We start from the raw sequence: 72,089 nt of genomic DNA on the forward strand, positions 1-72,089 counted from the left end.
ACCAACATCTCGTGAGCGCCAGCCTGCTCCTTCAAGCTTTCCAGAGCGCCCGTGCTCTCCAGCTTGTCAGCACTCTACAACACTTCGGCATTCGCCTGACTTACAGCCTTCTGCTGTTCGTCGTCAGCGCCCTCCAATGCCCCAGCAATCTCCCGATCGCTGGCACACACTAGCGCAGCCGTGCCGTTCCATGAGCAGCGTTTGCCAACTCGCCAGCGCTCACCAGCCAACCTACGCTTGCCATCGCAACTGAGCTCTCCAGCTCAAGGTCGTCAGCGCTCCCTGGTGCAACAGTGCTCACCAAAACCGAAGCACGCTCCTGCGCAACCTCAGTCTCCGGTTCGCTAACACTCTCCTACACGACAGCTCTCTCCCAATCTGACGCTCTCCCAAGCTGCAGCGCTCTCCTGGGCACAAGCACCAGCTCTCCGCTGCGCATCAGCACACTCCAGTTCCGAAGCTTTCACCAACTCTTCAGCAACCTCCAGCTTGCCAGCTCTCACCTGCTCACCTGCATTCTCCAGTAGCTGCTCTCCAGCAACTTCCTGTGCAGTGCCGAACTGCGCACTAGCGCTCTCCTGCTCATCCTAAGGATACTGTGCAACACCCTGCGCAGTTTCTAAGCGCGCGCCAACGCTCTCCTGCGCATTCCAGGGAAACTGCGCGACACCCTGCACAGCGCCTTACTGTGTGCCAGCGCTCTCCTGCGCATTTGCGATCGCCAATGCACCAACGTTCGCTTATGCCCCAGCACTCGCCAAAGCGCCAGCACTCACCTGCGCACTAGTGCTTGCTTGCTTGCCTGCGCTCTCCTGCGCATTCACTGGAAACTGCGCACCAGCAGCCTCCTGTGCACCGCCGTACTGCGCACCAGCAGCCTCCTGTGCACCGCCGTACTGTGCACCAGTGCACTCTCCTGCGCAGTGCTTTCCTGCTCGCCAGAGAGAGGCAAAAAGAACGAAAGGGAAAAAAGTGATTTGAAAATCAAAATTAAATTTGACCCACCTGAAAAAAAACTAAGTCCCTCGACTTCATAACTCTCTTATATTCCTATTCAGACTGAGCTCTTTTTTGTTCGTTTGTACGTTAAAAACAGTTTGTCATTATTACAGCATTGACTGTATTCTATGTAGCAAGATGTCATCCAAACGTCATACTGTAGTTTTTAATAAATGATGATTATCCACATTTTACTTGGCACTAGCATTTTAACAAAATTAGAATCACATGACTTGAATACCCAATCTGGGGACAGTTTTACTAGGAACTGAACAATTTTCGACACTTTAAATACAATTTCCATCGCTAATTTTTCAGTCTGAGAGCCATGGAGTGTGAACCTTCAACTTTTGGTGCGGTTTCTCATGTACCATCTACTTTGACATTAATTTCCGTGGATTTTTTTTCCCAAGTTCTTGTCTCAATTGTTATTTAAATTATAAAGATTTTGTTTTGCATTGTGGTAACCTCAAAAGAATAATAAAGTACTGCCAAGATTACGTGTTACTAAAAGTGAAAGGGACACTATTTGCCCCACTTGTGGCTCTAAGTGCTGACTTGATATTAACAAAAAAGGATTTAAGTGTGACAGAAGGCACGTTGTATTTAAAAACAAGAAGAAAGTAAAAAAAAAAGATGTAGTTCTTACGTATCCATTTTTAAGGGAACTTTGTTTGAAAAGTCTCATTTAGATATAGAATCTAATATGTTACTTGTATATAATTATATTGTGTTAGATTTAGTTATAGATTTGTTGAAAATTAATTAAGTGTCTCACAAAACTATAAGTGATTGGTGCTCGGAAAGTTGCATCTCACCTTTATCCTCCAACCTAAGTACACAGAGGGTTTTAGGCTTTCCCATAATTAATATGGTAAGGGGGAGTTGCAGGTGGTGTGAAGCCGCTAGGTAAAGATTCGGCTATCAAGGTAGGTTAAGTTAGGTTAGTTACTTTGTTTAGGTTAGCTGGTGGCCTTGTTTATTGTTAATTCTACATGTGCCATTATTCGTATTTTAAAATGGATTCTTTAATTCATTCCCCACCTTCTCGACCTAAAATCCCCGGTTTCCCACTGGTGCTCCCCCAAGATTGGAAAGGTTAACAAATAGGGTAAAAATACTGTTCTTCCTCCTCAAAAAATAAAGGTCAGCTTTAGATAAAGCACGAAGTAATTCATCAGGAAAAAAAATTATAAAAATTATTAGTGGCGGAGCTATTGTATAGAATTACCCTAATAAACAATTGCGTTTTTATATAGAAAGAAACCGTTTTCTTTGAAAATTACCTTTATTTTTGACAACACTAACAAGATATACTCTATCTTACAGCAAAGTGGGCCACCTAGATGGAACTGGTGATTTTGGATGGGGAAGATGTACTGGGAATTGATAAGTAATGGTAAAACTAACCATTTTTTCTCTACGTTATTCTCTAGGGTCCCCAATAAATTGACAAAATATTACTCAAAATATTGACATCCTATCCTGAGATATTTCACCTTTGTTTGTTGACATTCTATGATTTGTACGTATCCGCTCCCGTTTGTTCGTGTGTACATAACTTGTTGCACATTAGCCACTTTTGAACTATTAAAATACTGTTTGTTCCGTAACCGAAATACAAACCACGCTATCTACATAGGGTTTACTTTCGGTGTAGCTGAAATGACAAGCCATTAGAATCTTAACGAGGGTTAATTACCCCCGTGCTAGTTAGCAAGGGGGTAGGGGAGTGGTAGCTACATACCCCTCCCCCCCTCACACACCGGTGAACTGCTTCACTTCACTTTTGGCTCGGACGATGAACAGACGTCTCTGTCCCGTCCTCGCATGGCAGCCATTAATGTTTTGTCTTAATTACTTACTTTTCTTATACTTGATATATATGTAAACATTCTTATGTTTATGTATATATTTGAGTATAGAAATACAGTAAGTTTTCTTTTCAGTGTTTGTGCTGTGTGTGTGTGTAGGAAGTCCACTCAATTGTACGACAACATCTCCGTGTGGTCCCAGGCCCCCACGGTGACATTTCATGGGTCGCGATCTCTCCCTTGGTCCTTCGGTCTTCCCTTCGGCGGGCGCCGTGGGGAATCGTCATCGCTGGACTTTATTTATTTATCTGTTTCTCCGCTGTTCCTCCTTCCCTACTTGATCTATCAGCGTAGTGAACATGGGAGTTTAGTTTGACTACGGTCTCTCTCTCTCTCTCTCGATGTCGTTCACCCTTTTATTACTACTACGGGTTGAGTTGCTACTCCGTTTATTTTGTCTCAATTATTTTTAATCAAATCTAATTTTATTTGTTAACTTTTCAGCTTCTGTGTAGAACGCTTCCCTACGGGGTTCTTTCGTTCTTACTATTAGTGAACATTCTTAGATGAATTACATAATTATAATTGTTATAATTCTGTTTTTGTTACAGTTCTCTGCCCTCCCCCCCTTCCCTGAGTGTCAGTGGGGGAGGAGGGCGCATTCCTGGTGCTTAATTCTTATGTTCTTTTCCCTCGGGGTTCCTCTTCGGAGTTCCCCCGGGGGAATAAATGTGTACTAATTATTTTATTTTCACAGTTAACTATCTAGTTTTGTTCCGTAACCGAAATACAAACCACGCTATTTACATTGGGTTTACTTTCGGCGTAGCTGAAATTGACGAGGCAATAAATTTTAACGAGGGTTAACTACCCCCGCGCTAGTTAGCGGGGGTAGGGGAAGGGCTACCCCTCCCCCCCCACACACCGGTGATTTGCTTCACTTCACTTTTGGCTCAGACGATGTATGGACGTGTCTGTCTATTGTCCTCGTTTTGACAGCCTTAATCTTTTCTTGCTTTTCCTCAGCTGTGTGTGTTTGAAGTTGGCCTCGCCCTTTGATGTTCATCATGCGCAAGTGCCCTGGGATTGCCGGTCGCCCTTGCGGTACCTTCATGTCTGCGGTGGATACTGATCCTCACACCCTTTGCCCGCAGTGTCGAGGCCGACGGTGTGATAGAAAAAATACATGTAGTGAGTGTAGGGAGTGGTCTGCCTCCCAGTGGGAGAGGTTTGGCCGCCGGCGTAAGAAGAAGTCCAAGAGAGACCGTTCTCCTTCTGGGGTTGCCTTGAAGGAGGAAGGCTCTCGGGACTTCTTCCGCCGCCCAAACCTCCTCCGAAGCTCCCCTCGTCCGGCTCCTAGTGAGAGACCGCCGAGTGGGAGCGCAGGCCCTAGTTCTGTTTCCCGACCTTGGGGTGTGGGAGAGGGCGTCGCCTCCCATAGCGGGGCGGCTCCCCCTGCTCCTCCGGGGGAGGATATTGATAATGATCCTGTGTCTAATGATCTTTTTCAGCTTTGGGCTTCCATGGGGCTTAAGGGCCTGCCCTCCAAGGAAGCCCTGTTTGACCTTGTCCAGTTGGGGGCCGCTGTTAAGCAGTCGCTGGTGATAGCAGAAGTAGACCCTCTGTCTATCGTCGACGTCGTGGTGGCAGAGGCTTCCGACGAGTCTGGTCAAACCTCTGCGGCTCCTGATGTGGATGACGTTGCTGAAGGCTCTCCTCCCCTTTCCGTACATCCTTCGAAGGGGGAAGGTAGTCCCACGGGCTCTCCTGCGGCTAAGCCTCCCCCTCGGGGGAGCGCTCTAACTGAGACTCCTCTTCGGAGGACTGATAATCCTGACGACCTCCCTCGTGGCTGCTTTCGCCATAAGGCTCATCGTCCGCTTCGCCGCAAGGACCTCCCGTCTCCCTATAAGGGTGCTAAGAGGCGCCTTTTCGAGTCTTCGCCTCCGTCCTCCGATGGGGACTCTCCTCGCCGTAAGCAGTCTGCAGCAGCCGCTTCCTTAGACCTCTCCGGGGATCGTTCTCGTTCTCCAACGCCTTTCAGACCTTCCACTTCCGGTGCAGATGGCCAGCAGTCTTCGGACCTCGTCAGCCGACGGACAACGTTCCCGACGGGGCAAAGGGATGTCGCCCACGGTGTGGGTGCTTCCCTTGCGCGTCAGGGTTCCCCTGCGCGCCCTCCTGCGCGTTCACGCGGAGTAGCGCACCAGCGCTCTCCTGCTCGTCAGCGTTCTCCTGATCGCCAGCGCTCTCCTGTGGACATCGAACATCCTTTTGTTCCTGCTGCGCGCCCAGCGCGCCATCGGTCTCCTGAGCGCACTAGATCTCCTGTCCGTCAGCACGCACCTGCGCTTCCAGTTCCTGACACGCCCCCTGTGCGCCCTCGCTCGCCCACGCGCCCTAGAACTTCGGTTCGGGATATGGACAAGGACTCTTCTTCTCCTCGCCCTCGCGATCCTGCTCGTCAGCTTTCTCCAGCGCAGCAACGCTCGCGGTCTCCTGCGCGTACTTCCAGAGTTCCTGTACGCCCACACGCCTCCTATTCCTGAGCCCGTTCATGAGCGTTCGCCTTTGCGCGTCGCGTCGACAGCACCTGCACAGGATTCCACGCGTCGTCCTTCTGCTCGCCAGCGATCCCCAGCACGCCAGCGATCTCTGACGCGTCAACGTTCGCCTGCTCGTCAGCGATCTCCTGCGCGTCAACGGTCTCCAGCGCGTCAGCGATCCCCTGAACATCGGCGATCTCCAGACCGCCCGCGTGATCCATCGCTTGCGCGCAAGCGCTCTCCTACGAGTCAGCTCCCAGAGGATCTGGAGAGACATGGGTCTCCTACTACCAGCTCGCCCACGCGCGGTCGCTCGCCTGTGCGTTCTACGCGCCACCACGCGCCATCACTCGCCTGCGCGCCAGCGTTCACCAACGCGCCATCGATCGCCTACTCGCCATCGCTCGCCCACACGTCACAGGTCTCCTGGACACCATCGGCAGCGGTCTTCGGAGCGTTCTCGTTCGCCCACGCGCCAACGCGTTCTCTCGCCAGCTCGCCCGCGATCGTTCCCGCGCTCGCTCGCCCGCGCGCGATCGTTCCCGCGCTCGCTCGCCCGCGCGCGATCGTTCCCGCGCTCGTTTGTTTCCGCGCGATTGCGCACCCGCGCTCCAACAGCCTCTCGCTCGCGACTCTTTAGTGTCGCCTACGCGCGAGCGTCGGCACGACCCCCGTTCGCGTCGGGTTCCGCAGCTCGCGGCAGCAGCAGGGACGCGTGTCGCCAGGCCGCAGTCAGGATCGCCTCCGCCTAGGCGCAGGTCTCTTTTACAGGATAAGGAAGGCCCATCGGAGAGGTCAGAGCAACTTTCTTCCCCTTTTTCCTTACAGGCAGGTCCAGTGGTGTCCACTCTGAAGGATCGTCCGATCCCCTTCCCTCCAGCGGGAATTTCGGACTCTGTGTCCGTGTCTTGGCAGTCTTGGTTTGGTCCTCTGATGCGGGCGTTAGTGAAGGCTATGAAGCCGGCACTCGCCAATCTAGGACACAAACCAACGACGGCCTCGCCCCCGCTGAAGAGAAGGAGAGGAGTGGACTTCGTGGTGACTTCTCCCAGGTAGAAGTTGGTTCCTAAGAGGTCCGTCAGGAAGGCTCCGTCCCCTTCGCAGTCGTTTTCTCCTTCTCCCGAGGACGAGGCCTTTCCGTCCTAAGGAGAATCCAGCAAGGTGGCGCTCTCCCCCTCGGCACCAAGGGGGGAGTCATCTCCTCGTGGAGAGGAATCGTCTAGCGTGGAAGGCGCCTTCCAGACCTCTTTGCTGGGGTCGTGTATCCCGCCCAGGAGCGAACCCAAGGACTCCAAGACGGTTCCGAAGTCCTCTTCTCGAATTCGTCAGGAACCAGCCGCACCCCGGGAGAACGTCCACGCATCTCCCCAGGAAGAGATTCCGGGGACAGGAGATTTGGCTGCCAGTCCACAGGGAGGAGAGCAGCAAGAGTCTGAGCATGCCTTCTGGCAGGTCCTGAGCCTGATGAGACAGCTCAACGGGTTCATGGACCCTGTGATCGCCCCCCGTGAAGGCAAGGACACGGTCCTAGATCAGGTTTACGGAACTCAGAAGCCCCCAAAGGCCAGCGCGGCTCTGCCCTGGTCCCAGGGGCTGAAGAGTGCCAGAGCCAGGGCCAACGCTCGGCTCGCAGTACTCGCTTCCTCCAGTCGTTCCTCTGCCGGGAACAAACTCCTCCCACCTCCTCGTCTCCAGCAGAGGAGGTATTTTGAGATCATGGGGAAGTCTAGCCTCGCTCTTCCCCTCCACCATTCGGTAGAAGAGCTTGCTAGGGGAGTTCCTCTTGAGAAGCTCTCTGCCCGGCAGGTGACGTTCTCGGCGTCGGAGATCCTGAGCCATGAGAAGGTCGCGAAGTGTGCCATGCAGGCCACTTCGTGGCTGGATATCTGGCTAGGTTCTCTGGACATCCTATTGCGCTCCGAGGATCTGTCTAAGGAGACCAATAGGAAGGCCCTGGAGACCTTCCTCCTCTCGGGCACTCGCTCCATTGAGTTCCTGGCACATCAGGTTACCAACCTATGGGCCAACTCGGTGTTGAAGCGTCATGATGCGGTGACCGAGACGATCCATCCGAAGGTCCCCGCCGTGGATGTCTGCAGGCTCAGGCACGCCTCCCTCCTTGGGGGGAATTTGTTTGAGCCCCAAGACATGGAACGAACAGCTGAGAGGTGGAGGAAGTCCATCTAGGACTCCCTCCTCCAAAGGGCCCTTGCATCCCGGCCCTACAAGCCTCCAGCTCCGCAGCAACATCAGCAGCAGCCTCGCAAGACACCGAAGCAGGCGCCGGCAGCTAAGAAAGTGGTGTCTAAGCCCCAGCCCTTTCCTGCCAAGGACAAGAGGGGCGGTAAGTCCTCCAGGGGAGGCAAGACTCCTAGAGGGAGTGGCCGCGGCCGTAAACGCTAGGAGTGGCAGTCCCCCCAGCGTGTCCACCTGTGGGGGATGCCTTCAAAGTTGCGTGCACAGGTGGCAGCAACATTGGGCCAATGCTTGGACGGTCTCTGTGATCGGCCAAGGGTATCGCGTCCCATTCACGACATCTCAACCTCCCCTGACAGAGAATCCAGTGTCGTTGAGCTCCTATGCCATGGGATCGGTAAAGAGGCTAGCCCTTTGGGCAGAAGTCGGAGCCCCCGGGTAAAGTCAAAGCCAGTAAGGCTGGGGACTTTCCACCCTTCCTAAGGGGTAAGTTACCCAATGTAAATAGCGTGGTTTGTATTTCGGTTACGGAACAAATTACAAATTCGGAGATAATTTGTATTTTTCCTAACCATACAAACCTTAGCTATTTACACATATTTGCCCGCCAGCCCTGTCCCCCAAGTCAAGTCCTACCTCTAAGTGAAGTGAAGCAAATCACCAGTGTGTGGGGGGGAGGGGTAGCTAGCTACCCCTTCCCCTACCCCGCTAACTAGCGCGGGGGTAGTTAACCCTCGTTAAAATCTATTGGCTCGTCAATTTCAGCTACGCCGAAAGTAAACCCAATGTAAATAGCTAAGGTTTGTATGGTTAGGAAAAATACAAATTATCTACGAATTTGTCATTTTTCGTTTGCCTAATGTGCCAACGAAGCAGAGCTGTCCTGTTTGGGCCTGGGGAGTCTGCTGTTGTCGCCTCCTCTACGACTTTGTCATGGGCGTGTTTCCCTTCTCCTAGAAGTTCTCCCGTGACAACTGTCAGCTCCTTAGTTCACTTAGAATGCTCAGGAGGTTTGCCTCCATGGGTGGGTAACTTCCCTTCTGAGGGAGGTTCCCTTCCCAGGTATGAGTTTTTTTCCCCTTCAGGGGGGGGGGGGGGCAACTTCTCTTACCTTAATAATTCCTGGTTTGTTTTTTCCTGGTCCTCGGGCGGTTATGCTCTTGGTGCTGAGCGACCGCTTTTGTAACCATGCTCTTGGTGCTGAGCGGTCGCACTTGCAGCTATGCTCAAGGGGCTGGGCAGCTGCAGGAGCTCCTCTTCGTAGGGTTTCTCTTTATAGTCAGCTTGCTGATCCAACGGCCCTAAGGGGTGCCTTCATCAGTTCTTCTGGTCTCTTCTACGAAGTGTTCTCCTCTCTCGTTCGCGAGAAGGACACTCGTAGAGACTCCTCTTCGGAGGACTCCCTTGCTGTTGTTGCTGATGTTGCTGAAGGCTTAGTTCCCCCCTCCGAACATCCTTCGAGGGGGCAGCTGAGTCCAACGGTATCTCCTTCGAGTGTCTCTCCCCCTCGGGGGAGTTCACTAACAGAGACTCCTCTTCGGATGACTGATGATGGTGCTCCTGTTCGTGGTCGTCTTCATCTTCAGCCGCAGAGGATCCTCCTCGACGAGAAAAGACCGTTACAGCTGCTTCGCTAGACCTTTCGGCAGATCGTTCGCGATCTCCGACACCTGCCAGACCTTCTTGTCTTCCATCCCCGTTCCTGGACGCAGATGCGCAGTGGGCGCCACTCCACCCCGTTTTCCGACGGGCACCAGTCCCTTCTGGGCTAAGGGCTTATCTCACAATGTGAGTAAGTCCCTTAGTGCCAGGTTTTTACCTGTGCAACGTTGTTCTCCTGCGCGCGAGCGCGCAGTAGTTCACGAATACAGTACTCTCCTGCTGTGGACCAGTCTTCTGCTGAATCAACACTCCAGTGATCTCCTGTAGCCGAGTCTCGGCGTAGATCTCCCGATTGCCAACGCTTCTGGGACCTTCTGTGCGGCTACACGCCTTGTGCACCAACGGTCTCCTGAACGCCCACGATCGCCTGCTCGCCGGCGCACATCTGATCGCCCTTTTCTGATGTGCGCAATGCGCGCCAACGTTCGCGCTCGCGCCCACGATCTCCGGATCAGGGCGCAAGCAGGGAGATTATTTCTTCACTGAACTCCACGTTCACCTGCTCGCCAGCGCACATCTGCGCCCCCTTTCCTGATGTGCACAATACGCGCCGACGTTCGCCCACGATCTTCGGATCTGGGCTCAGGCAACGAGTTTATTCCTTCGCCTCCTCGCCGACGATCTCTCTGGTTTTGCACCCTCGCTGATATCTTCTGGCCACGCAACTACGCGCCTACAATCTCCCGGTTCCTGCCTCGTCGCGTGCAGTTCAAGAAGTTCCTACGCTAGCGCACAGGTGCTCACAGGTTCTTCTGGACTCGCAACGCCCTTTTGGAGTTTCGCGCCAACGCGCGGTTCCAGTTCCAGCGCGCCAACGCACCAGCGCGCTTCCACTTCACACCGCGCCGCCCAGGATACACCTAAGCTAGCGCACGGGCGCTCACATGCACCCCTGGGCTCTCCTTGCACACCAGCGATCTCCTAAGCGCCCGCGCGATTCTTCGCCTGCGCGCAAGCGTTTCCAAAGCGCTAACGCTTCAATCATCGTAGGTTTCCTACACGCCCATGCGTTAACTCTACGGTACGCGATCAGTCGCTACGCGCCATCGCTCGCATACGCGCCATCGCTCGCATACGCGCCATCGGTCTCCCGGCCGCCTGCGCTCGCCCTTACGACCACGCGCGAACCAACGGGTTTCCATCGCGCGAGCGCCAGTCCCGGCCGCCTGCGCTCGCCCTTACGACCACGCGCGAACCAACGGGTTTCCATCGCGCGAGCGCCAGTCCCGGCCGCGAGCGCCAGTCCCGGCCGCCTGCGCCAGTCCCGGCCGCCTGCGCCAGTCCCGGCCGCCTGCGCCAGTCCCGGCCGCCTGCGCCAGTCCCGGCCGCCTGCGCTCCCACGAACATGGATGCGCATGTGCGCGGGCGCACATGCGCATCCATGTTCGCCTGCGCGCGAACCAACGGTTTTCCATCGCGCCAGCGCGATTTCGTCCGCGATTCCTGTCGGGTTTCGCAACACGGGCAACCTGGCGAGTCTTCTGGAGCGCGTACTTCCAGATCATTGTCGGCATGATCTCTCACCTGTATACGCAAAGCAGCCCTCGTGCAGGAGCAGGAAGAAGCTTCAGAGAGGTCTGGGCAACATTCTTCTCCTTCTTTTCAGGCAGGCCCCATCATCTCTACTCCTCAGGATCGTCCGATCCACTTCCTTCCAGCGGGAGTCGCTGACACTGCGTCTGTTAACCGTCAGCAGAGGAGGTACTTTGAGATCATGGGGGAACCGGGTTTAGCCCTTCCTCTCCACCATTCCGTGGAAGGGGCTTACCAGGGAATTTTTCTCTCGAGAAACTCTCCGCCCGTCAGGTGACATTCTCGACTTCGGAGATCTTAAGCCAGGAGAAAGCCGCAAAGTGTGCCATGCTGGCCACTTCGTGGCTGGGCGTCTGGCTTGGATCTCTGGGCATCCTGTTGCGATCCAAGAATTTGTCCAAGGAGAGCTCCAGGAAGGTCATGGAAACTTTCTTCCTCTCGGGCACGAGCACCATCGTTACCCGGCTCACCAAGTTTTGAACTTGTGGGCAAACTCAATGTTGAAGCATTGAGATGCAGTGACCGAGGGGTTCCTCTCGGAAGTCCCAACCATGGATGTCGGCAAGCTCAAACACTCTTCCATCCTTGGAAAGATCTTGTTTTGAGCCCAAGAACAGGGAACGGACAGCTGAGAGGCGGAGAAAGTCGAATCACGATTTGCTCCTCCAAAGGCGCTTACATCCGGACCCAACAAGCCTCCAGCGCCTCAACAACAACAGCCTCGTCTGCTTAGGACATCGGAACCGCCCCCGGCAGCTAAGACAAGGTGTCTAAACAGCAGCCCCCTCCTGTCAGAGACAAGAAGGGTGGGAAGTCCTCCTGGGGAGGCAATAATCCTAGAGGGAGCGGCCGAGGCCGCAAATGCTAGGATTGGCAACCCTCCTGCATGGTCCCCAGTGGGGGGATGCCTAAGGTTGCGCGTTCAGGTGGCAGCAACTCGGGGTCGATTCCTGCACGATCTCCGTGATCAGCCAAGGATATCGCGTCCCGTTCTTTACATCTCTACCTCCACTGACAGCGAATCCAGTGTCGCTGAGCTCCTATGCCATGGGATCGGCAAAGGGGCTAGCCCTTCGGGCAGAAATCGAGACCATGCTCTAGAAGGATGCTCTCCAAAAGGTCATCGACGACTCCCTCTCTGGCTTCTTCAATCGACTTTTTCTTGTAAGAAAGCGTCTGAAGGCTGTAAGAAAGCGTCTGAAGGCTGGAGACCTGTCATCGACCTCTCAGCCCTGAACAAGTTTGTCGAACAAACTTCGTTCAGCATGGAACAGCAGAGGCGATCAGGCTTGTAGTGAGACCACAAGACTTCATGTGCACACTGGATCTGAAGGACGGGTACTTCTAGATCCCAATCCATCCGGATCTCTCCACAGCACCGCAGGTGTTCACCAGAATGTTCACCCTGATATCTTCATGGCCGCACAGGAGTGGCATCCGTCTCCTTCGCTTTCTGGATGACTGGCTAACCCAGGCAGTCTCGGAATCGACCCTTCTTCGACACTGAGACAAGCTTCTGGGACTTTGCCAAGATTTAAGGATCATGGTAATTCTCGAGAAGTCTTCCCTGCTTCCATCTCAACAACTGGGATATCTAGGCATGATATTAGACTCCAATCTCCAAGCCTTCCCTTCAGATGTCAGGATAGCAAGGCTGAGGAGAGTCGCAGAACCTTTCCTCAGACGAGGAGAGTTTCCAGCCCAATCTCCCTCTTAATGAGAGAATGCCTTGATGAAGTCACTGAGCTTCAGCACGGCATTCTATTCCCGTGCTGAAACTTGGTGACGGGCAAGAGGGCTCTCGAACTTGGGGAAATTGCTCCCCCAGTTCGAATCTAAATTTCTCTCTTAATTATCTTTTTCTTCCTCTTTATATTGCTTCAACCTTCTTCTAATATTATAAACTTTCCTCCATGTTGCTGTCCCAACCCTATGAGTAAAATTTCCCATATGTATATGTGTATATATTTACATATATGTGTGTTTATTATTATTTTTTTTTCTCACTCTTTTTATGGCATGGATGTTTCTACATCCTTTATTGCCACTTGGGCGGATGTTTCTACATCCGGTATTGCTGCCTGCTTTGATGAATGGGAAAGGTGTCGCGGTTGGGAGGTGTTTGTGCTCAAAGCTATATGTGAGAGTATTGGATGATCTCAGCCATCCCGAAGATGGTTTGGACCTTTTTGGCGGGACTATTCTCAAGTATTGGGTCTTCGGAATCCAGGGGGATCCAACGCTTGGGGTAGGACTCTCGGCTTTTGGCCGGAAGCCCGTCATTACAGATATGGGGAGGATGATTCCATAGTTTCTTGGTCTCTCGGTCCTAACAGGCGGGTTCAGCTTACACCTGTGCCTCTATATCTGTTTTGATGCTATCCTTCGGGTAGGGTATGGAGTGGACCATCTGGGAAGTATACTCTCACTGTGCCGGTAGTTGAGAGTGTAAATTTCCTTCCCAACATGTGATGCCTTAATGTTCTCAAGCAGGTAAATCAAACTTCAAAAAATCACTCTTCTCTCTTCTTTTTTATGATGGATTCTTGTGAGAATGACCCCACCTCCCCTGGATATGCTGACTCGCCCCCGGCACTGTTGACGACCTCTGGCAATTCATTTAAAGAAAACTCCGTTGACGACGTTGGAACTAAAAAGGACTATTCTTTAAATACTCGGAAAAAGGGTAATTTGGGCAACACAGGAAAACTGAATGTCCTGCACATTACCCAAATCCCATTAGAAGCTAATTATGATGTTACATAAAATATTTGAGTGTTACGGATTAATAAAAGAAATTAGAATGAAACCTCAAGATGATAATTGGGAATCTTGGTTATCATTTAACTGTCATGAGGAAGCATTTAATGCAAGCCGTAATATTGTTGATAATAAAGTAGGTAATATGAGTGTTAAGGGTGCTCTGTGTGATGGGGCACCTAAAGATCTGGATGTCTACAGACCAGCAGACTGGGCTGATAAAGATATAGAGGCAGATATGCCATCCCAAAGAAAGCCAAAACCACCAATGTGGCTTCTTGCTCAATCTGTAGGAGGTACGGAAAATTATTTCAAGATCTGCAAATTTCTTCAGAGGAAGGTAGGTATGATTGCACCAGGAGATATATCTCGATTTGGTAAGAAAAGTTACTTGATAAAGGCCAAGTCATACACACAGTCTGTTATACTGTCCAATTTGAAGACAGTAAATGATGATATAAAATTGGACATCAAACCCCATCTAAACTTTAGCTATGGAAGGGGAGTGGTTTTTGATAGGGATCTGTATGAATTTACTGAAGAGGAGATATTGGCTATGTGTCCTCTATCAGTGTGGAAAGTACATAAAGTACCTGGAACATCAATGATTGTTCTTACTTTCCAGGATGCCGATGTACCTTTCCACATAGACATAGAAAACGAAAGGATCAGAGTTCAACCTTTTAAGCAAAAGCCACTGCAATGTTATAATTGTTTTAAATTTGGACATCCCTCCAAAGTTTGCAATAGTGAAAGAATTTGTAATACTTGCTCCGATATTTACCATGGGGAATGTACATTTGAGGCAAGGTGCTTAAACTGCAACTCTAATCATAAATCTAATGATAGGAGCTGCCAGTTTTATAAGTTAGAAGAGGATGCCCTCAATAAATCAATTATTGAACATGTAAGCGTGGGGCATGCCAAGAGATTATTAAATAAATCTAATACTTATGCAAAGACATTAAAAACAGGAGAAAAAGTTCCTCGGGAATCATCTCACCCACCTACTACTGTAGGTAGTTCTCGAAAAAGGAATTCACCATCCATTGATAAAGTGCTGCATAAGACAAGAACATCTCCTCCTAAAGATTTATCATTGAGTCTCAACCAAAAGACATTGCCCACAACTATCAAACCTTTGTCCCCCATTACAAAGGATAGTACTAACCTCTCCCAGGCCATATCCTTGCCTGATTTAATGGAGATTCCACCTGACACCAAGTTATCAGGTGTACCTGTAGTGGGGAAGGTACAAAAACCTGGTAACTCACAACCTACTAATCGTAAAAGAGAGAGACCTCCATCTCGCTCACCCCCTTCCATAAGAAATACTAGAATTATGACATCAAATAAATATGATGTTTTGTCTGTTGATGTTGCCGATCAACCAGAAGATCATTTAAATAAATCAGAAATTCAAGTTGAGGTCCACCATCCCCCTCAACAAATAGATAAAAAAGATACAAAGAAAAACACCAACGTAAAACCCAACATAACAAGACCATCTCTGAAGAAACCTACTGGTAATAATGTTAAATTAAAAACTGCTAATGGGAAGACCTCATCCAAGATGTCTTCCCGAAATAATCCATAGTTTTCTCCTCAATTTTGCAATGGAATTGTCAGGGTTTGAGGGCCAAATATGAAGAACTTAAGCTCTTAATTCACGAGCATTCCCCCATAATTGTATGTCTCCAGGAGAGCAAGCTTGATGCTAATACCCCTTGTCCTCGCGAATATATTAGCTATAGGACACCTTATGATCACGGAGTAGGGAGCCATGGCGGAAGTCTCATGTACATTCGTCGAGATGTTCCCCAAATACCTATATCTATACGTACAACCCTGCAGGCAGTTGTTGTACAAATTGATATAGGGAGAAAATATACAATATGCTCTCTGTACTTACCTCCAAATGATAATATTTTATATGATGATTTAGCAGAGGTCATTCAACAACTCCCTCAACCTTTTCTCTTACTGGGAGATATGAATGGTAGACATCCTTTATGGGGTGATGTTTTGGCCAACACAAGGGGCAATATTATCTCATCAATTGTGGAGAATGAGGATGTGGGACTCCTTAATACAGGAGAGCCCACACACTTTCATGTTCAGACAGGTACTTTGTCATGCATTGACCTTTCAATTGCAAGCTCTAACTGCCTTCTTGATTTTGATTGGAGGACATTAGATGATTGGCATACTAGTGATCATGCACCAATCATTATAAACACCAACAAGGGTCCACCTTTGCAAAGATCGCCACGTTGGAATCTAGACAAGGCAGACTGGGTTAAATTTTCCGAGCTAAGTGAAATCGAAGGGAGAGCAGAACAGTTTGAAAGTGTTGATGATGCCATAGACCTACTGAATGGAACTCTTCATACAGCAGGAGTCAATTCAATTCCCAAAACAACAGGGTTATTCAAACGACCACCAGTCCCGTGGTGGTCTTCTGAACTAACTGCACTCCACAGAGCCACAAGAAGATCTCTAACACGATTGCGTAGACGCAGAACTGATGAGAATTTAACTATGTACAAGAAATGTAGAGCACAGTTCCGTCGTGCCATGAAAGAAGCAAGGCGCCAGTCATGGATGTCTTTTGTTTCCTCCATTAACAGTAGAACACCACCATCTTCTGTGTGGAGGAAAGTAAAAAAGATAGCTGGCAAATTCACCCCCAACCCACCACCAGTGTTGAAGGTGAATGGCCAGTATGTAACTGAAGCAAATGAAGTTAGCAATGCCCTGGCTAATCATTTTTCAAATGTATCCAGCAAGTGTGAAGGAGCCCCTGGTCACCAGTATAGGAGCACTGAAGAAAAGAAAATTTTAAATTTTGCAACAAGAAGGGAAGAGTCGTATAATTCTCCTTTCACTGAAAGAGAATTTGATTCTGCACTTGCTCATTGCAACGATACAGCCCCTGGACCCGATGGAATTCCATATGCAATGATTAAACAAGTACATTTTAATACAAAGCTATTTATTTTAAGCATTATTAATAGAATATGGCATGATCATAGTTACCCAAGTGTTTGGGAACTAGCCATTATTTTAGCCTTTTTAAAACCCGGTAAAGACAAGTTTTTAGCAGCAAACTATCGTCCTATTGCATTGACATCTTGTTTATGTAAAATCATGGAGAAGATGGTCAATGCAAGGCTGATATGGTACCTTGAAAAGAAAAGTATTTTATCACCGATTCAATGTGGATTCCGAAAAATGCACTCAACGACTGATGTGTTGATACGACTTGAGTCTTCTATTTGTGAAGCCTTTGCTTCCAAACAGCACCATGTTACAGTATTTTTTGACCTTGAAAAGGCTTATGATACCACATGGAGATATGGTATTCTTAAAACCATTCATGAATTGGGATTGAGAGGAGACCTGCCACTATTTATTCAGGCATTTCTTTCACGTAGAGTTTTTCAAGTGAGAGTGGGGGAAACTCTATCAGAGAGTAAGTGCCAGGAAGAAGGAGTTCCTCAGGGTAGTGTGCTGAGTGTAACCCTTTTTTCACTAGCAATTAATGGGATATCCTCAGCCATTCCCCAGGATGTTCTCTCAACATTATTTGTGGATGATCTCTCAATATCATTTGCTGGCACTAGAATGGCAATGGTTGAGAGAAAAATCCAACTCTCTATTGATAAAATTATCCAGTGGGCTGACATGAATGGATTCAAGTTCTCGACAAGTAAAACTACCATTGTCCATTTTTGTCGTATCCGGGGAGGACATCCAGACCCGGATATATACATTAAAGGTCAACGGATACCATGTGTACCGGAAACCAAATTTTTAGGTTTGATATTTGACTGTAGACTTACATGGGTTTCTCACCTAAAAGCGCTAAAAGCTAAATGTGTTGAAGCTCTGAATATCTTAAAAGTATTGTCCCATACATCATGGGGGGCAGACCACAATACTATTTTAAAATTATACAAGGCCTTGATTTTTTCCAAAATTAGTTATGGTTGTGAGGTATATTCTTCAGCCACCCCAAGCCGGTTAAAAATATTAGACTCGATACATCATGCAGGTATTAGATTGTCTCCTGGAGCTTTTAAAACCTCGCCTATCCCAAGTCTCCTTGTTGATGCTGGAGAGTTACCTCTAGACCTTTACCGAATGTCTTCCATTCTTCGGTATTGGTTTAGATTGCAAAGACTCCCTAACTCTCTAGCCTATCAGACTGCAAGCCTTGTAAGACACGCATCATACTTTGAGTTGCACCCAAAATCTCCTCAACCTTATGGCTTTCGGGTGAAACAATTATTAAATAGTCTGGATATAATTAGAAATAAGGTACTTCCATTCAAGGTATCATCAACGCCTCCATGGAAGTTACCAGAGATATCTTTTTGTAAATATTTTATAGGAGATAAGAAGAATATGTCAGACATAGAAGCCAGGTCTCTTTTTAATGAACATGTTAAAGAACATAGAGGATCAACTTTTATCTATACTGATGGCTCCAAATCTGATGCTGGCGTTGGATTTGGAGTACATAGTAATGGTTTTAATTGTAGAGGTGCACTTCCTCTGACCGCTTCCATATTTACTGCCGAACTGTATGGCATATTAACCGCTATTGAGAAAATAGCGTTGGAGAAGGAGGGTAATTTTACAATTTTTAGTGATGCAAGGAGTGTCCTTCAAGCTATGGAAGTTTTTAATTCTAATAACCCTCTAGTTTTAAAGATTTTAGAATGGCTCTTCCTTATTGGACGGAGAGGTATAACAGTTCAATTTTGTTGGGTTCCAGCACATGTAGGTGTGTCCGGGAATGAGAAGGCAGATTCACTGGCTAAGGAGGCTGCATCCGAGTTGCTGCCAAGAAGGTATCCCATTCCCTGTAATGATTTCTTACCTGACATCAAGAAATTGGTTTGCAATAAATGGCAACAGCAATGGGATAGTCAAGATAGCAATAAAATGAGGGAAGTAACAAATGACATATCTCCTTGGAGGTATAATATGATGCCCCGAAAATGGGAGACGTCTCTTTGTCGTCTCTGTATTGGTCACACTCGGTTGACACATGAGTTTCTGCTGAAGGGCCAACACCAACCGTATTGTGACAACTGTTTAGTACCTCTAACAGTAAGGCATTTGTTGACCGAATGCCCCAATTATAACAACTTGCGGAATAGATATTTGTTTGAGGCTCGAGGTGAGGGTGGCAGGTTCATCCTTGCCAAGATTCTTGGAAATGATGTGTCCTACCATGCAAGTGGCATTTTTAGATTTATTTCAGAAGCAGGTCTTCTGAAAAATATTTAACTTTTATCACATTCAATTTTTATGATTTTAATTGAATACTCTTTAATTTTTTATTTTATTTCATTTTTTACTTTTGTATACATAAATTAAATGTTACCGGCGTCAATGACCTTAGATGTCAGGATGCCTGAAAACTTTAAATCATTCATTCATTCATTCCAGCCCAATCTTGGTTACGCCTCCTAGGTCACCTTTCCTCCTTGTCCAGGCTAGTTCCAAACGGCCGCCTCAGGATGAGATCCCTGCATTGGCGGCCCAAGTCCCTGTGGAATCAAGCCAACGATTCCCCGGACATTCTGGTCCCTTTGAGACCTGTGGAACGAATGGACCTGCAGTGGTAGTTGACCTACAGAAACCTCTGCAAGGAAATGGATCTTTTCGTCCTTCCCCCGCATTTGATGCTGTTCTCGGACTCGTCAAAAGAGGGGGGGGGGGCACGTTCTGAATCAGGCCTATGGTCAGAACCAGAAGGGTACCTCCACATCAATCTGCTGGGAATGAAGGCCGTATTCTGGCCCTTCAACACTTCCAACAGACCCTGACGAGTCACTCCGTGAACGACAACTCCACGGTAGTGGCTTTTTTCAACAAGCAGGGAGGTACCTTTTCATAACAGCTTTCTCATCTTGCAGTAGAGGTACTGAGATGAACCGAAGTCCACTCAATACCCTATCGGCTCGCTTCGTTCCGGGCAAAGGAATGTGCTCTCCGACAGTCTGAGCAGGGCCTCACAGATAGAGAGTACCGAGTGGTCTTCGGCCCCCCCTGGTAGCCAACAAGTCCTGACCTTGTGGACCTGTTTGCGACAGCCTTGAATTTCAAGTTGCCGCTGTGCTACTCCCCTGTCCAAGACCCCAAGGCACTCTGGCAAGATGCCTTCCTACAAAGGTGGGACAACATCGACGTCTACGTCTTCCCACCGTTCTGTCTGTTGAGAAGGGGGCTCAACAAGACCAGACTATCGGTCAACCTGTCGATGACTCTGATATCTCCGCTGCGGCATCATGCAGAGTGGTTCCCGGAACTTCTGCATCTCCTGACGGAACTCCTGAGAGAGCTTCCCCCACGACACGAGCTACTCAAACAACCACACTGCAACATCTACCATGAGCCGTAGCATCGCTTCGGCTTCACGCCTGTAGACCATCCAGCATCTCACAGAGAGAGGCGTTCCGCAACAAGTTGAGGAGCGGATGTCTCGACACCTGCGAAAGTCATCCGCAGGGGTCTACCAGGCGAAGTGAAGAGTCTTCTGTGGTTGGTGTTGTGGGAGAGGTACCTCTCCCCTTGATGCCACTATTCCAGCAATAGCGGAGTTATTGTATATCGGCAGGAGGAAATGCGCCTTTTGCTCTCGGCGGTGGAAGCCTATCGCTCAGCCTTAAGCCTAGCCTTCAGTCTGAAAGGAATAGACATTTCCTCCTCGCTGGATCTTTCTTCGCTCATATGAAACTACGAACTTACCTGCCCCCAGTCGGAAGTGAAACCTCCAAGGAACAAGGTTAGGGCTCCTAGGGCTCTTAAGAGATCGCCTTGCGAACCATTACGCCAGGCTTCTGATCGTCACCTGTCTTGGAAGACGGTGCTCCTGCTCGCTCTGGCCTTGGCCAAGTGTGTCAGCGAACTTCATGGTCTCTCGTACGACGTCGCCCATTCAAGAGGATAGGTGGAGGTAACGTTCAAGTTCGTCCCTGAGTTGGTTACAAGACTCAAAATCTTGGAGTCCCGGACCTTCTGTTCGACTCCTTCAGGATTTCGAGCCTCCATTCTGTAACAGATGACCCAGACCTACTCCTACTATGCCCAGTAAGGAGTCGAAGGGGTTATCTTAAAGAACAGCTGCAGTTCGTCCTCACGTGCAAGCCCTGTTTGAGAGCACAGGGAGGACGGAGAGGACGGTCATCAAGAATGCCTTTTCAGCCTGGATTCAAAGGGTCATCCATCACGCCCTGAATGCAGACCCTCCTCCGTCACGTCGCCTTAGAGCACACGATGTCAGAGGGATCGCAAGGTCCCTGGCCTTCAAGAGGAACTACTCTGTGACGCAGGTGCTACAAGCCGGAGTCTGGAAGCGTCAAACGACCTTCACAACCCACTACCTGCAGGACGTGACCCACAGGAGCCTCGATACCTTTTCTATCGGCCCTGTGGTGTCTACACAACAGCTGGTCTAACCTCAGGCTCCTTAATGGACAGGTAGCAGAAGGTTGAGGGCATTATTACCCGGTTTTAGACTGCATGAATTAAAGAAGTATGTCTGGCCCTTACTACTTTCTTCATCCTTCCCTCTCTTGGGGAAAGCAGCATCCTGGGTTCTCTGCATAGCTGTCCTCAAACCTCTGCAGGTAAACCGTGCTTCCTTTTGTTCTTAGTATTAAGTTAATACTGTCGCGTCCCCCATACCCTGATGAGGTGGTTTGAGGAACGTCCTAGCCTAGAATTCCAGCTAAAGGACTTCAGGTCGACTTCCTAGGACAAGTCACACTTCTTCCCTCCACACACAAGCTTATGTAGGCCGCAGGTTGCGAGGTGCAGGGACTCTTTTTCTCGTGTGCTGCTCACTCGGATTCTGAGTCCCCGGGTAAGCCAAAGCCAGTAAGGCTGGGGACTTTCCACCCTACCTAAGGGTAAGTCACCCTATGCAAATAGCGTGGTTTGTATTTCGGTTATGGAACAAATGACAAATTCGGAGATAATTTGTATTTTTCCTAACCGTACAAACTTTAGCTATTTACACATATTTGCCCGCCAGCCATGTCCCCCAAGACAAGTCCTACCTCTAAGTGAAGTGAGGCAGCTCACCAGCATGTGGGGGAGGGGAGGGGTAGCTAGCTACCGCTCCCCTAGCCTTGTGCTAACTAGCGCGGGGGTAGTTTAACCCTCGTTAAAATCTAATGGCTCGTCATTTCAGCTACGCCGAAAGTAAACCCTATGTAAATAACTAAGGTTTGTATGGTTAGGAAAAATACAAATTATCTCCGAATTTGTCATTTTTGGGTGAGATAGCCATGTCGTCCTGATGGACCCGCCCTTGTTCTCTATTCCGGCCTTGACAGGCCCCCCAATCCTATTGTATCATGGAGGCTGGCATAAACGCTGGAAGGAATGAGGATGGCGCGCAACGGTGACGTCAACCAAGATAGCGGCTAACATGGCGACCGGATATGATGTCGCCGAGTACCGTAACAGTAACGAAGGAGGAGAATTTAGTAACGGCTCCCCCCATTACTTGCCACACTTCCCCCTCGAAGCGTAAATGCTATGTGGGGTGCAGATAGCTATGTGGCGTGTCAAACATACGTCCCTTGTTAATATAAGATATTCTAAAGGGAAACCTTATGGGTACTTGTGCCAGAAGTTAGAATTCTGTGAAACCTTTAGTTTAATTCTCTGGGAATATCTAGTGTAGTCATATATACCCTTAGGAAGCTACTGAAGGAACCTTCCATCAGGACGACATGCCTATCTCACCCAAAAATAGATTTTTCGCTTCGCTCAAAATCCGTTTTTCGATCTGTTTTCAAAGAGTATCTAGCGTTCAATTTATTTGTGACGCAGTTTTCAGTCTATCGTTACGATATTACGATTTCTCTTTGTATCGATTTTATGATTAGTACATTCTTCTTACAAACTCAAGTTTTTAAGTTGTACTAAATGAAAGGAAGATATTATTTTGCAATTGATTGGTCCTTTCAGTATTTTTCTTTCGTCTCAAAGATTAAAGGAAGTTACGGTTCAATTAATGTATATACGATGTAGTGTTCTTGACAATCGATGTAGCTCACGATTCTGTGTATCGTTGTTTACTTGTTGGTTTTTGGAATACTAAAATTGTTTGTATATTATTATAGATGTTCCAATGTTTACGGGTGATAATTCGCCTTTTATTGGAACCCCTTAATATAAGGGTTTGTTTTGATTTATAGAGATATTCTTTCCTTATATCTATTAAGGTAATGTTTTATATTTAGTATTTTGTTGCGTTTATTTGGGATTCAGTGACTTTTGCATTCCCACTCAAACCATTGACAGAATAGTCAGTCTCTCTCTCGGGGGTCATTTTGTTTGAGAGCGTTAATTCTTTAGTTTTTAAATTATTGTAAAAAAATAATTTTTACCAAAGAGTAAAATGCAAATTTTTAGTGCTAAATTAGTGCAGTGAATTTTATTCAATTCATTGGAGGGTGCTTCTGTTCGGAATCAAGAGGCGTAGTCGGGCGTTACAGTCATAAGACCTGAACACAAGTCCCCTTGAGTGTTTTCTATCGATCCCCAGAACGCTCACCCTCGCTATAGGTAAAGCGAGGTAAAAGTGTTTTCTAACATTAAGTGAGGACGCGCTTCAGGCGCGAAGCTGAAAACAAGATTAGAATCATTCTTCGTGTTTTACGATCCATGCAGCGCGGACATGGTGCCGCCGCTTCCACCAGATATGTTCGTCTCCCGACAGTGGGGAGCGCTATGAAATCGATGAAGAAGGCAGGTTCGTGTTTGAAAATGCTGCATACATGTCGCCTAAGATTGATCCTAATTGGTCTTTGCTGTTAGACATGAAACAGCAACTATCTTCGTTTATGCAGTCTTTTCAGCCTGCCGTTGGCAGTGCGGTTGGGTGTCACGATTCCCGTTTTGACGCGGTGTCGCACAGGCGACCTGCCTATTCCGGTGATGACTCGTTGTCGCACAGGCGGCCTACCAGCCGCAATGTTCAACGGTGGGAGAAGATGAATACATCGCTTCGAGTACCTGTTTCTCAATGCCAACCGACCTCTCATAGCGCCAAGTGTCAGTCTATCCAGGTGTGCCGACGATCGTCAGGCAGCAGAGCATGCTACCAAGCGACATGACAGACAGCAGCATCAGTCAAATGCGGTAGCGGGCCGGCGAAGCGTCAGCGTCAGTGCAGACGCTTCGCTACCTATGATAATAGACTGATGTCTAAATGACCATGAACGTCTAGCGTTGGGACATTGTTGCGCCAGACGCTATATTAAGAAATAAATCTTAACTAGAAAGGTATTATATTCTCTGACCAAGGCCTGCTGGGCTATTTCTTGGTTGGGAGAACTAGAATTAAAACCTCTAAGCATTGAGGTCAGAATTCAGAATCCTAAGGAGTGGACTCCTAGGAATCAAGACTTCTCTAACTAGGATAGAGTCTTGTAGGAGGAAGGGAGTGACTTTCAGAAACTCGTGAGGGTTTTCTGAAGAGTTTCCCTTTTATTTTATAACTGCTGCTCCTCGTTCTGACTTCGGAGTTTTCGCTAGTTGCGTTGAAGGTGTCTCTATTTATTTTATTATTATTACTAGCCAGGCCACAACCCTAGTTGAGAAAGCAAGATGCTCTAACCTAAAGGGCTCCAATAGGGTAAGATGGCTCAGTAAGGAAATAGGAAAATAAATAAATTAACATTAAATCGTTCTCAGAAGAGTAACAGTGTAAAGAGACAGTGCTGATAGGTCAGTGCAATAACGCGTCCTCAATGTAGCATAACAAACCTAACTGTAGAGGTTGGTGCAGCAGCGCCTGCAGCTGCAACAGCAGGAAGTGCATAAAGGCCTTTATGAGAATGGAATGTAAGAGTATATCTCCCACAACGGGCAGATCTTTTATGATTTAATGTATTATAGTTAAAAACGCTATAGTTCAGTGTCTCGTAAACATAGCACAGTGCACTGGAGGGTGTGTTTGTTCGTGTCAGTCTTACTTCTAGCTCGACACCTCTTCCTTACTTCCCAACCCCTGGGAGAAGGAATGTCGGAAGGCTGAGGTATATCGCGGACCTTGTGCGCTAAACGTATGTTCCACTGAGCGATCCTGTCGATGCATTCCAAGACGTTCCCTCTCCGCTTTGGAATGACGAAGTAAAGCTGTTTTCTTCGCCTACTTTTGACGAACTATGACGTCACAACCAGGTGACGTAAGCTCTTAAGAAGAGCGAAATTTGAATGTCTTGGAGCGATCAGTTCGTCATCGCTATGGTATCACAGATCTTGTGACAGTTTTTGCGTAATAGGACGCAGTTCCCTGACGAGGATGGCGTTTTACGTTTTCCCTCTCGTCTAGACTAGGAAGTTACTAGTCATGAACCTACGCAAACAGGACTTACCCTCGCAGCAGGCGTGTCGCGATGCTTAAGCTGGAAGCAATCGAGTGTGTTTTCTTCCACGATAGAAGGGCAAGTCAGACAAGTCGCATACAAACCTAACTCTTCCTTTGGAATCTTACGCACTTTCCGGGAAGAAAGAGTTTGTCCTCGTCGAAGGATGCAAAACCTAGACTTGTTAGACACCAACCAATACGTCCAAGACCTTTCATAAGTCGTATGTTTCCTAACAACCTATACTGCAGTAACTAATGTTCGCCGGAGGTTTTCTTTTCAGAGGAAGGCGACGTGTCGGCACCAAAAAACGCGTGACATGTAGTTCATCGAGGGAAAAGGTGCTCAGTTTATTTCTGTTCAGGCTTCTTCTCCTCCCCCAGATTGGGGAAATGTCTAGTACTTTCCTCTGAGGATTATCGACTACTGTTGACGATATCTTGCAGCATTAGATATGTTCAGGTCGCGCACAAGGCGTGCTGGAAATGTCATAAGGACTTTCCCAGGTCGGTCACGGGACTACGGTTGATCTCTCTCAGCAATCGCTCACGCTTGAGTTAGCGCACACGGTGCCCCGCAACTGTATGTTATGTCTGAGCTAAAAGAGGTTAGTTTCATCTCTTTTGGCTCTTACGATTCTCGGGCGGAAAAATTTCACCTAAAAGGATCTAAAAACAACCATAAACCAAGAAAACGGTCTTCCGATAGTATCAGACAGCGTAGTTCTCCGATACTCAGCAACGTTTCCTCGTAGAGATCAGCTCGTGTTGCAAAAATCGTTAGAGCAGGCGCCTGTGGCAGACACAGACGCCAGTCTGGTCTCTCCCTCATGCAGACGCCAGTCTGGTCTCTCCCTCACGCGGTTGCAGACGCCAGTCTGGTCGTATGCTGGACTCTGACATTCAAAGTTGATCCTTTCAACAAGTCTCACTTTCGCGTTCTGCGGGACGCGCGACTACTGCTCATGCGGACGCATGCCACACACGGACAGCTCTCGGTAGACTGATCAAACTGAAATCCCACTGCAACCTAGACGCATGTGTCAACCTGGACATATGCTGGATAAGGTCAGTCAGGTTTTTTCCCCGCGTCATGATAGACAAACAGTTGCTTCTTTGCGCCAATGACCGGACGCGATGCTGTCGCCTCCTCGCGGCACGCTGTAGATTTGCAACAGGCGGGACGCACACAGCGGGCTGTATCCTCACTGAAAGGTGAACGCATACAGCACACTGACACCTTTCGGCAATGCAAACACATGCGGCAATCTGGTCGCATGCTAGACGCATACAGTCAAGTCTTTTTCTCACAGCAGTATAGACAGATTGTTATCTCTCCTTCGCTTCTCTCTGGCCACGCAGCTAACGCTCCCTCGCGTCAAACCTCTGCAGGTAGACCATGCTTCCTTGTGTTCCTAGTATTAGGTGTAATACTGTCATGTCCCCATACCCTGACGAGGTGGTATTGGGAGAGTCCTAGCCTGGTTTTCCTTCTGAGGAACTCCAGGGCAACTGCCTAGGACAAGTCACTTTTCACCTTCGCACACACCTTACGTAGGCCGCGGCAGTTTCACAACCGCCAGCGAGGAGCATGGATTCCCTATTGTCCGAGTACTTGATAGCTCGAATATGGAATCCCCGGGCAAGCCAAAGCCAGTATGGCCAGGACTTACCACCCTTCCTAAGGGTTAAGTCACCCCATGTAAATAGCGTGGTATGTATTTCAGTTACGGAACAAATGAAAAATTCTTAGATAATTTGTATTTTTCCTAACTATACAAACCTTAGCTATTTACACATATTTGCCTGCCAGCCCTGTCCCCCAAGATAAGTCCTACCTCTAAGTAAAGTGAGCCTTTCACTGGTGTGTGTGAGGGGGAGGGGTAGCAGGCTACCCCTCCCTACCCCCCGCTAACTAGCGGAGGGGTAGTAAACCCTCGTTAAAATTCTTATGGCTCGTCATTCAGCTACGCCGAAGTAATTACCCCATGTAAATAGCTAAGGTTTGTATAGTTAGGAAAAATACAAATTATCTACGAATTTGTCATTTTCTTCTCTTGGAACTTGTATTTTTATGGTTGTTTGTGGAGACGACGCAGTCCTCCACAATCATTGATTTGCAGTCAGGTGGTCAGTTTGTTCCTTGGGAGCGCCTGGAACAAGGCTATTGGAGGAGGTTTTACACCGGTTTGACAGCTCCTAGAGATCTTCAGCCCCGTGGGTGGATCGCTGGATCTCTTAAGGAAAGCTGACATAATGAGGCAGGAGATCATTGAAGTCAGCTTCCTTAACAGGTACAAACCCTTACGCTTGTTTATTAACTCTTAGGTAAATTCCTACGATGTTGGCTGTCTCTGACCCTCCACCAAAGGTGTCAATCAGCTATATATATAACTACCAGGTAAGTCAGATGTTTAAAAATGACATTTTCATAATAAAATATATTTTTGAACATACTTACCTGGTAGTCATATATAGTTTAATTCCCACTCTCCTCCCCTCTAGAGACTAAGGGCATGGAAGATCTGAGGAATAGTTAGAATGGTTCCAGGTACCTAGGTAGAGGGCGCACAGGTGGTACACCTGGTTACCCAATCGGCAATTGCTGCGAGTTTTGAAATTCTGCCGGGATGTCAGGGACTAAGCTATATATATACTGTATATAACTACCAGGTAAGTACTGTATGTTAAAAAATTTATTTTATGAAAATATCATTTCTACACGAATTGATCTTACTATTAACGTTTGTATGTGTTAACTAATACAATGCCCCCGGGTGAGGCCTTGTCACTAACCCCGTTGTTGCAGATTTGGTCTTCCTTGGGGCTCATGGGTCCGCCCCCCAAGGAAGCTTTGCTGCAGTTCAACTGTATGGGTGCTTCTGTTCAGTAGTCATCGTTGCCGTCAGAGTTAGATCCTCTGGCCCTCGTCAACGTTGTATTGTCAGAGGTGTCGCACTTAATTTCATCCGACTCCTCTGCCCCTCCAGACTCTCCAGCAGTTGCTGCCGACTTAGTTTCCCCCCGTTCCTGAACATCCTTCGAGGGGGAAACTAAGTCCGCCTGTCTCTCCTATATCTTTCTCTCCCTCATGGGAGTTCACTCATAGAGACTCCTCTTCGGAGGACTGCTACGGTTCCCAGAGGGCGCATTCGTCGGAAAGCATGCCTTCCACTTAACCTTAGAGGCCTCCCTTCACCAGCAGCAAAGAGGCGCCTCTTTGGTTCATTGTCGTCACAGCCGTCCCATGCAAAGGAGCCTCTGTTGCAGTCATCTGACCTTCATCCATTGATCGTCATTGCTCCTGCAACTAGTCCTGTGACTTCGGTCCTGGACTTCTCTGCGGACCATTCGCTATCCCCATCGGTAGATGCTCGCCGTTACAAAAGGCACATCGACCATCCACCCTCCAGACCTGCCAACCTGCCATCACCGTTCCTGTCACCGGTAAAGCCTATTGTAACTCTATCAAAGTGCGAAGCTGTACGCCATCACTCTGCAGCTCGCTAACCTACAGGACTTCAGCACTCACCAGCAGCTCGTCAGTACTCTTCAGCGCTTCGGCGCGCCCCTTCACCTGCTCGGTCTCATAGAAGGCAGCAAAAGCATGCGCCTGCGTGCCAACATTCCTGCGGTCACGCGCCCACGTTCACCTGAGCACCCTGCACTCGCATGCCCAGGGTTGCCTACGCGCCTGCGCTTTCCTGCGTGCCCATGATCTCCTGCGCATCAGCAACCTTCTGCGTACACTACACCTACGCACCCACGATCTCCTACGCGCCAGCACCCACCTGCGTGCCAACACTCCTGTGCGCCCTTACTCTACTGCGCGCCAATCATCTCCTGCGTACTGCCTGCGCACCAATTCTCTACTGCACACCGGCACCCTCCCGCACCCCTTTACTCACCTGCGTGTCACAAATGCCTGCGCGCCATTATTCTCCTGTGCACAAACACTCTGTAGGTGTGACAGCAGTTACAATGCAGCTCTCACCTGCGCGCCAGCTCTAACCTGCGCGCCAGCTCTCACCTGCACTCCGGCCCTCTCCTGGACATTCGTGCTCTTCTGCGCGCCAAATCTCTTCAGCGCACATGCACAGAGACATGCGCACGCGCCACTGCACGCCTGCGCCAATATTTTCCTGCGCCCGCACGCGCCAATATTCTCCTGCGCCCACGCGCGCCAATAATCTCCCGCGCACGCTCACCAACAGGCACGGGCGGAGGATCTACACCCGGCAAGGTCACCATCGCCTCACTCCCCTCTCCGCAAACGTATTCCAGCGCGCCCTGCCTTCTAAGGCGGACCCACCTATTACGGTGACTCCTTGTAGGGAACCTTCGGTCCCTTTCCCTTCAGGGGATCTGTCTGACAGTGCATCAGTCAGTCAGCAGCCTTGGTTCAGTGCCTTAATCAGAGCTGTAACACAGGCATTCAAGCCCCTCCTGTCAAACCGCTCATCAGAGCAACCTGTAGCTCTGGACTTGAGACACGGAACCATAGCTTTCTCTACCCCTTTGAAGAGGAAAAGAGGAGTTTCTGACGCGGTCACTTCCTTGAGGGTGAAGCTGACTCCGTGCAGACCATCAAGGCTAGTCCCTTCAGTATTTCCCCAGGGATACTCTCCCTCCCTGTCTGATGAAGACCATCCTTCACCAAGGGAATCTCGCGAGGAGAGACTCTTCCATCCCACCATTGGATGAAACCTCCCTTCACGTGTAGAGTTCCCCTCAGTCTGAGACCAGGAGGGACATGACACTCAGGCCTTCGATGTTGGAGTCTTACTTCCTTCCTCAGAAGGAATCCAAAGACTCCAAGACTCTGCCAAAGTCCTCCACCAGGACTAGAACGGAGACAGCCAGCCACTCAAGGAATGTCTGCGACTCAGCCCAAGAAGAGCTCTTGGGGATAGAAGGAGACTTCACTGCAAGTCCAACATCAGGAGGAGACCAACAAGAGTCGGAACATGCATTCTGGCACGTTCTGACTGAGGGTTCTCAATGGGTTTTCCGACCCAGAGATACCCCCTCGAGAGGGCAAAGACACGGTCTTAGACCGCGTCTTCGGCGCTCTGAAATCCTCAAAGACCAAAGCAGCCCTGCCCTGGTCTCAAGGGTTGGAGAGTAAGAGGGACAAGACCACTCAACAGCTCTCCGAGTTTGCCTCCTCCAACCATGCCGGTTCTACGAACAAGCTCCTCCCACCACCTCACGTACAGAAAATGAGGTACTTTGAGATCCTGGAGGAACCCAGTTCAGCTATTCCACTTCACCACTCTGGAAGAGCTAACCAGGGGAGTCCCTCTTGAGAGATTCTCCAGCCGGTAGGTCTCGTTCTCGGCGGCTGAAGTCTTTAACCGGGAAAAGGTCACTTAGTATGCGATGCAAGCTACTTCGTGGCTGGACATCTGGTTAGGGACCTTAGGTATCCTGATACGATCCGAGGATTTTTCCAAGAAGCGTACCAGGAAGGCAATGGAGACCTTTTTACTCTCAGGCACTTGCACGATCGAGTTTCTTGCCCACCAATTTTCGAACTTGTAGGCAAATACTATCTTGAACTGTCGAAATGCAGTGTCTGAGAGGTTCCACCAGCAGGTCCCAAACGTGGAGATAAATAGGCTCAGACATTCCTCCCTAGAGGGGGCCCATCTGTTTGAGCCTAAGGATGTGGAACTTGTTGTTGAGAGGTGGAGGAAGTCTCGTCGAGACTCCCTCCTCCATAGGGCTTTAACAACCAAGCCCTATAAACCTCCAGCACTTCAGCAGTCCCGTCCAACCAAGACCGTAATGACGAAACCAGCAGCGAAGACAGTGGTGTCTAATAAGCCCTTTCATGTCAAGGACAGAAAAGGCAAAAAGTCCTCCAGGGAAGGAAAGAATCCTAGATGGAGCGGCCGAGGCTGCAAACGCTAGGATAGGCACTCCCCTGCATTTCCATCAGTGGGGGGATGCCTACAAAGTTGCCCAGACAGGTGGAAGCAACTCAGGGCAGATTCCTGGACAATCTCTGTGATCCATCTAGGATATCGCGTCCGGTTCATAACATCTCTACCTCCCCTGACCAAGAATCCAGTGTCAATAGACTCCCTTGCCATGGGATCGGCAAGGGGGCAGATCCTTCGGGCAGAAGTCCAGACCCTGTTGAAGAAGGGCGCTCTCCAAGAGGTTATGACGGGTCCCCAGGCTTCTTCAGTCGACTCTTTCATGTAAGAAAGGCGTCTGGAGGCTGGAGACCAGTCATCGACCTCTGAGCCCTGAATAAGTTTGTCAAACAAACTCCGTTCAGCATGTAGACGGCAGACACGGTTAGACTAGCAGTAAGACCTCTGGACTTCGTGTACACTGGACATAAAGGGCGCGTACTTCCAGATCCCAGTCCATCCGTCTTCAAGGAAGTACTTAAGATTCAGCCTAAATAACAGAAAGTACCAGTTCAAGGTGCTGTGCTTCGGTCTTTCCACAGCACCCCAAGTTTTCACCAGAGTGTTTCCCCTAGTGTCATCTTGGGCACACAGGATTGCCGTCCGTCTCTTCCGTTATCTGGACAACTGGCTAATCCTAACAGACTCGGTGTCAACCCTTCATCAACACCGAGACAAGCTTCTGAGACTTTGCCAAGATCTGGGGATCATGGTAAATCTCGAGAAGTCTTCTCTGCTTACTACCCAGAGACTGGTATACTTGGGCATGATCATAGACACCAATCTCCACAGAGCCTTCCCATCAGACGACAGGATAACAAGGCTGAGAAAGGTCGCAAGACCCTTTCTCAAACGAGAAGAACTTCCAGCCCAAACGTGGTTACGTCTCCTCGGTTACCTTTCATCGCTGGCCCATCTAGTTCCCAATGGTCGCCTCAGGATAAGATCCCTCCAGTGGCAACTCAAGTACCGGTGGAATCAGACTCGTGATTCCCCGGACATCTGCATCCCCATGGGATCAGCAGAACTGACAGACCTCCAGTTGTGGGTATCAGACGAGAACCTACGAAAGGGAGTGGACCTTCTCGTCCTACCCCCGGATTTTATGCTGTTCTCAGACGCTTCAAAAAAAGGGTGGGGGGCCCACGTGCGGCACCGCACTACCTCAGGACTGTGGTCAGTCAGAAAAGTACCTCCATATAAATCTCCTAGAGAGGAAGGCCGTATTTCTGGCCCTTCAACAGTTCCAACAGTTCCTGACAGGCTACTCAGTGGTGGTGATGAGCGACAACACCACAGATGTGGCTTACATCAACAAGCAAGGAGGTACTTTTTCGCAGCAGCTATCCCATCTATCAGTAGAGATACTGAGATGGGCCGAAATCCACTCGATATCACTATCCGCACACTTCATTCCCGGCAAAAGGAATGCGCTCGCCGACAACCTGAGCAGAGCATCTCGGATAGTGAGTACAGAGTGGTCTTTGGATCATCTAGTAGCCAACAAAGTCCTGACTTTGTGGGATTCTCCAACTGTGGACTTCTTTGCAACAGCCCAGAACTTCAGGCTCCTGCTGTATTGTTCCCTAGTCCCAGACCCCAAGACTCTCTGGCAAGATGCTTTCCAACAACGGTGGGACAGCTTCGACGTTTACGCCTTTCCCCATTCTGTCTGATGAGGAGGGTACTCATCAAGTCCAGGACATCGGTCAATCTTTCAATGACCCTCATAACTCCGCTAGGGCATCAATATGGCATCTCGCAGAATGGTTTCCGGACCTTCTGCAGCTCCTAACGGAGCCCCCAAGAGAACTCCCTCGACACAATCTACTCAAACAACCACATGCCAACATAATCCACAAAGCTGTAGCTTCGCTACGAATTCATGCCTGGAGACTGTCCAGCATCTCCTCTCCCAGAGAGGATTTTCGCAAAAAGTTGCAACTAGGATGTTTGGATACCTGCGTATTTCATCAGCAGCAATCTACCAGGCAAAGTGGAAAGTCTTCTGTGGTTGGTGTTGTGGAAGGGGTATCTCTCCACTCGATGGCACTATTCCAGCAATAGCGAAGTTCCTCGTGTATTTGCGTGAAGAAATGCACCTGTCAGTCTCGGCAGTAAAAGGCTATCGCTCAGCCTTAAGCCTCGCCTTTAGACTGAAAGGAATGGAAATTTTTTCATCCCTAGAACTTTCCTTACTCATACGGAGTTAGGAACTTACCTGTCCTCAGTCAGAAGTGAGACTTCCCCCATGGAACGTGGTTCGGTTCTCAGGTCTCTCAAGAGACCTCCTTATGAACCATTACGCCAGCAACCGATCGCCACCTGACTTTGAAGACGGTGTTCCTGCTAGCTTTGGCTTCGGCCAAGCGAGTCGGTGAACTTCATTGTCCTCTCATACGACATTGCCCATTCAAGGTGATGGGGAGAGGTAATGTTCAGCTTCGTCCCCGAGTTTATTGCTAAGACTCAGAACCCGGGAGTAGCGGATCCACGATTCGACTCCTTCCGGATTTCTTACCACCTCTTACTATCCCCAGTGAGGAGTTTGAGGCTGTATATTAAGAGAACAGCCGCAGCCCGTCCTCATGTGCCTGCACTAATCGTCAGCACAGGGAGGACCAAGAGGAGGGTCACCATGAACACCATCTCAACATAGATTTGCAAGGTCATAGACCATGCACTGAATCCAAACCCTCCTCCTTCACTTTGCCCCAGAGCGCATGATGTCGGGCATAGCTACGTCCCTGGCATTCAAGAGAAACTTCTCTGTGATGCAGGTTCTTCAAGCTGGGGTGTGGAATCGTCAGACCACATTCACATCCCACTATCTGCAAGACGTGACCCACAGGAGACTCGATACATTCTCTATCGGTCCTGTGGTGGTTGCACACCAGCTAGTTTAAAACCTCAAGCTCCTTATTGGACAAGTAGCAGCAGGTTGAGGACGTTGCTACCCGGTTTTAGTTTGCATGAATGAAAAGGTTTGACTGGCCCTTATTCTTTTCTTCTTTCTCCCCTCTCTTGGGTAAAGCAGCATCCTGGGTTCTCTGCACAGCTGACCTCAAACCACTGCAGTTAAACCATGCTCCCTTGTGTACCTAGCATTAAGACTAATACTGTTGCGTCCCCATACCCTGACGATGTGGTACTGTATTGGGAAAGTCCTAGTTACGCAGTTTTTCCTTCTAAAGAAGTCTGAATAACTTTACCAGGACAGTCACACATCTACATACCTCAACACACAGCTTGCATAGGCTGCAGACCTTGCGTAGCAAGGTTTTAGCGCGGTGCAGGGACTCCTTCTTTTTGAGTACTGATATACTCAGATAAGGAGCCCCTGTGTAAAGCCAAAAGCCAGATTGAGTGGTACGTCCATCCCTCCTAATGGGTGAGTCACCCCTATTAAATAGCATGGTTGGTATTCCGGTTACGGAACAAATGACAAATTCGTAGATGATTTGTATTTTTCCTAACTATACAAACCTTAGCTATTTAAGCAAACTTACTTGCCAGCCCTATCCCCCTTGAAATCCTACCTCCAAGCAAAGTGAGCTCAATCACAGTTGTGTGAGGGGGGGCGGTAGCAAGCTACTCTCCCCTACCCGCGCTAACTAACTGTATGGGTAGTTAACCCTCGTTAAAAATTAATGGCCCGTCATTTCAGCTATGCCAAAAGTAATAACCCTATTAAACAGCTAAGGTTTGTATAGTTAAGAAAAAACGGATTTTGAGCGAAGCGAAAAATCTATTTTTGGGTGAGATGGCCATGTCGTCCTGATGGAAGGTTCCTTCAGTAGCTTCCTTTGGATATATATAACTACAGTACTATAATATTCCCAGAGAATTAAACTAAAGGTTTACACAGAATTCTAACTTCTGGAGCGAGTACTCTAAGGGTTATCCCTTTAGAATATTGTATATCAACAGGGAACAGTTGCATTAACACGTCAAATGGCCATCTGCACCCCACCTAGCGTTTATGCTTCGAGGGGGGAATGTGGCAAGGTAACTGAGGTGCCATTCCAAAGTTACCCTCCCTTCGTCACTGTTACGATACTCGCAACGTAAACAAATCTGCGCCATACTTGCTTGACGTCACGTCCGCCCTCATCATTCCGTTCATAGTAGCTCTCCTACCCTTTTGTTTGTTTCCTTTGATTGGAGTATTTCTTGTGCATCCTTCAAGATGTCTCAGCCTTCTGCTTCACCTTCTTTTGGAAAGTTGAGTACCAGGTTCTTGTATTGTTTAAATAAGTTCTGGCCGTCGAGTAACGATTTTTTACGCTAAAATCTTGTGTTTTGTGGCCGAGCTTTGCGTTGCCCGGAGGTGCCATTTTACAGCGCTGCTGTTCGCTTTGCATGCGTTATTTAGCTAGCCAGAACAGCCTTATCCGGCCTTATAACTTAAGTTAAATCTTTAGTTATTTAGTCTTCATTATTAGGAATAAGTGTTATTATGCCGACAGTAGTCTTCGGCGCTCTTAGTTAGCTGACCCCATACTAGCCTTTCAGCCTAGCATAGGCCGCAGCCTAGTGTTCATGTTTACTTCTGCATGATATAATAAGTGTTCTTAGTGTTTACGTTAATGAAGATATAGGTTTAGATAGCCAGAACAGCCTTATCCGGCCTTATAACTAAGTTTATCTTTAGTTATTTAGTCTTCATTATTAGGAATAAGTTATATTATGCCGATAGTGGCCTTCGGCGCTCTTAGTTAGCCGACCCCATACTAGCCTTTCGGCCTAGCATAGGTCGCAGCCTAGTGTTCATATTTACTTCTGCATGATATGATAAGTGTTCCTAGTGTTTATGTTAATGAAGATTTAGGCATTTTTAAACATATACAAGATTTAATGTTGCACATATTTTTGCCTTCGAGGGACCATACAAGGGACGGTGCCTGGTCCAGCCAGGCCACACCTAACCCAACGCTGGGACCCTTGTATGCTTCCTTATCTCCCTTACCTTAGAGTAACCTCCCTCTGGGTAGCCTTGCTATTCCTAGCCCCTTACCCAAAATGTTTCGGGTAGGTTAGGCTAGGTAGTTCTTCCCTCTTCCCTCCCATAGTGTATGGGGGGATTTCGGTCAGAACCCCAGAGTACTTATCGTTCATCCCAGTCCACCCCTAATGAACGTCTTTCCCTTGGGGTATCAACCGAGACTGAAGGTGGGGGGGTCTAGCCCTCCCCCCCTAGACTGCACTCGGTTGGGACTCGTCCTTTCCCCCTGTAGCCTAGTGATATGCATCCCCAGCCTTACCTAATCTAGGAGGAGATCTCCTGGTTTAGGTTAGGCCTTGGGGGTTTCTCTTTTATCATAGTTTAGGACAGTACACCAGTTCTGTTCCTACTCTGAGCTAACCTACCCTAGGTTTGGAGAGCGCTTCTCTCCTGCCTGGATAGTATAGAAAACATATTCCCCCACCCTCTGGGAGCTTTAGGGTCGCGATCCCTTCTGCCCCCTCACCCCCTCCCCCCTACCTCACTCTATTCTTTGTGTCAGCTTGCCTTCACACCCCTGTCCGCTGTCCTACAATTCCCCCCAGGGAGAATTTTAGGTTAAGCTGCGCTCTCCTGCCTGGGTGGCCGCTCTGCTATACTTCCCCCTCATAGTCGAACTATGGGGTTGTGTTAGCGGCCGCCCCGCCACCAGAAGATCACCCCCCCCCCCCCCCCCGTTTAGTGTGTTCTCTGATCCTTCCTTGTATTACCATAGGCATCCAGCCGTCTGCCGGCTCCCTGTCGTCGGATGATAGGTTGTTCCCCCCCTATCATGAGTACACTCCTTTCGGAGGAAAGCCGGTTAGGTATCGAACATTACCCTTCCTCCTTCCCTCCTTATCTTTCTCTCTTCTATCATGGTGCCGGTCCACTGCCGACCCCGCCTGCCGGCGACCGCCGCCGGCACGCCAGGTGACTCCCTACTGCATAGGACGTTCCTATCTCAGGATTACCTAAGGCAATACCCTGCCGGCCGCCGGGGGCCGCCGCCCCTTGCCGTCGCTAGCCGCCAGCACCCCAGGTGACCTTCCTACTTCATAGGACTTCCTGTCTGAGGATCAACTATGGCGTCAGCCTGCCGGGGGCCGGCGCCCATTGCCGCCGCTGCCGGCGACCGCTGCCCCTTGCCGCCGCTGCCGGCGACCGCTGCCCCTTGCTGCCGCCGCCGCTGCCGTCGGCTTCTCAGACACCTTCCATCTTATGTACCCAGTTAGGTTCATCATCTGCCGGCTGCCGGAGGCCTCCGACCTGCCGCCGTGCTGGCGGTCGCCCCTATAAGTGTTTCCTACCTCTCTGCTGCTCAGTGTGTAGCCTTGATGGATTCACCCCACCGGACCAGGCCTCCGGCTTGCCGGCAAACCCGGCAACGCTCTGCGGCTTCCAGGGACAAGCACCCCTTAAATTATCTACGAATTTGTCATTTTAAATGTTAGTGTCTCAAGTGCAATTCTTACTTAGCTTTTAGGTAAGACCAGCACATTTCCTACTGCAACGCTTCTGTAAAGATTGGTATGACCCCCCCCAAAAAAAAATAAGAAAAAAAAATAAGTATGTATCAATCATAAGGTAAGGAATTATTTGTGATTTACTTTATCATAATGTAAGGATTTATTTGTGATTTACCTTTAGTTTGTGATCTGGGAAGGTTTTTGACCTGGGAAGGGACGTCCGGGGAGGTAAGCCCGGCTAGGGATTGTGACCTGGAAACTACTAGGTTAAGTTAGGCAAGTTTGTTAGGTTCTACACCCTTTTACAAATTTCAAAAGTGTTGAATAATCGGGTTTGCGACCTGGGAAAGGGGATGCGGGGCTTTGCCCCCAGGCTAGGGGCTGTAACCTTGGAACTACTAGGTATGGTTAGGTGTGGTTATTATGTTCTGTACCCATTTACAAATCTCAAAAGTGTTGAATAATCTCATTTTGTCCTGTTTTCGCTCACCCAAAAATTCCAGGATCCCACCTGTGTCCATCAGGAGGGGGGTGGGGGACATAATGGTGGAACGGCTTATTTGCAGTGGAAATAAAAGTCAAATTTGTTGGAAGCACATTTACTGTAGTATGTTTTTTTCTCTTGGAAATGTTGTCCCACGTTTTTCTATAAATTTACAAAATTTTCCTTACCTGAAAATCTTTTTCCTATTGTTAATAGCGTGTTTTTAATGAATTTTACCTGTATTTCAATTGAAATACTGTAATCACTTTTTTGTCTGTTTTCCCCCACCCAAAACCTCTGGTTCTCACCTGTATTGGTTGCGAAGGGAAGGCGGGTATGATAATAGGGGAACGGTATATTTGCGACAGAAATAAAGGTCAAATTCGTTGAAAACACAATATGCACTATAGGAAATTTTTTTTTTTTTTTAGAAATATTCCCCATCCTAAACTATAGTTTTAAATACTGTATGTATCTTCCCTGGTAGTTACATGTATATAGCTTAATCCCGCCGATTCGTCGCGCGCACGGCAGAAATTCAAATTTCGCGGCAATCGCCAACCAGGTGGCCAGGTGGTCATACCTGAGTGCCATCTAACTAGGTAATTGGAACCATTCCCATAAGTCCTCAGAAATTCCCTGCTGTTGTTCGAGACAACACGCGGAAATTCTCTCTACTTTGTTTGGGTTTGCTTAAATACAAATTGGTGAAGTACCCAATGCTTTGTTTTTGATGGCTTTCGCTGATATTGGATAGGGAAATATATTTGTTCCGTAACCAAAATACAAACCACGCTATTTATATGGGGGTATTACTTTCGGCGTAGCTGAAATGGCGAGCCATTAGATTTTTATCGAGGGTTAACTACCCTCTCGCTAGCTAGTGAGGGGGTAGGGGAGAGGTAGCTAGCTACCCCTCCCCCCTCACACACTGGTGAACTGATTCACTCCGCTTTTGGCTCGGACGGTGGGCAGACGTCTCTGTCCTGTCCTCGCATGGCAGCCATTAATGTTTTGTCTTTACTTAATTACTTACTTTTCTTATACAATACAGTACTTAATATATATATGTGAACATTCTTATGTTTATGTATATATTTGAGTATAGAAATACAGTAAGTTTCCTTTTCAGTGTTTGTTCTGTGTGTGTGTGTGTAGTGTACGACAACTTCTCCGTGTGGTTCCAGGCCCCCACGGTGACATTTCATGGGTCGCGATCTCTCCCTTGGTCCTTCGCTCCTCCCTTCGGCTTCTGATTCTCGGGCGCTGTGGGGAATCTTCATCGCTGGACTTTATTATTAATCTGTTTTCTCCGCTGTTCCTCCTTCCCTACGGGGAACTTGGACTTTCAGCGTAGGGAACGTAGGAGTTAGTTTGACTACGGTCTCTCTCTCTCTCTCTCTCTCTCTCCCGAGGTCGTTCACCCTTTTATTACTACTGCGTATTACGGTAGCTTCCTTCCTGTTGCGGGTTGAGTTGCTACTCTGTTATTTTGTCTCAATTATTTTTAATGAAATCTAATTGTATTTGTTAACTTTTCAGCTTCTGTGTAGAACATTTCCCTTCGGGGTTCATTCGTTCTTACTATTAGTGAACATTCTTATAATTCTGTTTTTGTTACAGTTCTCCGCCTTCCCCCCTTCCCGTGAGTGTCAGTGGGGGAGGAGGGCGCATACCTGGTGTGTAATTCTTATGTTCGTTTCCCTCGGGGTTCCTCTTCGGAGTTCCCCCGGGGGGATAAATGTTAACTAATTAATTATTATGTTTTCACAGTTAACTATCTAGTTTTCGTTTGCCTAATGTGCCAATGAAGCAGAGCTGTTCTGTTTGGGCCTGGGGAGTCTGCTGTTGCCGCCTCCTCTCTAGGACTTCGTCATGGGCATGTTCCCTTCTCCTAGAAGTTCTCCCGTGACAACTGTCAGCTCCTTAGTTCATTTAGAATGCTCAGGAGGTTCGCCTCCATGGGTGGGTAACTTCCCTTCCGAGGAAGGTTCCCTTCCCAGGTATGAGTTTTTCCCCCCTTCAGGGGGCGGTAACTTCTCTTACCTTAATAATTCCTGGTTGGTTTTTTCCTGATCCTCTGGCAGTTATGCTCTTGGTGCTGAGTGACCGCTTTTGTAACCAGGCTCAAGGGGCTGAGCGGTTGCAAGGCCGGACCATGGAATTCGTGCGATTATGCTCTTGGTGCTGAGCGGTTGCACTTGCAGCTACGCTCAAGGGGCTGAGCAGCTGCAGGAGCTCCTCTTCTGAGGGTTTCTCATTTTGGTCAGCTTGCTGATCCAACGGCCCTAAGGGGCGCCTTCATCAGTTCTTCTTGTCTCTTCTACGAAGTGTTCACCTCTCTCGTTCGCGAGAGAGGACACTCATAGAGACTCCTCTTCGGAGGTCTCCCCTGCTGTTGTTGCTGATGTTGCTGAAGGCTCAGTTCCCCCCTCCGAAGATCCTTCGAGGGGGCAGCTGAGTCCAACGGTCTCTCCTGCAAGTGTCTCTCCCCCTTGGGGGAGTTCACTAACAGAGACTCCTCTTTGGAGGACTGATAATGGTGCTCGTGGTCGTCTTCATCTTCAGCCGCAGAGGATCCTCCTCCACGAGAACAGACCGTTGCAGCTGCTTTGCTAGACCTTTCGGTAGATCGTTCGCGATCTCCGACACCTGCCAGACCTTCTTGTCTTCCATCTCCGTTCCTGGACGCAGACGCGCAGTGGGCGCCACTCCACCCCATTTTCCAACGGGCACCGGTCACTTCGGAGCAAAGGGGCTTATCTCACAATGTGAGTAAGTCCCTTTAGTGCCAGGTTTTTACCTGTGCAACCTCGCTCTCCTGCTGTGGACCAGACTTCCGCTGAATCCACACTCCAGCGACCTCCTGTAGCTGAGTCTCGCCGTAGATCTCCGGATCGCCAACACTTCTGAGACCTTCTGTGGGGCTACGCGTCATGTGCACCAACGGTCTCCCGAACGCCCACGATCGCCTGCTCGCCAGCGCTCATCTGCTTGCCCTTTCTGATGTGCGCAATGCGCGCCAACGTTCGCCCTCGCGCCCACGATCTCCGGATCTGGGCGCAGGCAGGGAGATTATTTCTTCGCTGAACTCCCACGTTCGTCTGCGCCCCCTTTCCTGATGTGCGCAATGCACGCCAACGTTCTCCCATGCGCCCACGATTTCCGGATCTGGGCGCAAGCAAGGAGATTATGCCTTCACCTTCTCGCCGACGATCTCTCTGGTTCTGCACCCCCGCTGATATCCTCTGTCCGCGCAACTACGCGCCTACGATCTCCGCGGTTCCTGCCTCGTGACGCGCAGTTCAAGAGGTTCCTATGCTAGCGCACAGTTGCTCACAGGTTCCTCTGGACTCGCAGCGCCCTTCTGGAGTTTCGCGCGAAGCGCGCCCACGCGCGGTTCCAGTTCCAGCGCTCACGCGCTCGCCAACACACCAGCACGCTTACACATCACAACACGCCGCCCAGGATGCGCCTTAGTTAGCGCACGGGCGCTCACAGGCACCCCTGGGCTCTCCTTGCACGCCAGCGATCTCCTAAGCGCCCGCGCGATTCTTCGCCTGCGCGCAAGCGTTTTTCAACGCTCCCACGCTTCAATCGTCGTAGGTCTCCTACGCGCAAGCGTTTTTCAACGCGCCAACGATCCCACGCTTCAATCGTCGTAGGTCTCCTATGCGCAAGCTTTTTTCAACGCTCCCATGCTTCAATCGTCGTAGGTCTCCTACGCGCCCACGCGTTAACTCTCCTGTACGCGGTCGGTCGCTACGCGCCATCGCTCGCCATAGCGCCTTCGCCCGCCTACGAGCAATCGCTCGCCAACGTGCCATCGCTTGCCAACGCTCGCCAACGCTCGCCATAGCGCCTTCGCCCGCCTACGAACAATCGCTCGTCAATGCGCCATCAGTCTCCCGGCCGCCTGCGCTTGCCCTTACAACAACGCGCCCACTCGCCCGCGCACATGCGCACCCATGTTCGCCCGCGCACATGCGCACCCATGTTCGCCCGCGCACGGACCAGCGATTTTCCATCGTTTGAGCGCCAGCGCGATTTCGTGCGCGATTCCCGTCGGGTTTCACAACACGGGCAACCTGGCGAGTCTTCTGGAGCGCGTACTTCCAGATCATTGTCGTCACGATCTCCACCCATAGACGCAGAGCAGCGCACGTGCAGGAGCAGGAAGAAGCTTCAGAGAGGTCTGGGCAACATTCTTCTCCTTCTTTTCAGGCAAGCCCCATCATCTCTACTCCTCAGGATCACCTGATCCCCTTCCCTCCAGCGGGGTCGCTGACACTGCGTCTGTCAGCCGTCAGCAGAAGAGGTACTTCAAGATTATGGGGAAGCCTGGTTTAGCTCTGCCTCTCCACCATTCCGTGGAAGGGCTTCCAGGGGAATTTCTCTTGAGAAACTCTCCGCCTGGCAGGGGACTTTCTCGGCTTCGGAGATCTTGAGCCAGGTGAAGGCCGCAAAGTGTGCCATGTAGGCCACTTCGTGGCTGGTCGTCTGTCTTGGATCTCTGGGCATCCTGTTGTTATCCGAGGACTTGTCCAAGTAGAGCACCAGGAAGACCATGGAAACTTACCTCCTCTTGGGCACGAGCACCATCGATTTCCGGCTCACCAAGTTTCAAACTTGTGGGCAAACTCGATGTTGAAGCATTGAGATGCAGTGACCGAGAGGTTCTTCTCGAAAGTCCCAACCATGGATATCTGCAAGCTCAGACACACTTCCATCCTTGGAAAGAGCTTGTTTGAGCCCAAGGACGTGGGACGGACAGCTGAGAGGTAGAGGAAATCGAATCTCGATTCGCCCCTCCAAAGGTGCTTACATCCGGACCCTACAAGCCTCCAGCGCCTCAACAACAACAGCCGCGTCGGACTAGGACATCGGAACAGGCTCCGGCGGCAAAGACAAAGGTGTCTAAACAGCAGCCCCCTCCTGTCAGGGACAAGAAGGACGGGAAGTCCTCCTGGGGAGGCAGTAATCCTAGAGGGAGCGGCCGAGGCCACAAATGCTAGGATTGGCAACCCCCCTGCCCCCCAGTGGGGGGATGCCTAAAGTAGCGCGTTTCAGGTGGCAGCAACTCTGGGCCGATTCCTGCACGATCTCCGTGATCAGCCAAGGATATCGCGTCCCATTCATAACATCTCTACCTCCCCTGACAGCGAATCCAGTGTCGCTGAGCCCCTATGCCATGGGATCGGCAAAGGGGCTAGCCCTTCGGGCAGAATTTGAGACCATGCTCTAGAAAGATGCTCTCCATAAGGTCGTCGACGGCTCCCTCCCGGCTTCTTCAGTCGACTTTTTCTTGTAAAGAAGGCATCTGAAGGCTGGAGACCCGTCATCAGCTCTGAGCAAGTTTGTCGAACAAACTTCATTTAGCGTGGAACAGCAGTCGTTCAGACTTGCAGTGAGACCACAAGTCTTCAGGTGCACGCTGGAGTTGAAGGACGGATACTGCCAGATCCCAATCCATCCGTCTTCCAGGAAGTACTTGAAATTCAGCCTAGACAACAAGGGCTACCAGTTCAAGGTGCTTTGTTTAGATCTCTCCACAGCACCGCAGGTGTTCACCAGAATGTTCACCCTGATATCTTCGTGGCCTCACAGGATCGGCATCCGTCCCCTTCGCTATCTGGATGACTGGTTAACCCCGGCAGTCTCGGAATCGACCCTTCTTCGACACCGAGGCAAGCCTCTGGGACTTTGCCAAGATCTAGGGATCATGGTAAATCTCGAGAAGTCTTCTCTGCTTCCATCCCAACAACTGGGATATTTAGGCATGATATTAGACACCAATCTCCACAAAGCCTGCCCATCAGTCGACAGGATAGCCAGGCTGAGGAGAGGCGCAGAACCTTTCCTCAGACGAGGAGAGCTTCCAACCCAATCTTGGTTACGTCTCCTAGGTCACCTTTTCCTCCCTAACCCGTCTAGTTCCAAACGGCCGCCTCAGGATGAGATCCATGCAACAGCGGCTCAAGTCCCGGTGGAACTAAGGCAACGATTCCCCGGACACTTTGGTCCCTTGGGACCTGCAGAACGAATGGACCCGCAGTGGTGGTTGTTCTACGGGAACTGATGGGAGTGGATCTTCGCGTCCTTCCCCCGCATTTGATGCTGTTCTCAGACGCGTCAAAAGAAATGGGGGGGGGGGGGCGCATGTTCTGAACCAAATGATCTCAGGGCTATGGTCAGAATCAGAAAGGTACCTCCACATCAATCTGCTAGGAATGAAGGCCGTATATCTAGCCCTTCAACAGTTCCAACAACCCTGGCGGGTCACTCCGTGAGCGAAAACACCATGGTAGTGGCTTATTTCAACAAGCAGAGAGGTACCTTTTCATAACAGATTTCCCATCTTGCAGTAGAGATACTGAGATGAACCGTTTCCACTCAATACCACTATCGGCTCGCTTCATTCCGGGCAAAGGAATGTGCTCTCAGACAGTCTGAGCAGAGCCTCGCAGATAGTGAGTGCTGAGTGGTCTTGGGGACCCCTAGTAGCCAACAAAGTCCTGACTTTGTGGTCCTGTTCGCGACAGCCTTGAACTTCAAGCTGCCGCTGTACTACTCCCCAGTCCCGTACCCCAAGGCACTCTGGCAAGATGCCTTCCTACAACGGTGGGACAACATCGACGTCTACGCCTTCCCACCGTTCTGTCTGGTGAGAAGAGTGCTCAACAAGACCAGACTATCGGTCAACCTGTCGATGACTCTGATAGCTCCGCTACGGCATCATGTAGAGTGGTTCCCGGACCTTCTGCATCCCCTGACGGGACTCTTGAGAGAGCTTCCCCCACGACACGAGCTTTTCGAGCAACCACACTGCAACATCTGCCACAGAGCCGTAGCATCGCTTCGGCCTCACGCCTGGAGACTATCCAGCATTCCCTCACAGAAAGAGGCGTTCCGCAACAAGTTGCGGAGCGGGTGTCTCGACACGTGCGAAAGTCATCCGCAGGGGTCTACCAGGCGAAGTGGAAAGTATTCTGTGGTTGGTGTCGTGGGAGAGGTATCTCTCCCCTTGATGCCACTATTCTGGCAATAGCCGAATTATTGTATACCTGCGGGAGGGAATGCGCTGAAAGGAATAGCCATTTCCTCCTCGCTGGTTCTTTTTTCGCTCATACGAAGCTACGAACTTACCTGCCCCCAGTCGGAAGTGAGACCTCCATGGAACATGGTTCGGGCTCTTAGGGCTCTCAAGAGACCTCCTTGCGAACCATTATGCCAGGCTTCTGATCGTCACCTGACTTGGAAGACGGTGCTCCTGCTCGCTCTGGCCTCGGCCAAGCGTGCCAGCGAACTTCATGGTCTCTCGTACGTTGTCGCCCATTCAAGAGGAGAGGGGGCGGTAACGTTCAGGTTCGTCCCTGAGTTGGTCTCTAGTCTCAAAATCTGGGAGCTCGGACCCTCGGTTGGACTCCTTCAGGATTTTGAGTGTCTGTTCTGTAACAGATGACCCAGACCATCTCTTACTATGCCCAGTAAGGAATCGGAGGTGTTATCTTAAGAACAGCTGGAGTTCGTCCTCACGTGCAAGCCTTGTTTGGGAGCACAGGAGGGACGGAGAGGAGGGTCACCAAGAATACCTTTTCAGCCTGGATTCGAAGGGTCATCCATCACGTCCTGAATCCAGACCCTCCTCTGTCACGTCGCCTTAGGGCACAACGACGCCAGAGGCATCGCAACGTCCCTGGCCTTCAAGAGTAACTACTCTGTGACGCAGGTGCTACAAGCCGGAATCTGGAAGCGTCAAACGACCTTCACAGCCCACTACCTGCAGGACGTGACCCACAGGAGCTTCGATACGTTTTCTATCGGCCCTGTGGTGGCTACACAACAGCTGGTCTATGCCTCAGGCTCATTGATGGACAGGTAGCAGAAGGGTGAGGGCATTGTTATCCGGTTTTAGACTGCATGAATTAAAGAAGTATGTCTGGCCCTTACTTCTTTCTTCATCCTCCCCTCTCTTGGGGAAAGCAGCATCCTGGGTTCTCTGCATAGCTGACCTCAAACCTCTGCAGGTAAACCATGCTTCCTTGTGTTCCTAGTATTAAGATAATACTGTCTCGTCCCCCATACCCTGACAAGGTGGTATTGGGAACGCCCTAGCCTAGAATTCCATCTAAGGGACTTCAGGTCAACTTCCTAGGACAAGTCACACTTCATCCCTCCACACATGAGCTTATGTAGGCCGCACGTTCCTTGCGGAGCAAGGAACTTTCGGGGTGCAGGGACTCTTTTTCTCAAGTGCTGCTCACTCGGATTCTGAGCCCCCGGGCAAAGCCAATGCCGGTAAGGCTGGGACTTTCCACCCTTCCTAAGGGGTAAGTCACCCCATGTAAATAGCGTGGTTTGTATTTCTGTTACGAAACAAATGACATTCGGAGATAATTTTTATTTTTCCTAACCATACAAACCTTAGCTATTTACACATATTTGCCCGCCAGCCCTGTCCCCCAAGGTAAGTCCTACCTCTAAGCGAAGTGAATCAGTTCACCGGTGTGTGAGGGGGGAGTGGTAGCTAGCTACCTCTCCCCTACCCCCTCGCTAGCTAGCGAGAGGGTAGTTAACCCTCGTTAAAAATCTAATGGCTTGCCATTTCAGCTACGCCGAAAGTAGTACCCCATGTAAGTAGCTAAGGTCTGTATGTATGGCTAGGAAAAATACAAATTATCTCCGAATTTGTCATTTTCCTTTCTTCTCCACACGAATAAGATAGTTTTTTGTTGGTCCAACTTGGACAGTTTAATTTAACTTGATTTTTAAGATGGCTCCTCTGTTGTTAGATTTTGTGTGTAGGGCTGTCAAGACTGTCTTTCAAAAGCTGCTCTTGATACCCCACACAGTATGTATAAATGCAGAGGGCATGTGTGTATTTTTGTTTTGGAATATGATCGCTATGTTCGTAAGTTCGAAATAGATAGGATCAATTAATTTTTCCCCTTACTTTAAAAAACTAACGAACAACTCTTTAATTAAAGATATGATGGTGGAATGAAAGACACTGACATAGACTCTTGGCAGGGTGAGATCTGAATGCCTTGAAGGAAATCATTCCGCCATCGCTATGACGTCACAAATCATGTGACCTAAACTACGTAGTATGACTTGCAAATATGTAAATTCTTTTCTTTTTCTTGCAAGAAATGTATAAAATACTAACTTACTAAGGCGAGGTAACTTTAGTATTTTAATTTTATAATGTTGGGAAATATATTATTTTTAAGTAAATATTTATCCTATTAGTATACTTCCTTTAGTTATTCATTGATTTATATAGAGATTTCACTAGCGTACAGTCAATTTACGCTACATAGTACTACTTGACGATCGTTATAGTTTTCACAATACTTTGTATCGTTATTTAATATTTCGACATTGAGAATACTAATATTAATCGTATAACTTATTGTATTTTCATTCTAGCCCTTGGCGAAAGAGTTTTAATCTCTCGCAACTGGCAGGTCTAATTATGGTCTAATGTGAAATACTGTAGTTAAAAGTGCAAAGTGGCACGCAAGCATGACGCAGGGCAGTGGAGGGTGCGGCTGTTCGGACCTGTCGTTCTCCTAGCCCGGGACCTCTTCCATGCTCCCCAACCCCTGGGCGAAGGGAGGTGAGAGGCGTTAGCCCCCGATCAGTCTTCCCCTCGAGCCTACCTGTCGAACGTTTCCCAGGATGCTCATCCCCGCCATTGGAAAGGCAAGGTAAAAGTGTTATCCTCGCCGTTGGTTGACGCAGCTCCCAAACGAGGATGGCGTCGTACGTTTTTTCCTTTCCTGTTTGACAAGAAGAGAGTTGCTCGTCATTGAACCGAGTGTCGAGATCGCGATCGTCATAGTTCCGAGCGCGGTCTCGCGACAAGGACGCACGCGAGCTGCAGCGCTCATGAACGCTCCCTCGCAACGATCTGGACGCATTACGGCAGGTGGCAAGGATCTTTACGCTCCCTCACAGCATGCTGAACGCACGCGAGAAGGACGCTTCCTCTCAGCATGCGGGACGCATGCAGCTTGCTGGACGCTTTCCCGCGCCCAGATCGCGAACGTCATAGTTCCGAGCGCAGTCTCGCGGCAAGAACGCACACGAGCTGCTGTGCTCATGGACGCTCCCTCGCAGTGATCTGGACGCGTTACGGGAGACGGCAAGGATCTTGATGCTCCCTCACAGCATGCTGGACGCACGTGAGCTGGACGCATGCTGAACGCATGCTAGCAGGATGATTCCCCGCGTCAAGATCGCGAACGTCACAGAGCAGCCTCACTGCAGCACCATGTCTGTCAGAGCTTCAACGGTCCATTACGTCCCTGTTGACGTTTACAAGTCGCAAGCAGAGGAAGCTCGCAGCAGCAGCAGCATGCTGTATGCTCATGATGCTCCCTTGCAGCATGCTGGACGCATGCATGACGCTCCCTCGCAGCATGCTGGACGCATGCATGATGCTCCCTCGCAGCATGCTGGACGCATGCATGACGCTCCCTCGCAGCATACAGGACGCATGCAGGACGCACGCAAGCATGACGCTTCCTCGCAGCAGACTGGACGCACGCATGACGGCCCCTCACAACATGCTGGACGCATGCGGGACGCAAGCAGGCAAGACGAGGCGTGTGTTTTCTCCCACTCGTTAGTCATCGGAGATCGCTAACCCTTTAGAGTAGAGGAGATCTCAGAGGAGGAAATGCAGAAAACTCTTCATGCAGCAGTTCTTAAAAGTTTACTTGCAGTTCTGGGTGACTTATATCCGGAGGACTTTCCAACAGGCTGTACCTTGGAGCCCGCCCTCGCAGTTTTTGAAGGGTAGACCCCAGGAATCTTCCTCTTTCAAGGAAACAGTGTTAGCCAGCTCGGTTCAGAGGGCTTTTTCGACTCTGAACGATTGAATTCTCAAGAGAAGGAACAAGAACACAACCTTTTCCTTTCCCCCCTATGAGATTGGCTTCTAGATCCAGTGTGTGGTTTGAGACTGGGGAGGTTCTCGGTTTGGAAGTTTCTTCCTCCTTCCAGGGAGATTTCTCCAACTCGTTGACGCCTCACGTAGATCTGCCATGACTAAAGCTAAGGTGATGTGGTCCATGTCAGAGATGGATCACTTGCTGAAGGGCATCTTCAGAACAATCGAGGTCTTCAGCTTGATGGTGTGGACTCTAGGAGTCCTCTCAGACGTCACAGACGATAAGAACGAGACGCAGATTCACCTTTTTGCCTATCTCGATAAGCCGTGTGGCACGGGTCGGCCGAACTCACACCCTTTTCACAGCAGGTATTATTAAGAAAGACCTTTGCTGTTTCTTTCCTGTCATCAGGATTGACTCTCGCTCAGAGAGCAGAGCTCTTGTATGCTCCCTTGACCAAATACCTCTTCCCTTCAGAGCTAGTGTAGGACTTATCGGCAGCTCTTACGCACAAGCAACGCAAGATCTGATTACAAGGATTGCGAGGAAAGTTCTTTCGGCTAACTTTTTAGCCAGGAAGGAGAAGGAAGCTCCTCCCACGCGTTGGCCCTTTCGTGGGAGAGCCTTTCTAGAAGAGGACAGAGAATGGCTGCTGGAGGGCAACCTCGTAACCCCAAACAGCAACCAACACCCAAAAAGTGAACTCAATCTCCAGAAACAAGTATCCCACTACTGGCAGCAGCTCTTCAAGAGTAGGTAAACCAGATGCTGTCAAAAGCAGCAATAGAAGTGGTAGAAGACTCCTCGTCACAGGGATTTTACAACAGACTTTTACTGGCACCCAAGAACTCGGGGGATTGGAGACCCGTTCTGGACGTAAGTCCACTGAACTAGTGCATGAGCAAAGTCAGGTTTGCTATAGAAATATCTGCGTCAGTCCTAGCAGACACCAGACGAGGTGACTGGATGGTGTCGATAGAAGGACACGGTTTTTCTTGTCTCAATTCACCCGAACTACTGGAAATAACTGAAATTGGTACTTCACGCTACAACTTTCCAGTTCAGAGCACTTTTATTTTGGCCTAAGCACGGCCCCTTACGTTTTCACACGAGGGGTATCGAACATGGCTCTCTAGTTAGGAAGTGGGACGAATTTCGATGTACCTGGACGACTGGCTAATCAGAGCCAGGTTGTAGGAAAGTCTCTGGAGGATCTACAAGTGACCACATCTACGTCCACTTCTGTTCCATCTGTCTAGTTATAGGACAAGAGACCAAGACCTAGAGATGTGGATTCCGATCCCTCTGGGAATCGGGAATCAGGGGTGTTGGTGGTTCTACTCCAACAAGTTACTAGAAGGCTTCGAACTTCATCAGAAGAACCCCGACCTAGTATTGCATTCAGACGCATCAGACGTGGGGTGGGATACAACACTGGGGAAGGGCGAGATCTCAGGTCTATGGGAAGACCACCAGAAGAAATGGCACATAAACGTGAAGGAACTGGTGGCCATTCTTCTAGCGCTAATACACTAACAGGAGGAGGTCCAAACAAGTTAGTAAGGTCAACGTAGACAACACCACAGCGTTGGCCTACATCAGAAAATAGGGAGGCACTTGTTTGGATTCCCTTTACGAGGCAGCAAGATCTCCTGCTGTGGACAAAAGCGAACAATATATCTCTGATAACCCACTTCATAGAGGGAGAGAAGAAAGTCAGAGCGGATCTTCTCAGTAGTGGAAGACAGGTTCTCATGACAGAATAGACCCTGCTTCACGAGGTGTGCAGCAGGCTTTGGAATCTGTGGGGAGAACCGTCAATAGACCTCTTTGTGACGCAGAGAACAGGAGGTTACTTGTCTACTGCTTTCCAGTCCCAGACCAGGAAGCAGTGGCCGTGGACGCCTTCTTCATGGAGTGGGAAGGACTAGACACGTACGCCTTTCCCCCCCCCCCATTCAGGGTCCTAGACATAGTCATGAAGAAGTTCAGGGAGTCGAACAACGCCTGCATGACCATGATAGCTCTGTTTTTTGGGCCCATGAGACCCTGGATCACAGAAGTGATGGAGTGGCTAGTAGACATCTATAGGTCGTTATCCTGTCGGAACGATCTTCTCAGACAGGCACATATAGAGAGATTCCTTCAAATCTCCTCGCTCTCATCTAACTGCCTTTCAACTATTGGAAAAACTGGCAAGAGCTAAGGGCTTTTCGAGGAAAGCTACATGAGCAATCGCGGGAGCGAGGAGAACTCGCACAATCAAGGTGTACCAATCTAGTGGGATGTGTTCAGAGAATGGTGCAGAGTTAATAACATTTCCTCTTCCAATATCTCTATAGCTCAATTGGCAGATTTTCTGCTACATGTAACAACACAAAGAAACTAGCAGTATCAACCATCAAGGGATACTGCAGCATGTTAGCCTCTGTCTTCTGTCACAGTCATATTAACCTGTCAGGAGACAAGGATCTCTCGGACCTTATGAGATCCTTTGAGACCGTTTAGAGGAAGGACAACCCAACCCCATACTGGAATTTGGATTTAGTCCTGATGTTTTTAACCTCGAGCAGGTTTGAACCTCTTGACAAGGCTCCATGGAAGGATCTTACTAAGAAGAGCCTATTCCTTGTTGCGTTGGTGACAGCCAAGAGAATAGAAGAATTGCAAGCCATTAGCAAAAAGATGGGCTTCAATGGAGAGAATGCAATCTGCTCTCTATGACAAGGTTTGCTCCCCAAGAACGAGAATCCTTCGCAACCATGGCCCAGATTCTTTACCGTTCCAGGGTTATCTCATTTAGTAGGACGGGAAAAGGAGAGAGACCTTTGTCCAGTAAGAACTCTAAAAGATTTGATCTGCAGAGGACCAGAAGCCTGAGAGGACAGGCAGATAACCTCGGGTGCTCGGTAAAGAAGCCCTCGCTACCCTTGTCAAAGAATGCACAGGCATTCTTTATCAAGGATTTAATAAGGGAAGCTCACCAGAGTTGTGACGAGAGAAGCTTCCCATTCCTCAAAGTCAAAGCACACGAAGTAAAGCTGTGGCAACTTCGATGGCTTATAGACACAACAAGTCTATAAAAACGATTTTGGAAGCGATATTCTGGCGAAGCAAATCAATCTTCGCAGATGGTTACCTAAATAGGTACAGACCCAATTTGAGGATTGTTATTCCCTGGGTCCGTACGTTGCCTCTGGCGCCGTACTTGGAGAAGGTACTATTGCCTCTAACCTATAACCTTGTTTTTACCCTTAGCTTTCTTGAACTTGCTCTCATAGGTCGTCTGTGAAGGTTGTTACAACCTTCCATGACCTGGGATGCAGGTCTAGGTTAGGTTTTATGGAATGTGTTTTTTAGTGTGTTAATGGGTCAGGTGGTCAGAATCATTGTCCATGGCCAAGGGTGGAGGTCTAGTCACGTTAAGGTTGAGGACCTTGTGGCAGCCCCACAGAGACTTTTACAGCCCCCCTGGGTGGATCGCCGAGTCTCTCAAGGAATGCAGGCAAATGAGGCATAAAAACCTATGAAGCCAGCTTCCTTATCAGGTATGCCAGGATAGCAAGGGTGGAGGTCGAGGACCTTGTGGCAGCCCCACAGAGACTTTTACAGCCCCCTGGGTGGATCACTGAGTCTCTTAAGGAATGCAGGCAATGAGGCAGGATAACTTTGAAGCCAGCTTCCTTATCGGGTAAGAACCAGATTATTGGTATAGCTAATTTGTAACTATTAATAATTATGCGAATTCCCGATGGGGTTGAGGTTTTCTAACCCGCCACCAATGGTGTCAATCAGCTATATATATGTAACTACCAGGGAAGTTACATGTTTAAAAATGATTTGTTCCGTAACAGAAATACAAACCACGCTATTTACATGGGGTAATTACTTCGGCGTAGCTGAATGACGAGCCATAAAGTTTTAACGAGGGTTTCCTACCCCACCGCTAGTTAGCGGGGGGGTGGGGGGGTGGGTAGGGAGGGGTAGCTAGCTACCCCTCTCCCCTCACACACCCCAGTGAATACTCAACTTTTGGCTCGGAGAGACGTCAGACGTGTCTGCGCTCTCCTCATTTTTGACTTCCATAATTTTGTTTGCTTTCTCTTTTCAGTGTGTGTGTGTGTGAAGTTGGCCTCTATTTCTCATCATGCATACGTGCCCTGGACTTCCTGGCCGCCCTTGTGGTACCTTTGTCGGCCTTGGACACGGATCCTCACTCCTTATGCCCTCAGTGTAGGGGCCAACAGTGTGATAGGTCTAACATGTGTATTGAGTGTAGGGAGTGGTCTACCTCCCTGTGGGAGAGGTTTGCCCGGCGACGTAAGAAGGCTAAAAGGGATATCTTTCTCCTTCGGAGGTTTCTCGGAAGAGAAAATCCCAGGACTACTACTTCCGCCGCCATTTCCTCCTCCGAAGCTCCCACTCGAGCGGCCTCTTCCAAGAGACCGGCGAGTGGTAGCGTAGACCGCAGTGCTGTTAACCGATCCCGGGGTGAGGGAGAGGTAGTCGCCTCCCATAGCGAGGTGGCTGCCCCTCCCCCCCGGAGGAGGAATTTGTGTCTAATAGTGATCTTTTTCAGCTTAGGGCTTCCTTGGGGCTGCAGGGTTCGCCCTCCAAGGAAGCTCTGTTTGACATGATCAAACGGGGTGCGGCTGTCGAACAATCGCCACAATGCGGAGATAGATCCTCTGTCTGTAGTTGATGTTGTTGTGACGGAAACTTCCCTTGGGTCTAGGCAAACGCCTGTTCCTGTGGCTGAGGTAGCTGAAGGCTTAGACTCTCCCTCCGAACATCCTTCGTGGGAGGAGCTTAGTCCCACGGTCTCTCCTGCCGGTGATTCTCCCTCTCGGGGGAGTTCACTAACAGAGACTCCTCTTTGGAGGCCTATCGATGGTCAGCCTGCTGATCCCACGGCCCCTCGTGGGCTTATAAGGCGGAAGGCTCGTCCTCCCCTTCGCCGTAGAGGCCTTCCTTCCCCCTTCAAAGGGGTTAAGAGCGCCTCTTCGGCTCGTCGTTACCACATTCCTCTGCGGAGGAGACGACTCGCCATTCTCCTGTCCTGCCAGCTACCAACCTAGACCTCTCCAGGGATCGTTCGCGATCCCCTTTGGAGGATGGTTGTCCTTCGGGACATTGTGACCTGTCGCCCAGACCATCTACCTCTAAAGCTAACGCGCCACCTGATACTGCCACTGCGCAGTCTCCGGGCCCTTCGGGGCTGCAGGGACTTGAGCGTAAAACTGTGCCTCTCGCCCCTAAGCGCCAGGTACTGTCTGCGCGCCCGCCTGCTGATGTTCCTGCTGATCCTGACATAGCGCCTCGGCACTCACCCTTAGGCGTTCGCGCCCCCGTTCCTGTTACGCGACAGGGTCCCCCTACGTGCCCACGCCCTTCGGCGCCCCGTCGCCCTCCAGCAGTTCCTGAAGTAGCGCGCAAGCGCTCACCTGCGCACACGTGGCCAGTTCCTGATATAGCGCTCCAGCGCTCACCTGCGCATACGCGCCCCGTTCCTGATACCGCACTCCTGCGCTCGCCTGCGCTTACACGTCCTCTGGTGCCCCAGCGGCCACCTGCTTCCACGCGCCCCCCAGCGCCTCGGCGCCCCCCAGTTCCTGTTTCATCGCGCGGTCCAGGAGGTTCCTGAGTTGGCGCACAGGCGTCCACAGGTGTCCACAGGTTCCTGCTGACTCGTCGCGCCCATCGGGGGAAAAGCGTGACACGCGCCCACACGCGGTCCCAGCACCAGCGCCCACGCACGGTCCCAGCACCAGCACCAACGCGCCCGCGCGTTGCTTTGGACTCATCGCGCCCACCTAGGGAGACGCGCGACATGCGCCCGCATGCAGTTCCAGCACCAGCGCCCACGCGCTCACCAACGCGACCACGCATCGCTACAGCTCAACACGTCGCTCAAGAGGCTCCCAAGTTAGCGCACGGGCGCTCACGGCCGCCTCTGTGCTCTCCCTCTAGACCGCACGAGCTTGCACCTGATACGATCGCGCACGACGTTCCAATATCTCGCCCTGTTCCTGCTACACGCCCCGTTCCTGTATTTAAGACAACTAAGGTTGCCCCTCAACCAGAGCGCCCTCTTCCAACGGCGCGCCCCGCGCGGCCGCCGCAGCAACGCACTCCGGTGCGACCGCATCCTGATGTGCGCCATGCGCGCCCAAGATCGCCAGCGCGACCAGCGTGCCCACAGGCGAGTATGCCGGTCTTATCTGACCAGCGCCAACCATCTCGCCCCCAGGCCCCTCGCTACCCTGCTTTGGCGCTAACGTGCCCTCAGCCGGTTCTTCCGGACACGCGCTCAGGCGCCCCCGTTATCTCACGCCCTTCGGGGCCGCGCCCGCGTGTTCGGCCTCCTCCTGCTCTAGCTCCTGTTCGCCGCACGCCTACGCCATCGCCTATGCGCTCTCGCAACCAGGTTTCCGCTCCAGCTGCTGCGCGCCCACGCGCCCGCACTGTCGCCACCCGCGCCATCGCGCCATCGCTGAACATCCGCCTGCACGCCCTCGCGCCCGCCCCCGCCCCCGGGGGTGCATGCGCGCGCAACTTTCCAGTATCGCGCCATCCATTCACGCGCGAACCTGATCAGGGCCCGATGTACGAGCCCAGTGCGATCGCTGCCAGGCGGACCCTTCCTCGTCGCGTTCCCCTCCCCGCAAGGGCAGACCAGTGCGTTCGCCAGAGGGGGGGGGGGGGGCTCCCCGGACAGGTCTAGGGGTTCTTCTTTTTCAGCCCTGCAGGCGAACCCTCGTTTGTCGATTCCTCCTAGGGATCCCTCGATCCCCTTCCCTCCAGAGGGGGTGTCAGACAGCAACCCTGGTTCGGCACCCTAGTCAGAACCCTCGTGCAGGCTATTAAGCCAGCCCTCTCTGATTCGGGTCACGAACCAGCGGCAGCTTCCTCCCCCCTGAAGAGGAAGAGAGGAGTCTCCCGTGGATCCTCCTCTAAGGCCTATTCTGTCCCCGGGCAGATCCTTACACATGGCTCCTACTCCTCCTCAGACCTTCTCGCCCTCCCCTGCGGAGGAGGATTACCCCTCCTCAGGAGAGTCGGTAGAGCTGGAATTCTCCCCCATTGGTGCGATGGGGGAGAATTCCGGCTCCTCCTCTCCCCGAGAGGTCTTCTCGTCCAGAGGTGGAGAAGGACCTACCTCCTTTGCTTCTCGAGTCCTGTATCCCGCCCAGGAGGGAGCCTAAGGACTCTAAAACGATTCCCAAATCGTCAGCTAGGATCAGGCAGGAACCGTCTAGAGCCGTCGAGGATGTCCACGTGTCCCCTCAGGAAGAGCCACTGGGGACGGGAGACTTCGCCGCAAGTCCTTCGGGAGGAGAGCACCAGGAGTCAGAACACGCGTTCTGGCAGGTCCTGACCTTCATGAGGAACCTTAATGGGATCCCAGACCCTGAGGTCCCACCTCGTGAAGGGAAGGACACGGTCCTGGACCGCGTCTACGGCACTCAGAAACCCTCTAGGTCCAGTGCAGCTTTGCCCTGGTCTCAAGGGATGAAGAGTGCCAGGGACAAGGTCGAGTGCCAGCTCTCTGAGCTTGCCTCCTCCAGCAGATCAAGTGCCGGTAATAAGCTCCTCCCTCCTCCTCGTGTCCATCAGAGGAGGTACTTCGAGATCCTCGAGGAGTCTTCTCTGAGTCTTCCCTTGCTCCACTCCGTTGAAGAACTCACAGGGGTAGTCCCTCTTGAGAGACTCTCCAACCGACACGTGCCCTTCTCAGCCACTGAGATCCTGAGCCAGGAGAAGGTCACCAAGTGCGCCATGCAGGCGACTTCGTGGCTCGACATCTGGCTGGGGTCTCTGGGCATCCTGGTGCGGTCCGAGGACCTCTCCAAAGAAAGCACCAGGAAGGTGCTGGAAACCTTTCTTCTCTCGGGCACTCGGACCATTGAGTTTCTGTCCCACCAAGTCTTGAGCTTGTGGGCCAACACGATCCTCAAGTGTCGGGACGCTGTGGCCGAGAGGTTCCATCATAAGGTTCCCAGTGCAGAGTGTAGCAGGCTCAGGCACTCTTCCGTTCTCGGTAAGAGCCTGTTTGAGCCTAAGGACGTGGAGCTCACTGCCGAGAGGTGGAGGAAATCCAACCAGGATTCCCTCATCCATAGGGCCCTGACATCGAGGCCCTACAAACCTCCAGCAGTCCAGCAGCCCCGTCCTGCTAAGGACACAAAGAAGACGACCACCGCAGCGAAGCCCAAGGTGTCTAAGCCCTTTCCTGCCAAGAGTAGGAGGGGCAAGAAGTCCTCCAGGGGAGGCAAAAACCTAGAGGTACCAGCCGAGGCTGGAAGCGCTAGGGTTGGCAATCCCCCTGCATGTCCACCAATGGGGGATGCCTTCAGAGTTGCGCGACAAGGTGGCAGCAACTCAGGGCGGATGCCTGGATGATCTCCGTGATCTCTCTAGGTTATCGCGTCCCGTTCACAGCCTCTCTACCTCCCCTGACAGCGAACCCAGTGTCGTTGAGCTCTTTTGCCATGGGATCGGCAAAAGGGCAGGCCCTCCGGGCCGAAATCCAGACCATGTTGGAGAAGGACGCTCTCCAGGAGGTCGTAGACGGGTCCCCAGGCTTCTACAGTCAACTCTTTCTTGTGAGAAAGGCGTCTGGAGGCTGGAGACCAGTTATCGACCTCTCGACCCTGAGCGGGTTTGTCAAGCAGACCCCGTTCAGCATGGAGACGGTAGACACGGTCAGACTTGCAGTGAGACCGCGAGACTTCATGTGCACGCTGGACCTGAAGGACGCGTACTTCCAGATCCCAATCCATCCGTCTTCAAGGAAGTACCTGAGATTCTGCCTAGACAACAAGATCTACCAGTTCAAGGTGCTGTGTTTCGGTCTCTCCACAGCACCTCAGGTGTTCACCAGAGTTTTCACCCTCATCTCTTCATGGGCTCACATGATCGGCATCCGTCTCCTTCGTTATCTGGACGACTGGCTGATCCTGGCAGACTTGGAGGCAACCCTTCTTCGCCACCGAGACAGACTCCTCGAAGTTTGCCAGGATCTGGGGATTGTGGTAAATCTCGAGAAGTCCTCCCTGCAGCCCTCTCAGAAACTGGTATATCTAGGCATGGTCATAAACACCAATCTCCACAAAGCCTTCCTAGCAAGGCTGAGGAAGGTTGCGAAACCTTCCTCAATTGAGAGGAACTCCCAGCCCAATCGTGGCTTCGTCTCCTCGGTCACCTCTCCTCCCTGACCCGTCTCGTTCCCAACAGCCGCCTCTGAATGAGATCCCTCTAGTGGCGACTCAAGTCTCGGTGGAGTCAAGGACTCGACTCCCCGGACATCCCGATCCCCATGGGATCTGCGGAACGAGCGGACCTCAGTTGGTTGGTGGCAGACGAGAACCTACGAAAGGGAGTGGATCTTCTCGTCCCTTCCCCGGATTTGATGCTGTTCTCGGACGCATCAAACAAAGGGGGGGGGGGGGGGGGCACGTTCTGAACCACAGAACCTCAGGCCTCCTGGCTCTTCAGAAGTTCCACCAAGTCCTGGCGGGCCACTCGGTGGTGGTGATGAGCGACAACACCACGATCGTGGCTTATATCAACAAGCAGGGAGGTACCTTTTCGGAACAGCTATCCCATCTTGCAGTAGAGATCCTGAGATGGTCCGAAATCCACTCGATTCCACTAGCGGCTCACTTCATTCTAGGCAAAAGGAATGTGCTCGCCGACAGTCTGAGCAGAGCGACGCAGAAAGTGAGTACCGAGTGGTCTTTGGATCCTCAGATAGCCAACAAAGTCCTGACTTTGTGGGGTTTCCCGACATTGGATCTGTTCGCTACGGCGCTGAACACCAAGCTCCCGCTGTACTGCTCCCCAGTCCCGGACCCCAAGGCTCTCTGGCAAGATGCCTTCCAGCAAGGGTGGGACAACGTCGATGTGTACGCCTTTCCCCCGTTCTGTCTGATGAGGAGGGTACTCAACAAGACCAGAACATCGGTCAATCTCTCGATGACCTTGATAGCTCCGCTATGGCATCATGCAGAGTGGTTTCCGGACCTTCTGCAGCTCCTCACGGAGATCCCGAGGGAGCTCCCTCCACGTCGCGAGCTACTCAAACAACCACACTCCAACATCTACCACAAAGCCGTAGCTTCGCTTTGGCTTCACGCCTGGAGACTTATCCAGCATCTCCTTATAGAGAGAGGATTTTCGCAACAAGTTGCGGAAAGGATGTCTGGCCACCAGCGCAAGTCATCCGCAGGAGTCTACCAGGCGAAGTGGCGAGTTTTCTGTGGTTGGTGCCGTGGAAGGGGTATCTCTCCCCTCGATGCCACTTTACCAGCAATAGCGTAGTTCCTTGTTTATCTGCGGGAAGAAATGCGCCTTTCAGTCTCGGCATTGAAAGGCTATCGCTCATCCTTAAGTCTTGCCTTCAGGCTCAAAGGAATGGACATTTCCTCCTCGCTGGAACTTTTTCTTCTCATACGGAGTTACGAGCTTACCTGCCCTCAGTCGGAAGTGATACCTCCTCCTTGGAACGTGGTTCGAGTTCTCAGGTCTCTTAAGAGGCCTCCCTACGAACCACTGCGCCAGGCTTCTGATCGCCACCTTACCTGGAAGACGGTGTTCCTGCTAGCTTTGGCCTCGGCCAAGCGAGTCAGCGAACTTCATGGTCTCTCCTACGACGTCGCCCATTCAAGGGGATGGGGAGAGGTAACGTTCAGCTTCATCCCTGAGTTTGTTGCTAAGACTCAGAACCCGGGAGTGCCGGACCCAAGGTTCGACTCCTTCCAGGTCTCGAGTCTCCGTTCTGTAATAGATGACCCAGACCATCTCCTACTGTGCCCAGTCAGGAGTCTAAGGTTGTATCTTAAAAGAACAGCTGCAGTCCGCCCCCAGGTGCGAGCCTTGTTCGTCAGCACCGGGGAAACGAAGAGGAGGGTCACCAGGAATACCATCTCAGCCTGGATTTGTAAGGTATTCCACCTGGCCTTGAATCCTGACCCCCCTCCATCACGTCGTCCTAGGGCGCATGACGTCAGGGGCGTGGCTACGTCCCTGGCCTTTAAGAAGAACTTTTCGGTGACGCAGGTCCTGCAAGCTGGGGTGTGGTAGCGTCAGACCACCTTCACGGCCCACTACCTGCAAGACGTGACACACAGGAGGCTCGATACGTTCTCTATTGGCCCTGTGGTGGCTGTGACACACAGGAGGCTCGATACGTTCTCTATCGGCCCTGTGGTGGCTGCACAACAGCTGGTCTAACCTCAGGCTCCTTATTGGACAAGTAGCAGAAGGTTGAGGGCATTGTTACCCGGTTTTAGTCTGTGTGAATGAAAAGATCTGTCTGGCCCTTTTCTTTTCTTCATCCTCTCCTCCCTTGGAGAAAAACAGCATCCTGGGTCCTTTGCACAGCTGACCTCGAACCTCTGCAGGTAAACCATGCTCCCTTGTGTTCCTAGTATTAAGTTGTAATACTGTCATGTCCCCATACCCTGACGAGGTGGTATTGGGAGAGTCCTAGCCTAGATTTCCATCTGAAGAACTCCAGGTCAACTTCCTAGGACGAGTCACTGCTCACCATCACACACAACTTACGTAGGCCGCAGCAGTCTCACGACTGCCTGCGAGGAGCAGGGGCCCCCTCGACCCTCGAGTTCTTTTAATAAACTCGGGTTCGGGGCCCCGGGCAAGCCAAAGCCAGTATGGCAGGGGACTTCCGCTCTTCCTAAGGGTTAAGTCACCCCATGTAAATAGCGTGGTTTGTATTTCAGTTACAGAACAAATGACAAATTCGTAGATAATTTGTATTTTTCCTAACTATACAAACCTTAGCTATTTACAGTTATGTGCCCCCCAGCCCTGTCCCCCAAGATAACTCCTACCTCTAAGTAAAGTGAAGTATTCACCGGTGTGTGTGAGGGGGGAGGGGTAGCTAGCTACCCTTCCCTACATCCCCCTAACTAGCGGTGGGGTAGGAAACCCTCGTTAAAACTTTATGGCTCGTCATTCAGCTACGCCGAAGTAATTACCCCATGTAAATAGCTAAGGTTTGTATACTTAGGAAAAATACAAATTATCTACGAATTTGTCATATTTTTATTTTAAAATAAATTTTTAAATATACTTACCTGGTAGTTACATATATAAAAGGTCCCTCCCTCCTCCCCTCTGAAAACAGGGGCATGGAATTTCTGAGGACTTATGGGAATGGTTCCAGTTACCTAGTTAGATGGCGCTCAGGTATGACCACCTGGGCACCTGGTCGGCGATTGCCGCGAAATTTGAATTTCTGCAGTGCGCGCGACGAATCGGCGGGATTAAGCTGTATATATGTAACTACCTGGTAATTATATTTAAAAATCTATTTTAAAATAAAAATATAATTTTTACCGAGAGAGGTCACAATTCAACAATTTTCATGTGATCTATCGTTTAGACAAGTGCCAATGTATGTATTAATAATACAGTACTACAATTGTTCCAACACCTAATATTATCACCATTACCAGCCAAACCACATCTCTAGTCGGAAATGCAAGACACTACAAGCCTAGGGGCTCTAACAGGGAAAATAGCCCAGTGAGGAAAGGAAAGAAAGACGTAAAAAAGTAATTAACAATCAAAATAAAATACCTTAGGAACAGCCAGAACAATAAATAGATATTTCATATATAAACTATAAAAACTTACAAAATAAGAGGAAGAGAAATAAGATAGAATAGTGTGCCCGAGTGCACCCTCAAGCAAGAGAACTCTAACCCAACAAAGTGGAAGACCATGGTACAAAGGCTATGGCTCTACCCAAGACTAGAGAACAGTGGTTTGATTTTGGAGCGTCCTTCTCCTAGAAGAACCTCTTACTATAGCTGGAGGGTCTCTTCTACCCTTACCAAGAGGAAAGGAGACACTGAACAATTACATTGCAGTAGTTAACCACTTGAGAGAAGAATTGTTTGGTAATCTTAGTTTTGTCAGGTGTATGAGGACAAGAGGAGAATATGTGAATATTAGGCCAGACTATTCAGTGTATGTGTAGGCAAAAGGAAAATGAACAGTAACCAGAGAGAGGAATCCAATGTAGTAGTGTCTGGCCAGTTAAAGTACCCAATGCACTAACTTTCTAGTGGTAGTATCTCAATGGGTGGCTGGTGCCTTGGCCAACCTACTGCCTGCAAACCCATTTGCTCTTTACTATGGATTTATTTTTAAACGTTTAACTTAGCCGGTGGATATATATATAGCTAACGCCTCCGACGGTCCGGCAGCCGATTCAAAACTCGCGGGCGATCGAGGGGTTGGGTTGCTGGGTGTACACTAGTGGCACCACTCGGCAGGATACTAGAACTATTCCAAACCTCTTCAGTTCTTCTCTTCCGGCTGTGGTATAAATATTGATTCATGCCCGCACTAACCTCAAGTTTTCTACAGTTTGGTGAAGTACTTGTTTGTGGTTTATGGCTTTCGCTGAGTTGGTTATTCTTTCGACTGTTCTTGAACCCTTTTTTGATTTGACTGTTATTGACCCTTGCTTTGTTTTTTATCTCTCTTTGAACATTCCAATATGGCTGACCCTTCCCCTGTATATAGGAAATGTGCTAAAGACTGTAACAGGCGCCTTCCAAAGGCTTCCATCGATCCCCACTCTATTTGTATTAATTGTAGAGGTAAGATTTGACAATTAGGGGATCGATGCGATGAATGTGTCATTTTGTCAGATAATGAGTGGTTAGAATATGAAAAATATACTCGTAAACTAGAGAGAGATTGGGTAAGAAGAAGCTCTTCTCGTTCCCAAGAATTTTCCTCTTCCCATGTCCCTGAACTTTTTCTTACTCCTGTAGTGGTAATTTCAGAACCCCCTACTAGCACTAACGAGCCTTCACTTAAAGACATTATGAAGGCTATTCATGTTCTTGGTGCAAAGGTCAAATCGCTGGCTACGGCTAGAAACCAGCTTATGTCCGACGTGAAGTTTTTAAAAAGTGAAAGTGTTAGTGCGAAAAATGTTAAAAATGTGTTCAGTGTTGCGGAGGGTTCGTCTGTTCGTACTTGCCGTTCACCCAGTCCGAGACCTCTTTCAAGCTCCCCAACCCCTGGGAGAAGGAATGTCAAAAGACCAAAGGGAACGATAGGTGTTAAACCACGAACAGACGTTCCCTCACGAGTTGCAGATGTTGCTCCTCACGATCATTCTTATTATAAGAGAGACGAGACTAAGTTCTCCTCGTCCTCCGATGACGTTCATGTTAGTAGGAAATCCTGGCGTCAGGTTTCACGACCGCTTAAGAACAAAGTCAACGTCCTGGCTGCAGTCACTGGAGCAGCCCGGAATGTATACCTTCATCAGAGGAAGGTTCGCCTGCTAAACGCTCTTTTTTTTAACGTCAGATTTTGTGGCTCCGGAGGCCCCTGCAAAGAGTCTTGGTGCCATAGTTTTATTTGGGGGTTCCAGATATGACGTGAGTGCTGCTGCTCCTGTTATTAATGCTGACATTCCTGAACTGACCTTCCTGACGTCACGGTCTGATCCTTGTATTCAAGATCCTAACTTTAATGTGTTGCAGGACATGCAGTCTAAGCTGTCCACCTTAATGCAGGCCTACGGTCCTGCTCCTGTTCGACAGGAACCCTCACTTGCGGAGCGTCACGGTTCCGCTAAACGTGACTCAGTTTATCAGTCATCTAAGCTTGAGGCTTTACGTCACGCTGACGTGATACCTAGTGTTAACTTTGCTCTCAAGCGAGATGCTGATCGCAAACCTTAACGTGACATTGAGCGTCAGTCTTTACAGTCCAACCGTGACGTCGAGCTGCAGTCACCGCAGTCACGACATGACGTTGAACGTCAGTCACCGCAGTCACGACATGACGTTGAACGTCAGTCACTGCAGTCACGACGTGACGTTGAACGTCAGACACCGCAGTCACGACGCGACGTCGAACGTCAGACACCGCAGTCACGACGCGACGTCGAACTTCAGACACCGCAGTTACGACGCGACGTTGAACGTCAGTCACCGCAGTCACGACGTGACGTCGAACGTCAGTCACTGCAGTCATGACGTGACGTCAGCCCTCCTGCCTTGACTGCTGCTCAGTTACAGGTTGATATAGGCTGTCAAGCTTTGCCTTCCCGACCTTCTTTGAATTCGCCTTCTCGCAAGAATATTGTTTTGTCGGATGAAGTTTACTCTGAAGAGGAAGCTGATGATCCTTTTTCTACTAACGTACCGTTGGAGGTCCTGTCGGAAGAAGAAGAGCCTGGGGTTGCCCAACAATCTCTAGATTTTAAGAAAATTATGAATGTTTTTAAAGAAGTTTTTCCGTTTCATTTTGTGCCTGCTGCCCCACGTTCTCCTCCTTCAGAATTTACTTTGGGCTTGCCTGCTACAGCTCCTTCTTATACGAAGTTAGTGCTCTCTCGATCTTCTAAGAGAGCCTTGCGTCTGCTAGGAGAAGTCTTCCTTTGCCTTCCCTCCTTCTAAACATGCTTCTCGTTCGAGCGTCTGGTATGACACGGGAGAAGTTCTCCGCTTGGGAGTACCTGCCTCTGCCCAGGGAGACTTCTCAAGCCTGGTAGACTCTCCTCGTCGTCTAGCCATGAGACGCTCCAAGGTGTTGTGGACTTCTTCACAGCTTGACCATCTTCTCAAAGGAGTCTTCCGTGCATTTGAAGTTTTTAACTTTTTGGATTGGTCGTTGGGGTCCTTGAGCAAGAAGGCTTCACCTTCTAACAATGATGCTGTCATACAGATTATGTCCTGCATGGACAAGGCTATAAAAGATGGTTCTAACGAACTTGCGTACATATTTACTGCAGGAGTACTGAAGAAGAGGGAGTCATTGTGCTCGTTCCTTTCTTTAGGAGTCACTCCGTTTCAGAAGTCGGAGCTCCTTTTTGCTCCTCTATCACGTGCACTGTTTCCCCCAGATCTTATCAAGGATATAGCGTCATCTCTTGCCTTGAGGGATACTCATGATTTAGTCGCTAAAACAGCTCGCAAAGTCTTGCCTTCATTTTTCTCCAGCAGCAAACCGAAGTTAGATACACCTGCTTCCAGATTTATTCCTCCCTTTCGTGGCAGAGCCTCCAATAGAGGCACCTCTCGTTCTGATGGAAGACGAGGTAAGAGAAGGGGGGCCAGGTCCAGCCGTGGCAGAGTTTGACTGCACACGGCTTCAGACAGCAGTAGGGGCCAGATTGAAGAACTTCTGGCAGGTGTGGGAGAGAAGGGGAGCGGACCAATGGTCTGTCCTCTCGTTGAAGGAGGGTTACAAAATTCCTTTTGTAAGGAAACCTCCTCTTGTTCGAAATCCAATAGACTTCTCTCCCAGGTATCCAGAGGAAGCAAAGAGACAGGCCTTACAACTTAAGGTGTCTCATTTGTTAGAAAAGGGGCCGGTGGTGAAGGTCTTGGACCATCAATCCCCAGGCTTTTACAACCGTCTCTTCCTGGTTCCAAAGAACACAGGAGGCTGGAGACCAGTGCTAGATGTGAGTGCGCTCAACGTGTTCATATTGAAAACAAAGTTCACGATGGAAACCTCCAAATCTGTTCTAGCAGCAGTAAGGGAAGGCGACTAGATGGTCTCTCTCGATCTCCAGGACGCTTACTTCCATATCCCTATCCATCCGACCTTTCAACGTTATCTAAGGTTCATGTACGGGAAAGAAGTGTACCAGTTTCGAGCTCTGTGCTTCGGCCTCAGCCCTGCTCCTCTAATATTTGCAAAGCTCATGCGGAATATAGCGAGCTTCCTACATTCGTCAGGTGTCAGAGCCTCCCTTTACTTAGATGACTGGTTAATCAGGGCATCATTAAACCGCTGTCTGAAGGATCTCATATGGACGTTGGACCTAGCCAAAGAATTAGGTCTCCTAGTAAACAAGGAGAAGTCACAAATGACTCCGTCCCAGACTATTCTCTATTTGGGGATGGAGATACAGAGTCGAGTTTTTTGGGCTTTTCCATCGCCCACAAGACTAGAGCAAGCTTTCTAAAAGATTCATCAATATCAGAAGAAGAGCAGTTGTTCTGTAAGATTATGGATGAGCCTTTTTGGAATTCTATCGTCACTGGAACAGTTTGTCTCCCTGGGAAGGCTCAACCTTCGCCCTCTCCAGTTTCATCTCAACCAACATTGGAACAAGGAGAAGGGCATGGAAGCAGTTTCCATTCCACTCACGGACCCAGTCAAGACTTGGCTGAAGTGGTGGGACGTCAACCTCAAACTTGGGGAAGGTCTCTCGCTTGCCCACAAGAACCAAGACCATGTGTTGTTCTCAGACGCCTCGGACTTGGGGTGGGGAGCAACTCTAGGCAAACTAGAGTGCTTGGGTCTTTGGTCCAAAGATCAGATAAAGCTTCATATAAACCATAAGGAGCTACTGGCGGTTCATCTGGCCTTGTAAAGTTTCGAAGGTCTGATTCGGAACAAGGTGGTGCAGGTAAACGCGGACAACACCACAGCGTTAGCCTACATCTCCAAGCAAGGCGGGACCCACTCACAGTCCCTTCACTTAACCGCAAGGGATCTCCTAGTTTGGCCAAAGGAAAGAAATATCTTCCTTCTTACAAGATTCATTCAGGGAGAGAGGAATGTGATGGCAGATTGCCTCAGCAGAAGAGGACAAGTCATCTCCACGGAATGGATGCTTCATCAGGAGGTGTGCGAGAAACTATGGAGGATATGGGGTCGTCCTGCCATAGACCTGTTCGCAACCTCGTTAACGAAGAGACTTCCAACTTACTGCTCTCCAGTCCCAGATCCAGAGGCAGTCCACATAGATGCGTTCTTAATGGACTGGTCTCACCTGGAAATTTATGCCTTTCCTCCCTTCAAGATCCTTCACAAGGTTCTGCAGAAGTTCGCCTCTCACGAAGGGACCAGGTTGACGTTGGTTGCTCCCCTCTGGCCCTCAAGGGAATGGTTCACCGAGGTACATCAATGGCTGGTGGACATTCCAAGAAGTTTGCCATTGCGGGCGGATCTTCTCAGACAACCTCACATGAAAAGATTCCATCAAAGCCTCCCCGCCGCTTCGTCTCACTGCCTTCAGACTATCGAGAGAGACTCTAGAGCTCGAGGGTTTTCGAAGGAGGCAGCTTGAGCTATTGCCAGGGCAAGGAGATCCTCTACCATCAGGATCTACCAATCCAAATGGGAGGTATTTCGAGATTGGTACAAGTCCACCTCTGTTTCCTCATCCGATACCACTGTAGCACAGATCGCTGACTTCCTGCTTCATCTTAGAAACAACCGTAACCTTTCTGCCTCTACTATTAAAGGCTACAGGAGTATGTTGGCTGCAGTGTTCTGACACAGGAACATGGATCTATCGAACAATAGAGATCTTCAAGACCTTCTCAAGTCTTTTGAGACTTCCAAGGAGCATCAGATTATTACTCCAGCTTGGAACTTGGATGTTGTACCTAAGTTTCTCATGTCTGAGAGATTTGAACCTCTGCACTCAACCTCTCTTAAAGACCTTACTCTTAAAATTCTCTTTTTAGTGAGTCTTGCTACCGCGAAGAGTGTTAGTGAAGGGCATACCTTCAGTAAGAATATCGGCTTCTGCTCTAATAAGGCAGTATGCTTCTTGCAGCTTGGTTTCCTGGTAAAAAATGAGCGACCATCTCATCCATGGCCAAAATCTTTTGAGATTCCCAGCCTGTCGGATGTGGTTGGTAATGAAATTGAAAGTCTTGTGCCCCGTTAGAGCTCTAAAATTTTATCTAGACAGAACCAAAACTTTACGAGGTGAATCAGAGGCTTTATGGTGTTCGGTCAAGAAGCCATCCTTAACTGTGTCAAAGAATGCCTTATCATATTTTGTCAGATTTTTAATTAGAGAGGCTCACACTCAATGCAGTGAGAATGATCATAGATTATTGAAAGTTAAAACTCATGAAGTCAGAGCAGTGGCAACGTCAATGGCTTTTAAGCAAAATAGATCCCTTAGAAGCATTATGGACGCAACCTTTTGGAGGAGTAAATCTCTGTTCGCTTCACATTATTTAAAGAATGTCCAGACTCTTTATGAGGACTGCTACACGTTGGGACCATTCATAGTGGCGAGTGCAGTAGTGGGTGAAGGTTCTACCACTACATTCCCTTAATCCCAATACCTTTTTTCTTCTCTTGAAACTATTGTTTTTCGGGTTGTATGTGGAGACTGAGATAGTCTTCCGCAATCTTTTGATTTGGCAGGTGGTCAAACTTGTTTATTGAGAGCACCCAGATCAACGGTATTGTTGAGGTCCTGTCATAGGGGTGTTCACCCCAGATATGATAGCTCCTAGAGGTCTTTCAGCCCCCTGAGTGGATCGCTGGGCTTCATAAGGATAGCGGGCTAATGAGGCAGAGTATCATCAAAGTCAGCTTCTTTATCAGGTACTAATCCTTAAGTTTGTTTTATTTCAAAACTCTTGAGCTATATTCCTATAATGTTTAATACTGGTCTCTTACCCTCCACCAAGGGTGTGAATCAGCTATATTTATATCCACCGGCTAAGTTAAATGTTTAAAAATGATATTTCCATATTAAAATAAATTTTTGAACATAGTCACCCGGTGGATATATATAATTTAACGCCCTCCCTTCCGCCCCTCTAGAGACCCTACGGGCAGAGAAGACCTGAAGAGGTTTGTAATAGTTCTAGTATCCTGCCGAGTGGTGGCGCTATTGTACACCCAGCAACCCAACCCCTCGATCGCCCGCGAGTTTTGAATCGGCTGCCGGACCGTCGGAGACGTTAGCTATATATATATCCACTGGGTAAGTATGTTCAAAAATTTATTTTAATATGAAAATATCATATTTCAGCAAAAGCTGAAACCAACCATAAAATCTTTAGCAAAGTATAACCACCTGTCACTATTTCATGGGGTGGTTATAGACCAGCCACCCCACTCACACACACGCATACACACACTGGTGATATGAGGTCGCTTTTTATTTTGGCTCTGTAGAGAGAGGATTTGCTTTCATTCTCGTCTGTTAACCCTTATTTTCTCAAATACAAACTGGCTTTAACACTGTTATTCTTTTTCTTTCCAGGAGTGCCTACATATTGTGAGGTTTTCCTATGATGCGGATTTGTCCTTTCGTGGAAAGTCGCCTTTGCGGCATCTTCATGTCGGGTACAGAGACGGATGCTCACGCCCTTTGTCTAGCATGTAGGTGCCATCTATGCTCGCATGAGTCTCCTTTTGATGAATGTCGGGAGTGGCCATCTTCCCAGTGGGTATGGTTCGGTAGGTGACGGAAGACGTACTAAAGGGATTTTTCTCCTAGGTCTTCCTTGAATTCGAAGAAATTCTGACTTCTTACTCCAGACTCTCGTTCCTTCCCCATTGATTCTGCCCAGTCAGTCTCTTCTGGAGGACGATCGAGTACAAGTGGTGGCTGATTGACCCCTGGACAACCCATAGGTTCAGAGGACTCCATCACTTTCCCTAGTGAAGCGGCGCCACCCTCTGGCTTAGGGAAGTTTATATCTAGCTTCAGCCTTCCTTTGGGATCTCGGATTCCCCTTCTAAGGAATGGCTTTTAGAGGTTTTACAGCTAAGGACGCAGCAGTAGCACACATCTGTCTTCACAGGAGTTGCCTATGGTCTTCTTCCTTGTGAGACTGAGGTAAGTGACCCATCAGAGCTGCTTGTGCCCTCAGCTGCAGCAACTCCCGCTTCTGCTCTTCCACCCTTCATTTGTACTACTTCGGTGCATGAACGAGAGCAGTTGTAGACTAGTACCCCATGGGGTTACTTGTTGGTGGATCCTCTTGAGGTGAACCCAGAAGCCTACTTCCGTCCGTCAGCTTACGGATTACACTACGCACTCTCAGACTGAGGTTGCTCAGCATACTGAGGGCTTGCAGACCATCCAGTGTTAAGTGCCCATCTTATCCTCGAGTGAGGCCCTCTTAATATGAGGCCAGGACCTTCAGGACCTGTGCCTCGGGTTTCTCCGTCTAATGAGGGAGAACCTGCTGTTCCTGTTGCATGTCACTGTGCAGGTATCAGAGGTCAACCTTGCACACCACCATACGAGTGTGCGCCTCCTAATACAGGAACGCGTAAGGTTAATCGCCAATCTGCTGGAGCACTGGCGAGTGATTGTGCTTTACCTCGCTCTGTTTCAGTTTAGGGCTATACAAACCCTACAGGGAGTCTTGCGCAGGGTGAGCATCCATCCACTGAGCACTAGCAAGGTGGGCGGGTGAGCTACTCTTGCTCATAATTGTCTGTGAGCGATCTTGGTAGTGTGGTCGTGAACTCTTAGTGATTTTTCACCATGCTATGCTTCGGCAATACCAGAGCACCCATAGGTGCGCGCCACTTCGGTTACTCACCAACTATCTCGCCAACCTGCGATGAACCAGTCTTTCTCATCAGTGCGCACCACTTCGGTGGCGCACCCTCTTTCATCTAGCTCTATCTCGGTAGTTAGCGAGAGCAAGCCTGTTCAAGATTCCTCTTTGGTGCGCTTGCCCTTAGAGCAGTTGCATCTTGCTAGCAAGCTCTACAGGTCATCTAGTTATGCTCACCCTTTACTGGTTATGCCCAGAAGGGATTATAAGCACGCTCAGTCCTTTAGTACCTCAGTGGGTGCTCCTTCATTTACGAAGGATGCCCCCTGGTCAAGGTATATGGCATGAGTGTCTCTGGGAAGAGCAGTCCACCCTCAGTCCTGAGACAGAGTAGCACTATTGCAAGGCAGGCTTCTCCTCCTACTTCTCTTTTCCCACCTTCTCCTCAAAAGCGGTCATCCAAGGCCTCCAACATCTGCTTCGACCCTGAGTGGGAAAGATTGGGTATTATCCCGCTCAACCCTGAGAAGAGGGCAACAGCAACTAATGCCTCCTCCCTGAGGACTAGCAGGGGCTTGAAGCCTCCAAGAGAGATTTTGTTCACTGACCACTGTCTGCTTTCGCCAATCGAGATTGTCCAATCCGAATCTTCCGGTCCTCCCTCGGAGGTAGGTGTTCCTTCTTCGTTTGATTTGGTCAAGTCTCATGAGACATCGACTGATCCCTCTGCATTGTTTTGTGGGACGAGTAAAGTAGTACTATACCAAAATTAACTGGAAGGGGTTATGGTACTAGTATGGGAGCTCGTGCGCCTGCTATCTCCGCTAGGTTTCTTACAAGATCGAGTATGAGTGCTACTGGTCAGGATGTTTACAGTTTCCCTCTTCTTTCTCCTGCCTAGGGACGTTCCCAAGACACTTCAGTAACTCCATCGTCTATATGTTGATTCAACAATGGCAGTAATGATAAGGGATCCATCACGCTAGAAGTCGGCTGAGACGGGTCTCTTGGCTTCTATAGTCAACTGTTCGGGGTGGAGAAGTCGACAGAGGTTGGTGACCGGACCGGCTATTGACCTCTCTTTGAGGGAGTTTGTTCTGTAAGCGTCATTCAAGGTGGAGGCTCCAAGCACAGTCTGTGTTGTATCAAGAGAGGGGACTTCTAACTTTCTGTTCATCTGGAAGATGTGTATTTTCAGTTACCCATCCATCGATCAAGCAAGCATCATCTCTGCTTCACCATCGGAGTGGTTTATCAGTTCAAAGTTCTGTGCTTTGGAATATCTCCCACTCTGCAACTGTTCACTCTAGTCTTTGTTTGGGCCCATTCCAATGGTATTTGTCTTCGTAAGTATCTTGACAACTGAATGATCCTGTTGTCTTCACGAAGACAGTTGTTCCAAGATCGAAACAGACTTCTAGCCTTTTCCAACAATCCAGGGATTATTCTCAATTGGATAAAGTCTTGTTGCAAGGCCAAGAAAAAGACGGAGTACCTGGGATTGTTGTTAGATGATCATATCGACAGACTTGGCGAGGTTGCGTGACCCTTTATTTCAGTTTAACATTTATTGGCTCGTCAATGGCAATGTCTTCTAGGACATCTTTTGTCGTTGGAGAAACTCTTTCACACGAGCCCCTGCATCAAAGATCGCTACAGTAGTGTCTGAAGCATCACTGGTCAATTATCACTGATTCTCCCCATCTCTTGGTTCTAGTAATTGTGTGCAGTAAGAGGATCTAAAGTGGTTGTTGAACAAAAGAGACTTCACTAGGGGAATCTCTCTTTACTCCCCATTCCTGGAAATTCTGCTGTTTTCAGATGCATCCAAGAAAGGGTGGTAGCCACACCCGAGGAGCTACACCACCTCAGGACGGTGGTCTTCCTATCAACCTATTGGATTTGCAAGCCATGCTTTTAGCTCTCTGATAGGGCACTTGATGGCTATGATTAGTGACAGTACTACCATTGTTTCAGAGTATCTGTGCGAGTTGCCGAGGACACACACTTTGTTCCTAGTGTGTGTCTGCCTCTCCAACAACCCAGTGGAGCTATCAACAAAATACATCACATACTGGCAAGAGGAATGTATTGCCCCTCCCAGGCTTAACCAGGAGTAGTTTGTTCTG

This window comes from Palaemon carinicauda, chromosome 2 (assembly GCF_036898095.1).
Source record: "Palaemon carinicauda isolate YSFRI2023 chromosome 2, ASM3689809v2, whole genome shotgun sequence".
NCBI classification, from domain to species: domain Eukaryota; kingdom Metazoa; phylum Arthropoda; class Malacostraca; order Decapoda; family Palaemonidae; genus Palaemon; species Palaemon carinicauda.